The following is a 72,089-nucleotide window of genomic DNA, read 5'->3' as shown; positions in this document are numbered from 1 at the left end:
GACTCGGTTCATGCATCGACTAACCCGAGCTTTGATTTTACAGTTTCCTTTGCATCGGCTTCAGTTTCCCTTTTTCATCTCACCAGAGAGAACCCGAAAGGAAAAAATCTCATGGATATAGCTCAACCTCATGAGCCCTTGATAACCAACTTTTACACATTTTATAAAGTTAGCAAACATTTATGTTATCAGAGATTGCCTACTCACTCCATGCTCTTTCTTTTCATTCCAGGTAGAATGAATAAGAATGTGAAACCTGATGAGCAACAGATAAAGGCGTGTAAACTGTGATTTTAATAGACGATTGAAATAATCATTTGTTGCTTCTTTGGCAAATTAGGTGCTTGGACCCAATAGGTGCATGTTTATAAAGTGGTTGAAGGGAGCCCGATAGCTGCATATTTTAGTGACAGTGGTGGTGCCTTGCGTGAATGTGTGTGTGTGCATTTGTGAGCAGAGAGCTGAGAGCTGAGAGAGGGGTGCAGCATTTTGCTGGGTCATCATGTCACTGAGCATTCATATTCCATATCCATCATTCTCAGAGTAAAAATGGCAACGAGCTAAATGCCAACCACTACACTCCCAAGCTGTGCAATGTGCTTATAAAGCATTTACCTCCTGTGGCAACGCCAGTATTTGCTACAGAGAAATTCTAGGGGGGGTCTTTTGTCACTTTGCTGTCTTGTTATCAGCATGCCATTCTGTATAATAATCTTGTTTGGGGAAAAAGCAAGGCCCAGAGGAATAAAACAAGCTGTCGTGACGATCTTACGGTTCACGCATCCTGCATGGTTTGCCAGTGCAATGTGCATTCCAGTAGAAGGCGAGGACAAAAGCTTTGGGGATTGAAAGTGAACAAGGAAAACAAGACCTGCCAGGCAGGTGGGGTTTGCTGTGATTTTCCTCCAGAGCGGTTTGATTACTTGCCGAACACCTGTTCAGCTTCTTTAGAGCAAACAACCTCGTCCGAGGTTTCACAGGGAGCCACAGTCACGATCGAAAAGCCACCTGCAAATTAAAAAGGAAAGAAACGAGACATGCTCCTAGTTCATAAAGAACAGCGAGGTCAGATTTGTTTTCACATTTTGTGAGCTAAAGCCAAAATGTTTGTTGATTTTTTTAAATAAAGAAAAAAAGTCTGATAAAAGTTCTGTCCAATAACACCTGGAGGTCTTTTGGGTCATGTCTCTATGAGCTTTGAACATATGGAGACAGGTTTTGTTTTTCTTTGCAAATTAAATAAAATACTGTTCATTCATTGTATTCATGTATTTATTAATCAAGTCATTGTTACTGATCTCCAAATTGTTGCTTCTTTTGTGCACAAAAAAATAAAATCTAAGAAAATCTACTTTTTTTTTTTTCTGCCCAACCAGTCAGTTACTAAGATCACATGTACAGTGTTAATCTTTGGCTCTATGTCCTTGGATCAAATTAAGGTATCTACCTGATGCCACACACCCAGCACTTAAGAGACCACAGCCCCATGGTGCAGACACACATGTAGCCTGAAAACTTGCGTCAGTGAGGAGGAGAGAACATACAAAACCGCCTTTAAGCTTTAATCTCCTTTATTATTCATCATTTCTTTTTTTTTCGCACCCTCATTCACATCTGTGGTACTGTCAGTGCCAAGCAAAGAGCAGGCTTTATTTCCCCTCTGTACGATGTAAAATGACACCAGAACAAACACAAAAGAGCATGTATTGTTCTACTGCAGTGATTGCAGATACTCTGCATCCAGAGTATCACATTGCATGCGTTTTCACACTTTTATATCCATTTTTATTTTTATGGCTATATTATTCTTTGCTGCTCAAAACCCAGAGATAAAATCTTTGTGGTACTGTACAAAGACTAGTGTGCGGTGGGTATAATGATGGCCTGACAGAGCTTCTCTGCATAATAAAGCAGAGCGCTGTTAAAATAGAAGATGTCTTTAAACTTGCATACGAAACTTCCAACATGAGTCCCTTAGGGCTAAGAAATACCAGAGAGCTCAAAATCTTTTCACCTACCAGACTATGTCGCTCACGTGGAACACACCCTGTCAGCACTTTCTTGCAGAACACAGTGCCTTGCAAGAGTATTTGTACCCCTTGAACTTTTACATATTTTGTCAGCTTACAGCCAAAAGTGTCGATGTATTTGTTTTGGAATATTACACTGAGCAAGCATAATGTTTTGACCACCGACAAGTGGCCTGAAGATAACTGGCCTGAAGAAGGATGAAAATGTCAAGTGGACATTCAGTCCTGCCTAATACATTTTATGGCTTTACAATTTTTTTGAAACAATGCTTGGCCTACTAAAGCTATTTTAGATCAAACTAATCATATTTTTTTTAATGCATATGCATAACCTATATCATCTAAATTTGTTGTCAGAATACAATACAATTAGGTGAAATATGTTTTAAAAATCTGGTTTTGGATAAGTTACTAAAAAAAGTAAGATGTTGATGTTTAGGTCCCTTCCTGCAGACAAGTGGCCTGAAGATAACACATAATCGTAATCATCTCTTTATCAATAAGGCACCTATTAGTGGCCGCACTACATTAGGCAGCAAGTGAACACTTTATCTTCGGAGGTGATGGGTTAGAAGCAGATGTAATGGTCAAGCTAAAGGATCTAAGCCAGTTTTGGCAAGGGCCAAATGGTAATGGCCAAATGATTAGGGACAGAACATCTCCATAACAGCCACTCTTGTAGCTTGTGGTGGTCTGCATGTCATATGTTCTTGTTCTCATTTAGATTTTCTGTTATGTGCCTTTCACAGTTCCCCACCTTAGTCTATCCCCCCAGACTGTTTGGTATTCTTTTGCATATTGCTCACTTGATTTTGATCCAGTTGATTATGTCACAGTTGTATTTAAGTATATGGTTCCATCCTCGCTGGATTCTCTGTGTTACATCCCATTGTTCCTGATTTCTTCCTGGCTCTTGTGCTTCCCCTGTGCCTTCACTGTACATTGTAAGTTCTCTGTTTTCTTCCATTAAATTAATCCTCTCATCATGGCTCAGTCTCATTGCTGTTGCACCTTGGGGCCGCCAAACCTCACTCCATGACAATCCAATGGCCTTTATCTAAAAAAAAAAGAAGGGGTCTAAAGAAGGAAGGGGGATGAAATGACGTAGTAACAGGTTAATGGCTCATTGGTGCGCATGGATACTAAAGGCTGACCAGTGGAGTCCAATTCTCTGTGAACTACCCATCCATTGTCTATACCTACTTGTATGTGCAGGGTCACAAGGTGTCATTGGGTGAGAGGTGGGGTACAACCTGGATAGGTTGCCAGTCCATCACAGGGCAAATGATCATACACAAACACACTCACTCACACCTAAGGACATTTTCAAGAGACCAATTCATCTAACAGAAACACAGGGAGCTCATGTAAACTTGCAAACATACCGGAATTCAAACCCAGGACCTTCTTGCTGCAAGGCAACGGTGCTACCAACTGCACCACTGTCCAGTTCTCAGAAAACAAACTGTTTTCACGGTTTATGATATGTGGGGCTGCATGACCGCAGAGCAGTCAGTTTGGAGTAGGTATTACCTGGTCACCATGGTCTCTCTGAGCAGGAAACCCAGCCCTGGCACAGGTAGAGGTGTTGACATTACCAGCAAAGACCACTGATCTCAGCCTTATCGGGCATCTATGGGATTTGCTGGACAAACAAGTCTAATCAGCAGTCTGATCACAACTTATAGCTCTTGCAGAATATGCTGCTAATATCTTGTTGCAAAAACCAGAGCATATCTTCAGGGCGAAGTGAAATCCATTCGCTTGTGGGCTAGGGCTGCTTTAGCTGATACTCCTTAATAAAATCTAGTGCAACTAGTTATTTTCAGAAGTCATCTGCTCAGTAAATAGAATTCCCCTGAGTGTAGTTTGAGCTCAGTATAACTACAGCCGTGTTTCACGAACATATCCAGCAGAAAAACACTTAAATGTGCGGGACTTTAAGCACGGACTGATTTAACCTGATGCAGTGCGTATGCAGAACATCAGCCTGTGGGCAAAAGGATGAAAATGTCAAGTGGATATTCACTCCCGCCTAATACATTTTATGGCGTTACATTTTTTTTAAAACAATGTTTGGCCTACTAAAGCTGTTTCATATTGAACTAATCATCTCACTTTAAATGCATATGCACATCCTATATCATCTAAATTTGTTGCAAGAATGCAATACAATTAGGTGAAATATGTTTAAAAAAAATCTGGTTTTGGATAAGTTACAAAAAAAAAGTAAGATGTTGATATTTAGGTCTACAGATATCAACTTTTAAGGCTTAAATGGAATGCATTTATCTACAAGGGACAGAAAGAGCCCCATCCTGGTTAAGTTTGAGCACAAGAAACAAATAATAAAGTATAACGGAGAATATGGAAATTGGTTTGCATGCTTTTTTTTTTTTTTTTTTTTCATTAGTTGCTATTAAGTTCAGTCACGTCAGCCTTACAGGAAAGGACCAACATGCTTGTGTCTGCAGCACACTCCTATGTGCTGACTCATCAACAACAGAAAAGTACTGTGGCATTTTTCCCCGCTTTTACTTCTCAAATAGCTGCAAAGGCATCCAAAATACTTTATCTCAACCAAATTATATTTTTAGACCCCAGGCTGCCTTTTGTCAAAGCTAAAAGCCTTCTGAGCAACAGAGCGTGGAAGTTTTTTTTGTTTTGTTGGACTTGCACTGCAATAGAGAAAATCCAATCCTGCTGTACCTGCTTCCCTCCACATGGTGTCGCTGAGCCTGGGCAATATGATAGGCTCCACTTAAAGCAAGAACAGAAAACTCCAGCAAGATGATGAATCAGGAGGCTACTGGAATGAATGAGGGAAAAGTTCAATGCAATTAAATTATATTTATATATTGGCAATGCACAATACATGTCATCTCAAGGCACTTTACAAAGTCAAATGCAATCAAATCACAAAGCCAGATTGGCCCAAAAGTTTCCTATCTAAGGAAATCCAGCTGATTGCATTGAGTCTTGACAAGTTGCATACACTCCTCCTGAAAGAGCGTAGAGCCGCAGATGACAGTCGTCTGCATTGTCCATGGCTTTGCAGCAATCCCTCATACTGAGCAAAACTGAGCTTTAAAGTGAGCCTGAGAGGTATTGCTGGTGGAAAAAAGGATTCCTGGAGCCAGGGGAGGCTGAGAGGATTAAGATAAATGATACTTCATTCTAGCATCCTCATGCCAGAGAAGGAAGAGCTAATTCCTCTGAAATGACTCTCTCTTAACCTCACGGTAAAACGTCTTTGGGGCCTGCTTTAGTGAAGGGTCCAAGGTGTTTGGGATGTTGGCGACCCCTGATACCCTCATCCGATAACGTATTACAGAGAAATCAACAGCAATTATTTTTTTTGTACACTTATCCACTATCCACAAAGGCATGGAGGTCATTTTAAATATATTTTAAGAATACTAATATTTATCATATAGATTATTGAAACAGATAGATTAAGCTATTTGTATAGGAATGGTCAGACATTTTATTAAGGTATACCAGTTACGAACCTATTATGTTGCAAACAACCAACCTTAATGATAAACAGAGGTTTTCATCTAAGCCCATATATATTAATTTATGCGGCAGGAAGATCTATTGGGGTATGATGTGTGATTAATGGAAGCTGTGTACAGAAATCTGAATGGATTTCCCCGCAGACAGAACAGCACAGGCAATAAAGTGGAAGGGCGCTGGGCTTTGATCAATAGTGGAGTAACCTCAGGAGGGGAAATGATTACACACGCCCCGAATCTCAGTTCCATGAAGGGGCCGATCTAACCGCAGGACATGAAAAGGACATGAATTTCTGTTTTTAAGGTGGTTAATGTTTTGTAATAACTGACACTAGCGTGATTGCTGCCCACAGCTCTTGTCCGTACGTCAGCCATTGAGATCCTCACTGTCGCAGCCTCAACGCTTGAGGTTCTGTAATCAGATCCACGAAAGCTTGAGGCAGATAAAAGAAGAAGCAAGATCCCTGTAGTGTCAGAGTACTTTTAGCAGGTGAAGTACATGCAATAGGGAGGAACTCATGGGAGGACTGCAGAGTTATGAATCATATTTTAAACTCATTTCAGGAAGCACATGAAGAGCCTTCTGTTAGCAGATATTCATGTCACTTGTGCTCTTCTTATCATCTTTTTTTTTTTTTGTATTGTCAAACATACACGTCCCTGCCAAACATTTTTACGTACCCAATACTCTGTTTACCATAATATTTACTGTATAAAAACATTTTGAACATAAACAACAAGGTCGAATAAATTAAAAATAATAAGAATAAATTACCCCACAGAATCCATGTGGCTTTTAGGCCAGATTCATTTGTTACAAATTCCATCATAGCGGGGAGAAAGCAGTCACCATCATCATGACTAATGTGATTGTTTTGTTGGGAACTACAGTTACAGTTCTGGAAATAATTTGAGGTAAACCAACATGACAGGTGATTTTGCACAAAGATCAAATACTTTGGGCGAATGTTGCTTTCGTGTTCTGCTCAATAGATTTGAGTATTTACATTAAATCAGGACAATGATGGCCAGAGTGAGCAAAGAGGGAGCTGGAACATTTCCCTTTCAGAAAAAAAGAACTCCTTGAGTGTTTAATGATTTTTTTTTGTTTTGTTTTCCACAAAAAGTACACCACAAAATAGGGGTGTCTAAAATCAAGATGGATAAAATACATTGGTGGGAAATTATACTCAAAACAAGTGAAATTATCTGTCCATGCAGCAAGATGATTTCGCTTGTCAGGATCTCTTCATTTAGAATTATAGGGTAAAGTTCAACACTTAAAGAAAAAAATACATCTTAAAACAAGACAAATTATCTAACACTTCTAAAGTTAATTTTATTTTATCTTGGTAAGAACCAAATAATTTGCGGTGTAAACATATCCAATAATTAAAGTTTTTTTTTGTTGTTCATCTAAAAACCTGATAAATTTTGAAAATAAGCTTTTTTTTTTACTTATCTATTTTATTTTATATACTTAGTCTATGGTGCATGGTAATTTTACTTTATATTTTATTCCTAATCTTCAAACATTTAAGAAAATTATTAAAAAACAACTTTCAACTGCTCACATTATTCCACCGCTACTGATGGAACTGTCTCGAAGTTACAGAGGTGTAATGCTGCAGCTCTGTGTTTGTTTTTTGTTCATGCCTGCTCTGTCTCTGACCGCTCTGCTTCCCCCTGTCTCACCCTGCATGTTGCTGCCAGATTCTTGAAAGCCTTTCGTGTGAACAGACCATCCAGCGATCCTTGACTGCCTTCCTGTTTCTGACCCAGTTTTGTTCTGCAGATTACTGCCTGTTTGTGTTGCCCTTGTCAGACTCTTCCTTTGGCTTCTGCTTGTCCTGCACGTTACCTGACCAAGTCTGACCATCTATCCTTCTGGTACTTCTGCCTGATTCTGATAAACTGTGTATGACCCTGGGCTGTTCTTGGACTGCCTGTTCACCACTACACATCTTACAAGCTGCTACAAGCAGGACCCGTTGTCTGTGCTTCCACACACAAGCAAGCAAGTGGAGCCCTTGCACCCATAGATCGGAGCCAGAGTGACCTGCTGGATGCTGAGAAGTGGTTCCTGATTGCACTCCAGCCTGTTTCCTGCCTTTCAACACCTTTTCTTTAAATGAACTTTTTCAACCTGCGTCTATGTCTCAGCTAAATTGTCGGGTCCACTACTTGTTGCGTCACAAGAGGAGCAGCAACTCTGGATGAAATCTAGTAGAGACACCGCAATGGAATACCTAGTGGTGTGCTAGTTAATATGAGACAGTCGAGTTTTCGCAGTGCACTCCTTTCTACTCACCTGTCTCTTAGGTCAACAAAACAGACAAACTGTTTCTCTTCAACAGAACTAACCAGACATCAGCAGATCTGCTCCCATAGTTTCACCAAGCCCTGTCTCACTGAGCACATTGCGGACAACGCACTGTACCTAGTGAGATTTCATCTTTTCTGAGTGGGCTGCGTAACGGACTGTAACTGTAAACTCTTTACCCCACCACGGGAGTTTTCCTAATTTGTCCTGGTAGCTGTTTACATTGCCCCTCAGACCAGCCTTAGTGAAGCTTTACTACACCTGGCCAACTAGATAACTAAGGTGGAGAAAAAATATCCAAGTTTCTGGATTATTGTTCTTGGTGACTTTAACAGAGCAAACCTGACCCATGAACCTCCAAAGTACAGGCAGCATATTAAGTGTTGTTCTACCAAGGATACTAACATACAGGACCACTGCTACACTACATTAAAGGATGCCTACCGCTCTTTGCCCAGTGTAGCCTTAGGACTCTCGGACCACTGTCTGGTTCATCTGATCCCCACATACAGGCATGAACTTAAAATCTGGTAAACCTGTTGTTAAGGGTGTGAAAAGTTGGAGTTACAGGCCTAGTTTGACTGTACTAACTGAGGTGTTTGTTAAGGGTGCAGCCACTGACCTGGACAAACTAAGTGATGCTGTGAGATCTTAGATCAGTTTTTTTTGTGAGGGAATGAGTGTTCAGACTCAAATCTTCTGCACCTACAACAACCAAAAACCCTGGTTCATACCTAAACTCAAGAGGAGGCCTTCAGAAGTGGGAACAGAATCCTGTACCACCAGGCCAGGAACACACTGACTAAAGAGATCAATGCGGCGAAGATTTGCTATGCTGAAAACCTCGCAAAATCAGCCAGCAACCCTGCATTAATGTGGAACAGACAAGATGAATGGCTTCTCTTGTAGAACTGAAAAGCCCAAATTCACACCTCTACAATGTTCCAACAGTAGCCTCAAACAGTCACCTCTCCCAAATGCTTTGCTCATATCTCCCTCTACAACCCCCACACATGCACCCATGATCTGTGAAGAGGACATGAGACTATAGACAGGAGGTTGACAAGCTGGTTTTCTGGAGCAGCCAGAACAACCTGGAGCTTAACACACTCAAAACTATGGTGAACGGTAAATGGCTTGTACTTGTACAGCACCTTAACTAGTCCGACAACTCCAAAGCGCATTACGCTACAATCATTCATTCACACCCTGACGGTGGTGAGCTATGTTAGAAGCCACAGCTGCCCTGGGGCAGACTGACAAAGACGAGACTACGATTTGAACTGGCAACCTGCCAATTGCAGGATGAGCTCCCTAACTCCTGTGCCACTGTCGCATGCAGAAGATTGTAGACTTCAGGAGGAGCCCTTCCAATCTGCACCCCATCACCATACTGAACAACTCTGTTTCTGGTGCAGAAACTTTGAGGTTTCTGGGATCCGCTATGTCCCAGGAGGACGTAAAGTAGGAGCCCGACACTGTCACCATCATCAAGAAGGCCCAGCAAAGCATGAACCTTTTGCTCCAGCTTGGGAAGCTCAACCTGCCTAAGGAGCTGCTGATCCACTTTTACACAACTATCATTCAGAATGTCCTCTGCTCATACATCACTGTCTGGTTAGGATCTGCTATCAAAAAGGGCAGGGCCAGACCACAACGGACAGTCAGGACTGCAGAAAAGATCATCAGTGCCAACCTGCCATCCATTCAGGACTAGTACATTTCCAAAGTCAGGAAACGGGCAAGAAACCTCACTGCTGATCCATCTCACCCCGGCCACTTTTCAACTCTTGTGATATCACCAAAAAGGCAAAGTGCCACCAGTGTGCCTAACACTGGGGGTGTTATGTTCGGTATTAGTTTACCATCACACACTAGCCTGTATTTAAAAAAAAAAGGACACCAAAAATGTATTTATTTCAATTCAGTTTATATACATATAGTAGCACTAATTCACAATGAAAATCATCTGAAGGCATTTACAAGATAAACAGACCCAGTTTGTGTAAAGAAAAACGTTACGAAATCAATCATCGAGATATAATTAGTCACGATATAAAGTGAACAGGCCTACTCTTTTCCTTTTTAGTTATATGCATTTAACATGTTATTTAGTAATATTGAGAGTTTGTGCTCTGTTGTTTAAACATGTTCAATTACGCCTGCCAGCAGGGGTCAGATATGGGAAAAAGATTGTCAGCCAAGCCATAGAAGAAGAAGAGGCTTTAATGCTGCTTTCCAGTTGCACTTGAAACTCGAAAATTATGACTTCAGTCAGAAGAATCAACTGGAACGCCCATTTAAAGTCAGACTTTCCACTCTGTAAAGTTGGAGAAAGTTTTTAAGCCTGATTTTTGGATCTAATATGGCAGCTCCTTGCATCAACAACAGCTGTGATGACAACATGTTTATTATACAAGACACAGCTATAAGACTTCATGTTACAGGTAGGGACTGCAACTCTGAACCAAACAAATTCACAGTGGTGTTTGTATTTGGAAATTACAGCTTTAAATTAAGTGTGTAAGAGGTACTACAACAGCTCTCTTTGCCGTCGCCATATTGGAATCCCGGCTTCTCCGACGTTGTTAACTGGAACGCTATTAACTCAGGTGTCACGTCATTCACAGCTCCAAGTTCAGACTTCAGAGAACAAATGAAACACAGTATTAGTTCTGTTGTGGGTCAGAGCCTACGTGCTACAGTCTGAATTGTTTTGTCAGTTTTGTCACATAGTAATAATAGTGAACTAACTTCTACACCGTACCATTGTCACCTGAGTGGTGCGACCTTAGTGTTAGAATTGTTCCACTTTGTATGTAGTTCAGCCCCCTGCCTGTTATCTGGGTATAATCTATTCTATATAATCTATAAGCCTCAGTGCTAGGCAAGGCAAATTTATTTGTATAGCACATTTCAGTACAAAGACAATGCAAAGTGCTTTACACGATTAAAACATAGGAAAATAAAAACAGAATAAAAGCAAGTTGGAATAAAATGTACAAGAAATGAAACAACATAAAACATGGGAAAACGGAAATTAAAGCAAGTATTAAACAGTTGGATGACCAACTTGAACTAATGATATGTTTCAGTAAAACAATTTAACTAGAACACTCAAAGGCAATCGTAAACAAATGTGTCTTTATTCTTGATTTAAAAGAACTCAGGCTTTCGGCACTTTTACAGTTTTCTGGGAGTTTGTTCCAGATAAGTGGAGCATAGGAACTAAATGCTGCTTCTCCATGTTAGCAGCCATCTGCCATGTTGGACTGGGGGGTTTGAGAACACAGAGCATACACACAGAGAGCACATAACTACTGTTCCAGGAATACTTCCTTTATTAAAGAAATACTAAAGACTTAATTGCAGTGGTACTGTAGCTCATTTAGAGGCTTCACTTAGGTGGAAAACCTATCTAAAAAGATAAGCTCAGAGCCAGTAGTATCCTCTGTGTGATGAAAAATATTGCAAGAGTTGTATCAGTAGCTACTTTTTTTTTTTTTTTTTGTCTTGGAGAGAAACAACCGTAATCCCAAGAATACAGGCCCAAGTATACCATCTGTATAAAGAGAACATGAGGTTATTGGCAGAAATACGAAGGTCAGGCAACAGCCTCCTCCAGGAAGGTGCCCTATGTAAAACATCAGTGCTCCTGGAGAGGAGAACAGAAGTCAGAAAAGTAGAAAATCACGGCTGCTGATTTAGCTCAAGAACAGTTGAAGATAGAAATTTGTGACACAAATAGAGCTCCACAAAAAGAGCTCCCACATGGCATGAGGCAGATTTTTAAAACAGGTTGTTCCTTTAGAGATGTAACAAATTGAAAATGTGTTTTAAAGATATTGACTCAAGAAATCTGCAGTTAACTTCTTTTGTGGCATTTCAAAACCAATGTTCTCTTTTCTTTACACTTTAATCTTTTCTTCTTTTGCTGTCTTTCTTTCCCTATGTATATTTTTCTATCACTCTCGCACCCAGGAGGCTTTTTACTCAACTGCAGATTTATTGCAGTTGATCATGGTAGCCTCCTTTTTAACACTGCTTTTCTCCCCCCCCCCCTGTCTGCAGCCTGAACACACACATACACACTCAGCCCTTCTTCACAGTATGGACCATGTATTTGACTTTTTTTGGGCAGATTTCTGTGAGCCTTTGCAGCAGGGAAAAAAAAAAAAAAGAAACATGCACAGTTCTAATCTTTGAGACAAGGGTGGGAAAAGTGAGAACATCTGAGAGAAAACACTGAGCTTATAACATCCTTCACGTCTCCTTTCCCATCCACCCTGCCTCTCTCGCTGTCTCTCTCTCTCTCTCTCTCTCTCTCTCTCTTTCCCTCTCACACACACACACAAGCACACAGACCCCCCTCTCGTGCAGAAGTAGACAGAGAGCAGAGAAGAGCAGAAGGAGCTGGGTGGCAGGAGGGAGGCAGGAGGGCTGTTGTTGATTGAACAAAGCCAGGGAAGGAGCGCGCAGTCCTGGGGAGAAGAGCAGCTGTGAAATGCCTAGAAGGGAACCTGCCAGTTACTCCTGCAGAGACCCGAAGGTAAGCCTCTACTGTTGGAGAAAAATAAATGAGACAAAAGGGGAAGACAAAAAAAAAAAATAATAGGAGAGGGAAGGTTTTTAAAGCTGCTGATGCATGATACGACTGTGACACCACATGCAAGCTGTTCCCCCCCACCACCACCACCACCATCCTTACATTTGACTGCAGTTGGCATCGCATGCTGCGTTTCATCTCCCCGATCCCTTCTCCAGTGACTTGTCGGACAAAAAGTGTGCATCACCTTATGAGGGATCAAAAACTGTGAGCGCCAAACAAGACAGCGGCAAACAGCGAGAGGAGGACAGAGATTATACCGGGTGATGCTGAATTCTGGAGAGCAGCAAAACGACAAGAGTTGCCCAGGAAAAAGTACCTGAATTATCCTCCTCCATCTGTCCCAGCCCTTATCGTCACATCTTGCCCTTTTTTTTTTTTTTTTTTTTTAATCTTATGCCACTGCAGAGCTACATAGATCATCTCTATGCATCGCTCTCGTGGCGGGGGCAGGGTAATCAAAAAGGCAATGAATCTCTGACGCAAGCGGAGAGGAGCCTGTCAACAGTCCTGCTGTTTTTGCCTGCTTGGATGCTGTGCTGTAGTTCTCTCAGTGCAATGCAGGAGTTTCACCAGGAGCCAGAGTAAACCCAGAGCGAACGGGGATGTGTATGTTACTTCAAATCAGTTTTGCGCGCATCTGTGTGATGCAGCAGGAAGGGGGGGTGAGGGGGGGGGGGGTTGTACTTTACCAACATGGGGGTATGCATGTTTTCTTGCTTTTTTTTTTTTCTCCAGCATGTTTTAATTCTGTCTGCGAAAGCTGCATGTAAAGTGCCAAATGTCGTGATAGCTGCTGGCAGATTTCATGAATGTTCCACAAACTGCATTTATGAGGACATTTGTCATAATTCAAACATAAATTAACCTCTTTAGCAGGTCTGCTTTGAAGTGATTCAGCATCATAAGTGGGGGTTGCTTGGTGTATGTATGCGCAGTTAGTGTCTGACATGCAAAAACACAGCAGTCACAGCAAACTCAGTTTGGAGAACTGAGTAAATGCTACTGACGTGGGTCAATTCAAATGTGAACCGTCGCCATTAAATAAACAATATGAAATTTAAATGGTTGCGAATAAAAGCTAACTAAATATTAGGTATTTTTTTACAGCTCAGGGTTATAATTTCTGCCACCATTTTCCTTGTCACCAGTGGCGGTTCTAGACCAAATTTACCAGGGGGGGCCAAGGTGGGGCCAGTGTTTTTTTCACAGGGGCACAGAACAAAAAATGAAACAATAAAATGGCAATATTTAACTGTGTAATAATATTAAGTGAGCTATTGTGGTTTTGGAACTGCAGATTTCAGACCTCTGATCTAGGAGTTGAAAACTTGCCCCCAACTCAATACGGCTAAAGCTAAACGTGAAACATCTTAATTTTTAAACCCTTCTTAGAGTAAAACTGTATAGGTAAAAAAATAAAATTGGTCAAAGTAACCAATCAGTTATGGTTTCTTTGCCATTGCAAATAATTATGAGAAGTGTATTTAATCTTATGTCTTTAGTACAGGGGCCATAACAGGGGCCAGGACCATTTCTACAGGGGCATGGGCCCCTGTTGGCCCCTGTCTAGAACCGCCCCTGCTTGTCACTATTGTCGAATCAAACATTGTGAATGTTCTGATAATGCTGTACACATCTGCAGATTAGTTGGTATCCACCTCTCTTCAGTCAGTAACAGGGACTGGTTAGGAAAGCCAAGTCATAGTAGCTCTTTCTGTGAGACATTTTGGCTCAAAAAGTATATAAAAAAAATTCCCAGCACACTGAGCTAATCAATAGTATGGGGCTTTAGTGACCACTGAGCAGTTAGCTGCAAATCACAAGGTTCTGATGTTCTCATCAGAACCGTGACAGAACATTGACAAGACCAAAAAAACGGTCTCACGTGAAAGGGACAATTAATATAGTGTTAGATCAAACACTTAATTTTGCCCTTTTTACCCAAAATGGTTTAATCACCTAAATGGGACCCGCTCTGAGCAGCTCATAGTTTGCCTCCTCAATCAGAACTTTAGACAACCATGCTTCAGAAAAGAAAACAACGTGCCAATGTCCCTGTGCAGCTCCTTTTTCTCCTCTGATGTTTCTCCAATTCTTTCCTAATAAGTGAAATATACATACAGAGGAACATTTTTGATGTGGCCCTCTGCCAATGAAGCGTGGCTTGAGGGGGCAAAAGGGCAAAGAATAAAATAAGAAGTGTAAAATTTAATATCTCGCTGAAAGACCTTGTTTTACTTCCTAATTGCCTGTCCAGTCAATGAGAATGAGTTCTTATGATGGCATACACGGCGGAAGAACTGCAAAAACATTAATTAGAGGAATATTGTTGTGAATGGGTAGCTATTGAGGTTAAAGTTGCTATCTGGTTCACAGCTTGCAATTTGGTTGCTCCATGCTTTTTAGAGTCAGCAGTATTTTTTCAAATCCTGGGCAATATATTCCATCCATCCATCCATCCATCCATCCATCCATCCATCCATCCATCCATCCATCCATCCATCCATCCATCCATCCATCCATCCACGGTTACATTACTGATAGGTTATGTAATAAACACATTCTTTGTGCAGAAGGGGCTTTGTTAGGGAAATGGGTGTTTGTTTAGTGGTGTGGCAGGAGGGGGGAGCTTTCCATTCTTTCAAAAACAACCAACGTACATATGTTGTTACCATCTTTGTCAATTCCTTTGTGGTTTTATGAGCCACGGTACGCAATAACAGTTTTCCAATAGCCACAGTTAATTCTAGTTTTCAAAGGAAATATCAGAGGAGTTTCGCTGTTTCTCTCAAACTGTGGACTCTAAACTCTGTCTAATCCCTTTCAAACTACCTTTATTCTCATCATTGACAAAAATTTGACTTACGGACATTCTCAAACTCAAACCCTCTAAGCTAAAGAAAACATAAAAGTCCACACTAACTGAATGATTTCTCAATACTTGTCCATGTCACAAAACCGCTCTATTTCCTCCAGCTTCTTTTATCACTATAATCTCCCTAGACCCTGTTCGCAGCTGGTTGAGCCCTGATTGGCTGTCCAAGGGAAGACACAGTGAGTTGCTGGGATCTAATGCTTTTTGATGGATAGCCTTTTGACCTTATTATCAGTATCATCACCGTAGCCATGGCTCATGGTTGTTTACCTAAGTCCCCCTCCTTCTCTCATTCTCACCTGTCTTCCAAGCCCTGATCAACAAAGAAATTCTTAATCCAAACCGGGGCAAAAGGCCAGATATAATGCTCGTTTAGATCAGAGGAGACTCTCAAGAGAAAAGACACTGCAAATAAAAATAACCAATTGGATCTGTTTTCTTGGTCAAAAATATGTGTCCCCAGAGGGTGTGCGGAATGCTCCGTTTTCAGGCAGATCTACATTTGCAAATAAAGCAGCAGTGCATTTGTGTCAAGAGCTTAGCCAGGCATGAAGATTTTTTTTCTTCATCTTTTTGCACAAAAGGGTTTGTGCAAATTGTGTGTGCATGTCAGAGTGCAAGAGAGAGATGCAGACCTTTTTTTCAGAGTTCTATTGAAAAATCTAAATGGTATAGACTTGTCTTTGCAGCTCTAGTACTCTGATAGCTAGGACCTCCACCCGTGATAAATAGCTGAATTTAAAAGTCACAGTCTTGCACTTTGTGGGCAGTGAATTCAATTCAATCCTGTGCTGTTTAATGAAACAGGCAGCATAAAATTTCCCTCACATTCATTTCCCTTCCAAAGGGAAATAAGAGTGTTTACGCTCTCATAAATCTGTAGCAAATGCAAATCGGCGTCAACTCAATTTAAAAGTTTCACCTATGATGCCTGTGCACAAGATGTGTAGTAGGCCTACAGGCCTGCGGTGTTTCACATGCAGCTTCACAGTGCGTGAATACTACCTACACCTCCATGACGCATTAAGTTTTTAACAATATGCTGGCCGTCCCTCCAGCCCACATGCAGAACAAACAACGCTTCACCTCCCGCCTGGTGAGAAAATGGCTGGATTAAAGAAGATCATATTCTTCTCCGGTTTGTTCAGGATTCCTATGTTAACACAATCAGATACTTAATCTCTAATCAGAATGAAGAGATACGGCATTTTTTTCCCCCTGGATTTCCTCTTTACCTGGATTCTGAGGCTGTAAAGTGATCTAACCGTTATAAAATGCTTTGTGCTGCCTCGAAGGGATGGTTGAGATTTTTTGAAATGAAGTGTGTGAAGTTATAACGGTGATCTGCTCGCCTGTGGTAGAGAGACGTCATGTTGCTGCGAGATTGTAGAAAATCCAAGAAATCCTAAGAGCGGTGGGAGAATGACAGCTAGTCAGATGACCTCCTCATGTTAGCTGACTTGAGTAATTTAAAAAGGCAACCTGAAAAGTTCACATACGTCATGTTGTGTGTCAGGTGTTTCTTTTCTGCTGTGGGATCGAAGGTGGTATATTCCTGTGTTTCTCGCAGTTTTTAGGTAATGATCCCGGTGGACTCAACCAACATAACTCTAGCAGGGTAACACAGAAGTTGCTGGTTGGTCAGTTTGTCACTGTAGACACAGCTAAACAACTTTTGAGTTACTTTGTTCATATTATGTTGGTTGTATATCCACCCCTCTGATCCACTGGTCAGCCTGGTCAGTTTTATGTTGAGACCTGGAAAAACACCAGAATCCATTATCTTTGAAGTCATTCGGCAGATGATTACTAAATCCCAAATAGTTTACCCCACCATTGGCAAACACAGAGCAGAATGAAAAGTTGTAGCTGATGAGGTGGATTGATCCAGTCAGTGGTGCCAACCAACTTAACCTGAGAGTAGAGTGAGAGTGGCTAAATGAACAGTGACCGCCTTAACAATGCCAATAACGCAGGCTGGTTAGGCATGGATACAAACATTTTCTGTTTGAGTGGCTTTTTACACAGTCAATTAAATTTGTTCTTATATAGGTTAGGAAACTTTTAGCTACTGATGATGACTTTGCACATATGTCTCCATATGTATATATATATATATATATGTATATATATATATATATATATATATATATATATATATATATATATATATATATATATATATATATATATATATATATATATATATATAAAAGTCTACCTGAAAAGGTTGGACTTGGTACTTACAATTGTGTAATATATATATCTATATATATATATATATACTGTATATATCTATATCTATCTATATATATATATATATATATATATATATATATATATATATATATATATATATATATATATATATATATATATATATATACTGTATATATCTATATCTATATATATATCTATATATCTATATAGATATATATATTACACAATTGTAAGTACCAAGTCCAACCTTTTCAGGTAGACTTTTTGTGGCTTTTAAAGTTTGTCACACAAATGGAATATACCTTCTAGGGTATTGTTTAGTCACACAGATTCATGTAGGACAAATGGTTTGTCGGTTTCAATCACCCCTTTCTGAACTCTTTCGTACAAGGGAATAGAAGAAAATAGAATAGATTAGATTTTATTCATCATCCATGGGAAACTCAAAATTTTCATGCACCCCAGAATTTAAATATTTCCAATCACTGTCAATATTTTAAATACATTTTTTTTAAATAAGCTAAATGTAATAAAAACATGCGAACAGTCATTGTTAAAAAAGAGTCACGACCTCTCCGCCCTGCATCACAGTCCAATAAGCCTCTCACTGCACCAGCTCTTACGTCCAGTCAGACTGCTGCGCAGGCGCTTTTCATTGTTCTCCGTTAGAAAATATAATTTCCTCTTCATCTGCTGCTCCACCACAATTCTGAGAGGGTCTATCTCCCTGCCTTTTACAAAAATGGCAATTTTCATTTCGTCGAGAAGCCTGGAGCTTTTGTTTGTCAAGCCACCGACTCACCAGAGAACAGCATGGAACAGTAAACTTTCAATGTCAGTGTGGTACAACACCGTACCGCATGTCACTGCGGGCATTGAAGTACCTGTGTCTGTGCTGGCAGACCAATCCACTCCAATCTTTCACTCCAAAATGGATCAAAAACAGCCTACAACCTTCCACATCTGTCTGCTTCTCCTCCTTCATCCTGAAAACTCTTTTCGGCGACCAACTGTAACAAGACAGAATGACCTGTAACTTGCAGTCTGTTCATTGTCAGACGGATATTTCTTTCAGACATGTCTAATGCGATTCTGCTGCAGCAAGCGCAGTCTGGCATCTTCTATCCTCCAAGATTTTATCATATAGACCTTGCACAGTGTGACATGGTCAAATCCCGCACGACTTTTGAAATCAGATAGTGTGTGCCAGGCTTTGCAAAAATTGTGATCTGCCTCAGGCGAAAGGACTGAGCTCCCCACCCACCTGCATGACTGTTGCTATAACATTACTGTCCACGAATGGCTTGCAAAAATCAAACGTCAATATTTGAGGACCAACGGTTGCTTTGTTCAGGTTTGGAGTGTGTGCCCTTCATGCAACAAAATTCATTTACATTTGTGATATCTATTTGTTGAAATGCATTTCATTACACGAGGCACATATGCCTCAGCTAGTATTTTATGAAACTAGATAATGACTTATCTAGAACTGTTGTCTGAAACCTTCACAATCCAAAGAGCATTATTTTTGCCCACACGTAACAAAATATTTTTTATTATTGTTTACTAATGTTGCATGACCTTTTTTTAAAAAAAACTTCCAATTTTTGATCAATATCTTTTTTTTACAGAACCACCATTTTGTTTCAATGTTGAGGTGTGAAAGTAAAGAAAAACATAAAACAGGATGGATACATTTTCTATCATGGGATGTTGATATGTGAGGGAAGTAATGTAAAAAACGCATCGTTTTCATCCTAATAACAAGAAAAGTCAATCTAAACCAACATTACTCGTACATTTAGTGCCATTCTGGGTCAGAAAGCAGAAACCTGATCTCGCACACATCTGAAATAAAATTAAAAAAGTTAGGGCACTGTATTGTGGGTCCCAGCTTAGTAAACATGGCTAATTTCTGGAAAAAGTTATTCCTCTCAGTATTCATATAAACTTTGGCAAACAGCGACAGAGATCCTCAAGCGTGAGCTTCTAAGTGTTTAGCTCAAGCCAGTTAATGAAAGCTTCCCGGATCATTGCTTAATGTTTTATATTCATACCATACACACATTTCAGATACCATCTCTCAAGTGAATCCAGATTGTATCATTGTTTTGTGTATGTTATTAAAAAAAATAAAACTTCCACCCCTTTCATTTTAACTGGGCAGTATAAGAATAGATTGATGCTTTGAAACATCCATGCACAAATACACTGGCGGCCTTATTAATCTGCAGTGGGTGGTGATTTGTTTCTTGGAAATATTGTATTTGTTCTGTCTTGTTTTTAAGTAAAAATGCTCATTGATCCGCATCATTAAAAATGTGTACATTCTGCTTCACATATAGTGCAAACAGTGAACTCGCACTTCTTCTTTTTTCTGGGTTTAAACACAATACATTCCAAAAAAGGTTAAAAAACAACTTTTAACCTTTTTTGGATTGATCATAACCTGGATGACTGAGAATCTTCACCAACAAACAAAAAACATGTTTTTCTGTTGCAGCAGAATCACTAAGGAAAGGCATAAAGAAGAAGAAAAAAACAATAAATTGATTGCGATACTCTAGGCTGTTTTCTTCCATAACGGGCCTTCTTTCAGACTATTAAATATTACAATACATTACTTGTCTTTGAAAAAGAAAAGTTCTTAAATCATTCAGCTTTTAAATAAATTGCATTATAAAATACAACTGATTCTAAGATAGTTTGAAAATTATGCAAAGGGTAAAAAAAGAAACAATGCAATGATTTGCAAATCACAAAAGTCCATAATATAGAAATAATGGGTCATTGTAAACATTGTTAATGTAAAGAAATTGCTCCACTCTTTACAAAAACAGTAATTTAGCTAGCTGAATTTCACTGTTATTTCTATAGAGCATGAAATATGGGTTTGGAAATTGTTAGCTTTATAATGTTATCTACATAATAAACAAACTTTCAAGTGCCAATTTGGTTTTCATTATTCAATTCAATTCAATTCAATTTTATTTATATGGCGGCAATTCACAAAGCATGTCATCTCAAGGCACTTTACAAAGTCAAATTCAATCAGATTATACAGATTGGTCAAACATTTCCTATGTAAGGGAACCCAGTTGATTGCATCAAAGTCCCAACAAGCAGCATTCACTCCTGGAGAAGCGTAAAGCTACAGGGAGAGTCGTCTGCATTGTACATCGCTTTGCAGCAATCCCTCATACTGAGCAAGCATGAAGCGACAGTGGAAAGAAAAACTCCCTATTAACAGGAAGGAAAAACCTCCGGCAGAACCAGGCTCAGTATGAACGGTCATCTGCCTCGACCGACTGGGGTTACAGAAGACAGAGCAGAGACACAACAAGAGAGACAAAAAAGCACAGAAGCACACATTGATCTAGTAATCTGTTCTACATTAGATGGTAATAGCGGGTGATCTGTCTTCCCTGGATGATGTCACAGTTAACAGAACGTTAGACCAGGTGTACCTACTATGAAGAAAAAAAAGAGAGAGAACAAAAAGTTAAAATTATCATATAATAACAGGTAGAAAACAGACATGCTTGCCAATTTATTTTTAAATGGTAGTTGTTTCAGGACTTTGGCCTAATTTATATACCATTTATTTCTAAAGTTGTTGTAGATAAAGATCAGGGATTTGTATCTGAGTTGTTCAATTTGTAAGTTGCTATAACATCTAGATCAGGTGCAAGCAGTGACGTCATGTGTAGGGGGAAGAGTAACAGGCAGTTGTATTTGACAGTCAGTCATAAGATAAAGTGGGGGTCATCAGGCACATAGTATGCTGCTTAAAAACATTAGAGATTACCAACACTTAAAGGAATTTGTTTTGTCTCATTGAAACTTTAATAGTATTAGCCTCATACGTTAAAACTCTTCTGTCAAAATCCCACAAAGATGAGCTGTGTCTGAGGTGCCAATAGCCCTTCATCAATCACAAGAGTCAGTGTCAATATGAGTTTTCAAAGATAAATCTAGCTGTACGGGACGGTAGTAGGTGTCATATTTCAATACCGTCAGCATTACGCATAAAATCTGCATCAGAAATCCTCCACATTCATCATTTTTAGAATTGTAAACAGTAATTTTATCGGCTGACCAAATGCTGAGTATTATTTACACTTTTATATCTAGTGTCTAGACAACACATCACCAACCATACATGTACTTTGTTTGATTTTTATTTCTGCATTATTGTGTCATTTTATAAGCAAGCAAATCACAAGCATCATGGTTGCTATGGGGGGTGCACATAGGTGCAGCGGCTTCTCGAGCTCCCGAGATTAAGCTTTGTTTTGAAACCATTGAGGCTGATTTAAACACTATTTTGGTGCTGGGTTCGCGAGTGAGGGGCAGCTCAACCGAACTGATGGTCATCAGAGACAGTTCGGATATATCAGGGTCACTTCACCACCAACGACCCCCAGCGCATGTGGAAGGGCATCGAGTGCATCACGGAGCACAACATCAGGGATGCACAATGCCCAAAGGACCCCTCATTGTCAGATGCACTGAATAAGGCTTTGAGGATCCCAACAACCCCCCCCCCCAGCACCACTTGTTTAATGACTGTCGCTATTGTCCCCATCTCCATCACTGCTCCACAGTGACAAGCCTTAAATGACTACCAACCTATAGCCTTAACCTCATTAGTCATAAAGTTCTTCGAGAGGCTGGTCATGACCCACATCAAGGTTTCCATCGACATCACTGTGGACCCCCATCTGTACGCCTACAGGAAGAACCAATCCAATGCTGATGCCATCTCATCGGTGGTCCACACAGCCCTCTCACATCTGGAGAGCAGGAACTCTTACATACGTCTGCTGTTTCTGGATTTCTCATCGGCCTTCAATACCATCATCCCACTAATCCTGGTTTAGAAGCTCTCTTCTTTTGGACTCAGTCCCACATTGGTTAACTGGGTCCTGGACTTCCTGACCAACAGACCTCATACTGTCAGGATCCATAACACCATCTCCTCCTCCATCACCGATGGGTGGATGGATATTATTTATTTAGCTTCTTGAATCGGGATATAAGTTCTAATTCCATACCACAAACATGAAAATGTGAACTGGTATGACAATAAAATGTCCTTGAATCCTTGATTACAGTCCAGAGACAAATTCCATGTATATGTACACATACATAACTGGCAAATACAGCTGATCTTGGCTCCATACAAGTCAGCTGATGATGGCCTATAAAAACTTTAATTGGTGAGTGAGGACAGGCTAGCTTCTAACCCATTCGCTGCATTGGTTCCTTTACAAAACAAAGGGGATGGCAAAAAAGTCACCCCAGTCTCTCCTTGAAGAATTTTGTGAAGGGGGCTCATGTCTAGGTGGCAGGCTTAGATGTAATGTGATTTCTGGACACACCACACAACAAACTTTCCTTGGGTTGTTCAATCTTTATATTACCCATAACCCAATATTTGGCAACAACTCCATGCCTCAGATGTGTGGTAACAAGAAAATGCGACCATCCAAAATGAGGCATGCTCAACATGTAGCCCTATCATACTCCCTCAGCGTAATGCCGAATCCACCTACAGTGCGTCCTGACTGTGAGATCTTTCAGTGACAGCTCTAGATGTGCATGTACATGCAAATCAAACGACTGACATAGTCATTGCCACTCTGAATGTGTACCAAATAACATGCAGTTCAGACCATTCATTCTGGGCATTTTGCTTGGTGCTTAACTTTTAGTTTTTTTGTCTACAGACAATCTTTTTTTTTTCCAGTTCTGGTGCTTTAAACTTTTCTCTCACACAGTAGAAATGTTGCATTACTCAGCTGCAAGGGCAAAGACAGCAGCCTGAAGATTTTCAACATGTCAGTGACAGGTCATAATCTCATCTCATTCCCATATGAAATGTGCTGGCTGTGAGCAAGGAGAAGGAGGATGCTTGATGGGACGAGTACGGAAACAATGAAGCGCGATGAGAATACTAATTGGTATCAATTGACCTTTGGGTCCCCCAGTATTCACTGTGTACCACATGACTCAGCAGCCCCGTCCTGCCAGATTTATACATGGCCTCCCTGTTCTGCTGCCCTCTCCGGTCCATGTGTCCTTTGCAACAGGACACAGTGGATTGTTCGGCTGCAAAACTTCACCCAAAATTAGGTTAAATCCAGAAAACGTTTACGTTCTGCGCATTTGAATCTGCTTTAGAGACAACAAGGTCAAATGCAGCTTGGGAATGTGCACCGACTGAACTTCACACATTTCAAGTCTGTTTTATCGTTATGTCGTCTCTCACGCTGCAGGTCAGCGTGGTTGAAGAGGGTGTTATTTGGCCCCTGTAGGTGTTGGAGTTTAAAACATTCTCCTCCCACTTTAGCAGCGATGTAAAATAATTGTTATCTTAAGAGGAGGACCTCTGCAAGCTGTGCTCCCTAAGCTCCTCTGATGTATAAAAAATGCATTGTGAGGAGTGAGAGATGAAGCGGGGAGGAGTGAGAAAGATCCGTGTCAGTGTGGGCATGAGAAAGAGAAGGAGAGACACGAAGGTATCATTAGGGAGATTGTTTCTCCACTGTGATTTGAGCGTCTCGTTGCAGGATCGTGTCATTCAGGAGAAGGTCACCCATGAGAAGGACAAACCACACACTCAGCTCACTATCAGACATAATGGGAAAATGCTTTAGCGATGCAAGTGTGAGTGTGTGCATGTGGATCGACTGGTTCAGTTGTGTGTTTGTCGGGCCAAAAGCCAAACTAGCTGGGGATGATTTTAGTCTTTTGACCGAGCGACCTCATAGTGTCATAAGTGAGCAGAGATAGCTGGGGAAATATTCATGGCAGCTCTGGTAACAATGGCTTCAGGGGAGGAACGGAAGAAAGGATGGGATGTAGGAATGGTCTAATGCTTCCACGAACATGAAGAACTGAGAAGCTATAATGACCCGAATACTGTAGGTACTTATCTCACACAGTGATCCCGCAAAGACACTTGCTGTGTCCCTAACCACATAAGTCTCCCTATTGAGCCTACAGTACAAAAGTATTCATGATCCTTGAATGTTTTTACCTTTTCTTATGTTAGAGCCATACACTCCAATGTATTTAATGAAGAGTTTATGTCATTTCCCAACAGAAAGCAGTGCAAATTCAAGAAGGGAAAGGAAAAGGATGCATTGTTTTAATTTTTATTTTTTACAAACAGAAATCTGGAAAGTGTAGTGTGCCTTTGTATTGGCCCCTTTAGTTTATTACAGCAAAAGGAAAGCTGGTGCAACTACCTGCTTTCAGAAGTCACCTGATTAGTAAATAGTGTCCAGCTCTGTGTAATTTAATTCCAGTATAAACCCAGTTGTTCTGACAAGGCATCGGGGGTTTGTTAGAGAACATTACTGGATAAACAGCATCATGGAGGCTGAGGAAAAAAAGCAGACAGGTCAACGATAAACATTTTTGAGTTCTTGGAAGTGAAATGTTAAAGCAGCACCGTGTAAGTTTTAACCCAAGTATTAGCTTAATTTGAGATAAAGGATTTTTCAACTCAATAAACATCATTTGGCACATATAAAAAAACTCAACTATGTAATTTGAGAGGGTCATCTGACCTGAAGCCCTGTTCTAGGTCACATGACCTATTCTAGGTTACGACCGCCTGAGCTCAGACTGCCATAACAACAAAACAACGCAGATATGACACTTACCTGATCAGACATATTTTTGGTTTTCTGATGTAGGATTCAATCTAGAGGGGTAAATATGGCAAAATAACTTCATGACTTCTCAATCTGCAGGTCCAAAGTGGTCTGCTATCAGATTCCAAAACATGGAGGGAGACGGTTTCATTTTGCAACAGTGCACTGTTGCAAGTGGTGCTAAACCTGCAAGTTACAGGTATAGTGCCCCCTAGTGGCTAAAAGTTACATGATGCTGCTTTAAGTTGTGAAAAACTTTTTAAAGGAGCTATAAGTACGATATTTACTGGAGAATCAACCTAAATTATTCCCTTTTCTCACATAAGATGGAAGTAACATTCCCTATAAATATTCCTCTCCATCAACAATCTCTTATGATAGGGTTAATGATAATAACCCCTTATTGTCCTAGAAAAAGCAACACAAAACATAAGTTACTTTTCTTCAGAGAAGGGCAGAGGAGCCAGAAGGTTTATTGTAGATAGTAATCAGTCACCTGCGAGATGCACAGCTGGATAATGCAAGACATTCCTTATCAGGGAGAACCATTTGTTCTCTCCTGTCTGAAGTTAAAACAGCAGAACATTCCTGCATGCCAGCTCTTGAAACAGACCAAATGCCTGTAATTTAATGAAAATAAAATGATTACATTCATATTTCTCTAACATCTTAGTCATGTTTTTTTCTCCTTTCAGACCTAGAGATATGGTCCGAAACTACTTCAGTTCAGAGTGTAGCCCTTGTTTACTTCCTAGTTCCTCAGCCAATCTTATGAGATTTCCCAGGGTTCTTAAAACAGAGCATTTGTTATTTTATCTTGGAAAAAGAAACATAGCCCGACTTGATCTTCCACAAGATAACATTCTTTTCCTAACATTTATACCCACCTAACAGGTGTTTCTCAAAACACCAGTACATCTGGCCAGATTGGAAACAGTTTCAGAGCAGCTTATTAGGCAGCAGAAATTCCTAGCTAAAGTAGGTAAACAGGACAACTATGAGTCATGAAGTCTACTGTACAAATCTCTTCTTTATAGAGGAATGACACGGCACCAGCTATTGTTTAAAGAAAGTCATAAAATATCCCCTTTTGCAGCTGGCCAAAAGCAATTTACATGTTACAATCACACTACTGGTAATGCCTATCTGCACACTCTAATTTCTCAGGAAATGTCTCGATTACAGTTCTGTAAAGGAAGGCTTACCACTACTGCACAAAATTTACTGTGGGCATGAGTGTATCATCTAAGGAATGTTGGGTGATTAATTCACGCAACAACACAGTAATTTGTATCGTCCAGAAAAGGGGCTGCAATCGGATCTTTTGGACTCGGTACGAGTCCTAACAGACCCTAAAGACTATTTGCATGTATATAATAATAATTATTATTATTAAAACAAGAGAACTAAATAGAAATTTTTAGCCGACATGCAAAATGCTAATAAATGTATCTGGTGAAAAACTGTTGATGCCCATTACCCTGATTGCATAATCCACATTGTGAAACATGAACACATTGGTTGAAGTATAATGCTGTAGGGATGCTTTTCTTTAGTAGAAACTAGGTCAGAGTTGAAGGAAGGATAGGTAGAGTTGAATACATGACAGTCCTGGGAGAAAACCAGTTTTACGTGGCAAAAGACTTGAGACTGGGACAAATACTGCCCTTTCACTGGAAAACGACTCTATAGATACAGCCATGGTAAATGGGTTAAATAAAACCACATCGATCGGTTAGAGTGGTCAACGTCTAGACATAAATCCAAAAAAGGATCCATTCCAAATGTTGAAATTTGATGGTCACAGATGTTTCCCATCCAATATGACAGAGTTTGGACTATGACTGGACCAAACTTCCAGTCTCTAAATGTGCAAAGCTTATACATAATTAGCCTAAAGACTTGCCACTTTAGTTGCATTACATGCTGGCGCTACAAAACATATGAATACATATGGTACATGCAGTGCTTTTTAGATCTGGATTTCTAAAAGCAGTAATGCTCCACTGTGCATCGGCCTATCACATGGAATCGAACGAAAATATTTTGAACTTGTGGTCAGAAAGGACAAAAGGTGTAAAAACAAATACCGTCCTATTGCAGGTTCATTAATTCAAAGATGCTAAATGCTAAATATGATTTTTAAAGAAAAGGAAAGCATTCATCTGATTGAAACTGCTTCCAATTATGCTGATGAAGCAAGAATAACAATTCAACCAATTGATGTGCTTCTCGTTGTTGTCGTGATTAGAAAAGCGAACAAACACCAAAAAGTAGTTGGCTTAATTACAAGGCAGTTCACTGAGCACTGCAGTTCTGCAAATGTAAATATTTAAATCACCAAGAAAGCATTACAGGCCCTAGGGAAAAATCACAGCACAGTGTTTGGAAGGAGGAGAAGGATTTCTACCGAACTGTGCTGTTCTTTGATCAGATGACGGTTTACTGCGTGCTGTGTCAGCAAATAAGGAAGACATATGTGGCTAAGTTATCCCTTAGGAAAGAAGTTCTGTGGTTTGTTTGTACCCTCTGGCATTGAGCACAATGAGTGCTTTCGCTATCAGGACACAAACACAATTCAGCTAAAGCATCCTGTCACTCTCCTGGTAACAAGATAAATGCTTGTTACCCTCTTAAAGCGCGGAGATAAAACATCCCATCTGGTATCTCCGTACGAACACCTCTCATTTGGGCTTGTCGAGTGTATCGCGAACCGACACGGCAATTACAGCTTTATTGAAAACACACATCAGTCGGGAAGTCCACAAATCTCCCAGGGAGCCATGTTTTATTCATGAGAAGACCCGAGATGTGTCAAAAAAAATCGGAGACCTCACAAAACTCGGGATGTGTTCAGCAAGGGTTTTTATGATAGCTTTCTGTGCGTCCCGTGCCTCTCCTGTCCCTCTGTCCGTCCCAGCCTCACTCGGATGCTCGTCACGTCGCTTTGCCCTTTGCTTTGGACCATCACTGTCAACACCACATTCCTGTGCGGAGCTCAGCTGTGACGCGTTTTCTCCCACCTCTGCAAGCTTTTGCATTCGCTCCCCTCGCCTGTCGGTGATCAAATAGAATAACGTCAACGGAACATGACAGAGAAATGTCAGAAGTTGTTGAGGTCAGAATGCAGCGGCAAAAGTATCTGTTTGCTTACTTCATGACAAGGCCGGGCGTCTCCACCTGTTTGGTTGGTGAATTTAGAAGATGATTTTAAACACGAGTCCACACGCTCTCCCTAAATTAATCACCTCTTGTGGGGCTCCGGATGTGTTCAGATGCTAAAATTAGGATTTTATCTGACACCTTCATAGACACACACACACTCACTCATAGTCCCTTACATTATATTACTGTTGTATTTTTAAAAGAATCCCACATGACTGAGATGACCCTTTTTTACTTCTGCTGTTACACATGAAAGATGTCTAAAAATACCCCTATCTTTTAAGAAAAGAGAACAGAAATAATCCAACTGCGGATCAAGTTGTCGGCACATCATCTGATCACTCCAGCGGAGCTAAAAACCGCCCCAGAGGCAACATCCACACTCGTGTTTTCATGTAACATTAAATATAAAGCACCTGGATTCTCAGTGAGAGGGATTATTTATATTTGTGTCTCCAGTAATGGCTGTCGCTGATTGGAGAAACATATTGGAGCAGAGGGAGATGTGTGCAGAGGGCTTTGTGTCTGGATCTGTGCATGTGGGCACATGTACATGAAAGGACTGACAAAGCTGCCAATGAGGAGCCTGCTCTTTGGGAATATTACATCATTAAAAAAACAGTGCAGCTGAGCCTACCTCACCATCCTGGCAAATTAGCCAGCAGTGATGCAATGCCTTGGTTGTGCTGAGCACCGCGATATGATGGTCATAATGAGCTTAAATTTGGACATTTCTGGTTCATTATTACCATGTTGTGTGGGTGTTTTGCTTCAGTGATTTTGAGGTAAATCCTCTTTTTTTTTTTCTCCCCTTCTCCCTTGTGTGGTTAGATTTTGGTAACAAAAGCCCAAGCCCTGTGTAATGAGACAGCCAAATAACAGAAAAATAATTCTACGAGGGCTTGTTAGCGGGATTCTAAGTGCATTCTAAGTGTAAGTAGCTATAACAAATTGTCAGTGATTATTTTGACATTTTTAGTGTAAACATTCTGCAACTCGGCAGTATGTGAACCTCATTAACAAGACTAGCAGCGTAGCATACTTTCCTAGTATAATACGTTTCAGCAAATATTTTATATTGAATACAGTGCTCTGGACCCTTATCCTCCATATGCTGTTTAACATGAACTACTAATTAAACACCTCCTTATGGTTAAGGGCAAAACCTTTTTTTAACGACACGACAAGTCAAATCTCTACCTCAATAGTTTTCGCACTGTTTAGTGGTTATGTTTTTTTACGCTGAAATATAGGTTATATAGGTTATAGGTTGTTGTCATTGCGGCTATGCCTCATGCTTCTGTGTAGTTGTATTGAAAGCGACTGAGTAAGATGGGAGAGAACAAGAAAAAAACAGGCCCAAATATGCAAACGTGTGGCAGTATATCAGAACATGCTTTTCACTAAACACAACATGCTTAGCATAACAGTGTTTCAACAAGTTTCCAGACGGATTCATTTCTGATTATTTAAACAGGATTACCAGAAAACATAATAAGTATTTATTATCAGAGCAACAGGTCATCTGTTATTTTCCCAATAATTGCTTTCAACAGCTCCAACAACATGTAGCGTCATGTAATATCCAACGGCTACTAGCTTTATTATACAGTAGCCATGTTTACATGGACAAAAGTAATTGGAATAAGGGGTCGATTGCAGTGGCCTGAATCACCAGGAATAACCTAGAGGACCAAGATTTATTTATTTATAAGTGACAGCAATGATGTCCCCTAAAGTCCAGTGACTTTGAGCCTCCATGTGCACACATTTCAGACAGATTTTAGTCTCTAAAAGTAAATTAGGTCCCATTTTAAACATGGCGTCTATTGATTTTGTGTCCCAGAGAGATTGACCAAACAACATAGGCAAACAGTTTAGGTTTCAGGTCATCAGAATCAGCTTTAATCACCAAAGTGCTTCATACAACAATGAATTTGTCTCTGGGTCTGCTCTCTTAGTAAAGACATTTAGTACTGATAATACAAAATGTATAATGAGCACATTGCTGCATACATGAAGGATAAACAGAGAACTTTAGGTCAGCAATCAATTAATCATCATCTATATGGCGCTATTACACGCAGTAGAGTAGCCAAGCTGCTTCCCAAGGAAAAAAAGATAATAAAAAGGTAAACGTAAGAGGTCATTCTCTGTATATGTACTGGTCCAAACTGTAACTTCTTCTGAGAACAAGCATTTTAATGTACAAACTTTATGCTGCAGACATTGTAATAACTCATTCCTGGACAAAGATATTTAGGAACAAGATGTCTGCTTGTATTTTTTTTCCCCGTAACAAGTTTCTGTGTGTAAATGATACACATGATGTACGCATTATTTCCGGTTCTTTTACCCTGGACAAGCAATCACACATTGAATAGCTCTTTTTGAAGGCATTTACTCTCGAAACAGAAACTATACTTCAGCCCTTTTGTTACGTCCACCAGGCTCGTTTGGTGGGGTGACATTAAAGGAGACTTTAATCTACACAAGCCAGAAAAGTTGTTACAGTTCAACGCTGAGGCTGAATAGCGTGCCAAGAATACTGGTTACATGAGTCTTTATAGATGGCAAGCACTACCCGCAGGCTGTGCACTCCTCCCACTGTGGTCAGTATAAACTGGTCACCACTTGGGTGTTATCTGATAGATTGTGTAATGACATGGTGTCCAAGACTGTCCAAATGTACCTGCTGCCCCGAGATAACGAACGCGTCCCTAATTCTGTTCCTTTGACCATATCTACGTGGGTCAAATCTGTTATATGATGTCTATGAATCATCTGTTATTTTCCCAATAACTGCTTTCTACAGCTCCAACAACCTGTAGCGTCATGTAATATCCAACAGCTACTAGCTTTATTATACGGTAGCCATGTTTACATGGACAAAAGTAATTGGAATAAGGGGTCGATTGGATTAAAACTACATCTTGTAAACACTGCAATCTGAATATTGAGGTTGGATTAAGCTCAATCGGAATTAAATCGTATTCCACATGAGAGGGGTGGTTTATGCCCATTGACAATGCGATCGGCATTCATGTAAACCCATGTCAGGATGAAGTTATTCTGAATGTGGCAAACTGCACATGTGAGTCCCACGTCAACGGGACGTATTTCTGCTTTGAGTGGCGGAAATATGTTGGGAAGCTGAACTGGCTGTGCTCCTGAATCAGCCTTTCTATGATGAACATTAAAAGAGCTTTAAGTTTTTGTTTATTCAGTCACATTTCAACTGTAATTAGAAACTGGTGCAAGTCCAGCCTGGGTGTCCAGCAAAGATGGAAGTACTTCTTCTTCTGTGTTTTTTTTTTTAAGAGAAATTTGATAACTGCGCATGTCAGAGTGGTTCTAATCTCAATAAAGCCAGATGCATATAAATGCTTATCACGATCAGATTAATTGATTGGGTGTCCATATAAATGGTACAATCCGATTCTTTTTTGTTTTATTTTTTAATCTGAATACATTTCCAGCCGATCATGAAATTTCATGCATATAAACATAGATAATTTGGGCTGGGATATGCACATGTATGTGAATACAAAAGGAAGGGAAAGCTGTAAAAGGTTGGGGACCTAAGGCATGGCATGTGTATCTCTCATTAGTCAAATAATATAGGAGGTTGTTCTAAAGATTACTGGATTATATTTTTTTAACCATTGTTTGGGTGGAAACACTAACCTATAATCTGGATATATAAACAGGTAAATTTTTTTTATAAAATTAATAAGACAAACTGAGTTGTAGTTTTCGAGCCAAAAGTAGGCCTATTGTCTCTTCATAAGATGTAACATGTTTCACTAAAGAAGAATCAACAGTCTCAAAATGATGTGGTTTAAAAATATCAGTGTTCATATTTTCTTTGAGCAACCAAAAATACTCTGTAAGAAGCTGAACATGAGTCTTGCTGCAACTTGAACTACACCGTGATCAAGTCCCTAATCCTCTGACGAGAACAGATTGATTGGCTCCCAAAAATCCTTTGCTTCTGACTGCAGAGGGATTTTGATCTGGAGTTTCTGATTACAGATACAGCTAAACGCTGGGGTTTTTTCAGTGTTTTCATGGGTAATGTTTTTCATGCTGCCATGTGTTTATGGTTTTAGCTTGTAGGGTTGTGAAAACACAAGACAGACTCATTCAATAAATTACAATATTATCAAAAAGTTGTTATTTTACAGTAACTTAGTGAAAGATTAATCACACACCGCCTGCTGTATTCAATCTTTATATCTATTAATTTGATGACTTTCACATTTAATAGGATCAGAAAGGTACATCAGAATAATAAAAATACTTTTTTTTATTAGTCTGATGTACCAGAAATGGGCGCTCAATATATCTATGTATGTATGTACATAAACCTGTACATACATGTATATAAGTATGTATGTATGTATGTATGTATGTATGTATGTATGTATGTATGTATGTATGTATGTATGTATGTTTAATACCTGCTTAAATGTTGTTATTTTTACGTTTACTGATTATAAGATTGTATGATCATTTTAGCTATCAATACTCTGAGGCTGTAGCTTCAGACTAGCCAGTATTTTTAGAACCTGGATATTTCTACTTTTGAAATAAGATGAAGACAGCTCATCAGAAACAGGGCTAACAGGGAGGTTCAGCAGTTTATTAATCAACTTGTTTATATGAAAAAAAGAAGGCAATTAGGATTATGATGATGATGATGATGATGATGATGATGATGATGATGACGATGATGACGACGATGATACTGAAAACACATAAATGTAACAGGTTTCTAAGATGTGATCAAATGGGTTAGGATTAAACAATTGCAACTGTGTGTATGAGTTGTATGTGTACATAAGCTGCACTACTACAAGGTGTAACCCAATAGGTTTTCATATTACCATATGATATTCTAAAATAACACAGCTGTATAGTGGCAGCGGCACAGTGGGTTGCACTGTTGCCTTGTAGCAAGAAGGTTCTGGGTTCAAATCCAACTCTGGGCCTTTCTGCATGGAGTTTGCATGTTTTCCCTGTGCATGCGTGGGTTCTCTCTGAGTACTCTGCCTTCCTCCCACAGTCCAAAAACATGACTGTTAGGTTAATTGGCTTCTCTAAATTGTCCTTAGGTGTGAGTGTGTGCGAGCATGGTTGTTTGTCCTGTCTGTCTCTGTGTTGCCCTGCGACAGACTGGCGACCTGTCCAGGGTGTACCCCGCCTCTCGCCCAGTGAACACTGGAGATAGGCACCAGCGACCCCTGTGACCCCATGAGGGATTAAGCGGGTCAGAAAATGGATGGATTCTAAAATAACATTTTCTTACAATCTTAAATAATTGTAGTAATCATGGTGTGTAACGCTGCATTGTGTGATATTATTATGTAATAATGTAATAAATTCAAACTTCAAAATGTAATAAAACGCAACTAAAACTGCATTTTGTAATAATTTCTGCCTCACTATGTAATACCATAATTACATTTTGAGGTGGTTATTACAAAACATGGTGGTTCCTCTTTTTTTTTTAATTATAACGTAATAATATGGCAGGTTATACAACACATGATCACGGATCAGTCTTTGAGTTCATCTGAATCAATACACATTTAATAACTGTCGTGTTATGGATCCTAAACTTTGTCAATTTTTAAATAATAAATCCTAAGCTTTTGGTCATTTAGCATCTCCTCTTCAAAAGCTTTGCGTGTTCAAAACACCTGCAAACTTTACAATGCGAGCAAAACTGATCTACAAACCAGGTGCTACTGGATTACGTTAGCAAACTGGGCAGCATAGCAGGAACAATCCATTCAGCGTGTTTGCCTTAATGAATATACAGAACATAAACTGATCATCTGAACATGCAAAATACTGGGAGGAGAATACGCAAATGTCATTATTAGTACGCACAGTGAAACTGATCATCGGTGCTGTGTTTGTCTCAATATGTAGCATGTTTAAAATCAGTTGTGTAAAACTGCATATTCGTAATACTGCCGCACTATTAAATAATGTCATAAATTCGGACTTTGAAAATAAAATAAAACACTAAACACTACTAAAACTGCACTTTGTAATATTATTAATTAATTTATTACATTATTACATATTGCGGCAGTATTACACAATGTGGTGTTATATGGTATACAGCAAACTACTAATGATCATCAGATTACTGTGTTTTCAAATTGAATTTCAAGTTTTCTCTACTAATTTCTTTTTTTGTGGATCATATGTTAGTTTTACTATCAATTCCAAGTGTCGGCAAACACTACAGAACCATGTTACCTACATATGTGATGTAATATCAGAAAAAATGATAGACTTTGCAAAGAAATCAATATAACCATCACAAACATGGATACATAAAACTTAATCTGTTATCAAAACTGTCAGACAGCATATGAAGATCTATTACAAAATGACAAAACATATGCTGAATTGTGTTACATAGATAAACTTTTAATATACAAGTAGAATCTATTCATGAACGTGTTGGTTGATTGGCAGAAAGGCCAAATGGATACATCTCTATTCAGGAAATGCTCTGAGAAGACTTTAATTTAAAATGATCTGGTTTTCATGTTTGTTTACTGGTAATTAGCAAAAAACAAACAAAACAACTTTTTTTCTGTAAATGCAATCCCACAAACATTCCAAAATAGAAAAGTTTCCAAATTATATGAATAAGCCTACTTCATTTTCCACAGGTGTCCTTCAGCTGAGGATGGCAGGAGATTCTCGAATCCTCATGGACCACAACATGGAGATAGGAGTAACACCTGCACAGGTAAACTGCACACCCGCCACTAATTGTAGAATGGTATCATGTTTGCTAAACTGCAGTGAATAAGATGAAGGGGGGAAAGAAAACCAGACAGGCAGGCAGCTGCGGAGAAGCTTAACAATGGCCGAAGTAAAACAGCTTTTAAATATGCAACTGGTGCGTTGTAAAGATTTGTTTCTGTGTTTAAAACGTGCTGACTGACACACTATAATAACATTTCCTCAATACTCAGATCAATGCATGACTCAATTTTCTCAGCGCTGAGGATGATAAAGAAAAGACATCCAACGCTCGCCTATAACAGATGGTGGAGTCGTGCTTGTTTTCTTCACTCATTCCCCAACTGACTGAAACTTTTGGCGCTTACTCAAGCCTGACCAAAAAGGCTCAGCGAGGAAAAGAAAAGGGGAAGGAAGAAAAAAAAGCCCTTCCACTTACTGCTGCCACACTGAGGCGGCTAATTAATTTGTTTACAGACCATCACCTCCAGGTACTGACTACAAACGGTGGTGCTGCTTGAAACAGCAGCTTCTATGACTCAATTAGAAGAGCCATACACAATGAAATGAATGGGGTTGTTTTCACAGATGATGCTACCTATTCTTAAAGGGTGGCTTTTTACACCAGGTGCAAGCTTTAAAAAGAAAAAGTAAAAGCAAATCTCATCGCACATTTGCGGGGAGCAAATATTTCATATTTGACTCTATTTGAGTGCAGCGCAACATGATGCTACGCTCATGCTGCAGTCAGAGCAGAGCAGCGATAATGTAACAAAAGGACAGAGGTATGGAGAATCTTCCATTTCAAATCGATCATGATAAGTTAAGTAAAAAGTCAATGGAGCTGTAGGGCTTATTTCTGCGGCCGTACAAATGTTGTAATATTACCACCAGTGCTGTATTCATGTACACATAACCTTACTTCCAGTAAGTCTTATGGTAGGCCAATATGATATTGACTTAGTCAACCCCAATATACCTCTTGTTAAAGACCTCTGGCATAAAATAACAGAACAAACTATTTGACTTCATTTTCAAATGTTTGAAGCAGAAGAGGGCCCGTGAGCAGAAAAACACACATTCGTGCAGGAAGCTTACTTAAACATCATTGCATAGATCATTAAAATGAACAGTATTTCTATGTGAATAAAAGTTTCTGTGCATAAAGAAGAGGGCCGACATATTCAGGTTTTCTCAGCAAAGTCGGGGGAAATGGAGGCCCAGCAGCTGGAGCGTGATGGGGCAGCTGGCAGACAGGAGCAAGGACATGAGGAGGTGGAAAAAGGGGAAAAAAAGCAACAGAAAAGTGTTAATGATAGTATGTAGCCATGTACCAGAGCCATGATAGGTTTTCTCCACTTCAGCAGGGCATGATAAGTATTACCGCACACTATGTTGCATCTGGATAAATAATAATATTAGAATAAAATCACTGTGGCAAACAGTACATTATACAAGGCATCAATTAAATTGATATATATATATATATATATATATATATATATATATATATATATATATATATATATATATATATATATATATATATATATAAGTAAGTGGAAAGTAGCAGGACATGAGATAGCCTTATGAAATTGGTTTTATTTTAATTTTGTTTTCTACTTTTTGAATATTTTTTTTCCAAATGCAGTGTTTTCCAAATTTGTAAAATGTCAGTGTGTTCCCTCAAAAAGCGTTTAATAAAAGATTTATTGCACACGTGTTCAGACTTTGCTGTAACGGACCCTATGCCGGTCTGTTATGGTGACACCGCCACTCCCCACCCCTTAGGGTTAGATACAAAGTTGCAAGTGGTTCATTGACATGCTCTTAATCTACTACATTTACCCGGTGTCCTTGTGCTTTAATAAAACTTAATGGACTCTCATCAAATCGCTGCAGGTCAATAACTATCGTCTTTCGATTCTTCATCGAACTGTTCCCTAAACAAGGAACTCCACAAATCAATATGAAGAAAATCATTACTGTACACCCACACATGGGATACCAGTGAAAGTTCCCCCGGCGCATGAGTGATACTATCGTTAATAAACCTTTCTGGCAGACTTTAATTCTAGGCTCGGCAATCAAAGGCACTGCAAGGACACTCTAGTGCCTTTGATTCATTTCTTTGCCAGCTACGCTGAGAGTGGAACGCTCATAAAGGCAAGCATGTATGAGCACAACGGGGTGGAGGTGATGGGAGCATAATACTGGGGAACAATAAAAACAGGTGTTCAGTTAGCGGCAATGTGTACAGAGATGACTGGAAATTTTAGAGTGTGGAAATTCCACCTTGTCACTGGTTTGATTTGGAGACGCACGTGGCTATGCCGTGGTGTGTGTTTGTTATCACTTTATTGCTATATGCTTGTGTGACTGAAAAGCTAAATAAGGTCAGCCTTTGTTTAAATACATCACCAGAGTGTGAGGCCTTTCGCCCTATGTGTATTAACCTTAGTGGAAAATGACATTCATCTCAACAATAATGCATGGCTGATCATAAAAGCAGCCTGTTTTAACGATAACATGAGGGTCTGTTAGGGAAGGATGGAAAATCTGTTCATGCTAGCGTCCCTTAGCGTGCCAAAGGAGGGAACACAAGGGACACAGAGGGAGACAGGACACAGCTGTGGAGACAGACTGCCTTGCTGGAGCAGGGCCAGCACAGACAAAGACCTCGGTGTCCTTTTGCTCTTCTGTCCTCAGTCTCTGTTTCTGTTTGGGTCTGGTCATACGCACGCATAGACTGGCACCTGCAATGTCAGTGGCAACCTGAATAGGGAGGCAACTTCATGATACTGCGCTCGATTGCGTTCAGGTCGCCGGCAGACAGCTAGAGGTAGGCTGTGTGGTGTTCCTGAAGTATCTGAGAGCGAGTCACATAAAACAGGTTAACAACTGCAACTCTAGTGCGATGGTTCTAAAGCTTTTTATTTTTGGCTGTTTGTGCCGATTAACTTTAGATTTCAGCTGTGAGTATGACTACAGACAGCACAAGTACTATCCATCTTCTTGCAAACGGTCTGTGCATGCTTATTTTGTTTTACCCTCTGCTTGTCCTCTCTTTGTTCCACCTAGGTGAAGAAACTCCCGAAACATCTGCGGGAGCCTCAGATCTCAACCGAGCGAACCCAACTGATTTCAGAACCTGTAAAGAAGCCACGTCAGCGCTATGTGCAGAAGGATGGCAAGTGCAACGTTCACCACGGAAATGTGCAAGAGACTTATCGTTACCTCAGTGACTTATTTACTACCCTGGTGGATCTACGGTGGCGCTTTAGTCTATTAATTTTCACCTTGGTTTATGTAGTCAACTGGCTTTTCTTCGGGTTTCTCTGGTGGCTGATCGCACTCATCCGTGGAGATCTGGTGCATGGCGACGAGGAGGGCTGGACCCCTTGTGTAGAAAACCTCAACAGTTTTGTCTCAGCTTTCCTCTTCTCTATTGAGACAGAGACCACCATCGGCTATGGCTATCGCGTCATTACAGAGAGATGCCCCGAAGGCATTGTACTGCTTTTGGTACAAGCCATCTTGGGATCCATTGTTAACGCAATAATGGTGGGGTGCATGTTTGTGAAGATTTCTCAGCCAAAGAACCGCGCCGAGACCCTCATGTTCTCGAACAATGCTGTCATATCGGTGCGGGACAACAAGATGTGCCTGATGTTTCGAGTGGGGGACTTGAGGAACTCTCACATCGTTGAGGCGTCAATCAGAGCGAAGCTCATCCGCTCGCAGCAGACCAAAGAGGGGGAGTTCATCCCACTCAACCAGACTGATATAAACATTGGTTTTGACACAGGGGATGACCGACTGTTCCTGGTGTCACCGCTCATCATCTCTCATGAAATCAATGAAAAGAGCCCCTTCTGGGAAATGTCCATGGCGCAAATGGAGAAAGAAGAGTTCGAGATTGTTGTTATCCTTGAGGGCATGGTTGAAGCCACAGGTATGTATACACATTTGGGAAAATAAATTAAAAAGGGGAAAAGTAAAATGGGAGGGCATGTCAAAAATAAATAATAGTTTACTGTTTAGAGAATGAGATGGCATTGAGTGGCATTAATAGTGAATGAATTAACTAATAGATGTAAATCGAGAGAAGGTAAAGGATTGATGCAGATTTTAAATGTTGTAATTTATAAAAAGACAGAAGGCCAATTGACTAACTGAAGCTTAAATGGTTTTAAAACATTTAGTTCAAAGGCAACAAAGTTTCAACGAGGATTTAATATTTCATAAACAGCCCACTGCTCTTCAGTCTTGAATCAAAAGGAGTTCATGCCAATTTCCTAAATGGAGCATAACACTAAAATCTACAAAAGCATTGCAAAACGTTCCGTCTGCTCAGTGCAGCCCTCATCGCCATTGTTGCTACTTAAAGGTTGTGTCTTTGATAGTGTTTATTTCAAAATGAATGAAGTGTAGCTACCCACACTACAAGTTCTTGTTTTGAGTAAATCCTGAGGTCCTGGTTGGCTACATTTACAAGGCACATGTAATCAGGTGCAGCTGCCATGAGTAGTCAAATAAGGACTAAACTGCAGAGTTAGTCCGTATGTCAAAAGATAATCTCACCGAGGAGGTTCAAAACTGTATTTCTACACTGACAAGGAGAATAAATTGCCATCCTGCATGAAGTGGATGATTCAGTTAAACGATCATGCATCTCCTAGTCTGTGTGTTAGATATTACAAGCTATTTCATAATTGTAGATGTCATTGCTTTCTGATCCTCTTAGTAGAATCCTCATACATAACTACTATTTCTTAATTAAAGATGGCTATTTGCAATTTCAGTCTTAGTCAGATGATTACGCTGAGATGTGATACATACTTTATATACTTGAATTTTACCCTTATCAACGATTCTGTGGCACGTCCTAAGAACACATCTGCTGAAATCTTTTTCTTTCGTTTCTAAAAATATTTCAGACTAGTCGAGACTTGTCTTCTATCGACGTCTAAATTGGTCCTGCTTACAATGTTTCCATGTAGAGCAAAGTGGTAGACTAATGCTTGCATGTTCACTCACTGTTTTAACATTTTAATGAATTGGCTCAAAACATTTTAGAGCAGTTCCAGTTAATGAGCTGCAGATGTAATCTATAGAATGGATTGTTGTTTTCATTAGTACTTTTCTTTAAATGTAGTCATTTTTTAATGACTGATGTTTCAGCTGTTCTCTCCCACATAGGCAACCGTCTTAACGCTCAAGCAGTAACTAAAGAGTCTCTTTTGGTGTCAACATGACTGTAAAGGGTGAAAAACACAGAGATTGCTAGGGAAGACTTGGTGGCAATAACCAAATCAAAGAAAGTGTAGACCAACGACATTATGACAGGAATCCAATCAGTGACTCCAGAAAATACTAGGTGATGAATCAGACCATTTTTTTAATTTTTATTGGTGTTGTTTAGGTTCTTATAAGATTGTATTGCATTCAGTGCACAGATATGCCATGTTTTCAGGTCATGCATTGCTCTGTAAAAATATATCTTTACCCCGTTTTCCATGATCAACATAAAAACTGAAAACATAGAATAGAAATACCTTCCTTGTCTCACAATGAGGAAAATTGGGCGTGGCAGTGGCAAAAACACATAGGCAGGATACACCAGAGCTACACACTAGATTAAGTAAAAGGAATAAAAAAGCAAAATATGTAAACCAGAAGGGAATGGACATATCAGAAAGGGGGGAAATTTGCAATTATTATTTGATGATATGGCATATTCAGATAAAAAAAAAATCCATATGCCAGTTTAATAGAGAAAAGACAGCAACAATGTTAGAAAACTATGTAATCTGCATGATTGTACAAGCAAGCACCTCAGAGACGCTACAATTGTATGCAATTGGCCATTAGCCAATTATCTGAGATCTGATGTTCAGATCAAGAACCTGTGGAACACGTATGTTTTTGCAAGATGCTACTAGAAAGGTGCACAACACAACAGCTTACAGTTACTCAGCTGTGGAGTTGTTTGTTGTGTGTAGAGTGAACCAGGGTAAAACCCTGTACTTCAGTTCCTTCATTTGTTTGTGTTTTGAAGGATTCATAGGTCAGTGCTAAGATGGTGAGCAAACAAAACATTTCTCTGAAAGGTGGTCAAGTACAAGAAATCGACAAGAAATTTATGAAAAAAAATTGCTAAAGCCCAAACAAAAGCGGTGAAAAAGGAATCTTGATAACTTGATAAATATCCCATAGAAAGCAACAACAAAGTCTGGCTATCATAAACTTTTAGTAGAGCTTTTTGTCAATATTTTCTGTTTGTTGCTCATATTTCATTTTTTTAAACTGTGGGCAAACTATGTGTTATTGAGTTAAGTTACACAAACAATGACATGAACAGGTATGCTGACTTCAAAGGACTACCACAGGGCATCTGCGAAAAACTGTAGGTTAGATAAGGGTCTGTGTTGCTAATAATAGTAGCCTATATGGTAAATATATGCCTAAGGTGGCAGGCTGTGTTGAGGAAATACTGTAAATGTCCAAACACTCACAAAGTGTTACTTGCAAAAAATCACCAACAGCAAAGTTTGCAATCCCCTTTAATTTTTATGAGACTCTGAATGCCTAAACATATCCAAAAAAATATATATTCATTTCTACATTTTTCATCAGCTGCAAAAGTCACAAGTAAAGTATGTATGTTCAATCTGTGTGGTTAGAGCTGTATATGAACAAGGCAGGATATGTTTATTCATATAGCACTGTTCATACATGAGGCCATCTAAAGAACTTTGGGAAGTCAACAGTGACAAAAGGAAAACAACAAAACATAAGCATAAAAACAAGAAATTGAAGAAATAGACATAAGAATGCAAATTTAAATCCATATTCAAACTGATATATCTGGATGATCTGAAGCTACAGAGACTGGGAACAGCAATCTAACCCACTGAAAATAATTAATGCACCTGTTTCTCTGTGTCTTGTTTTGTCAAGAAACCCTCAGGCAACCTATTAAAGATGACACTGAGCTGATTTAGTAACAGACTTTTTTTTTCTTTTTTTTTTTAGAAACAATACTGTTTCTTGTTGTCTTAAACAGCATTAAGTCTAGTTGTGCAGTGATCTCTATTCTTTCATGGTTTTAGACCAATCACAATGACTTCTATCTTGTCTACATGAAGCTGAAGAACATTATATTATGCATACACTGACTCGGTGTATGTAGTACCCTATGGTCACAGAGATATTTAGATGTGTGTCATCAGCATACATGTAAGTACAGTAAGATGTGTTGTAGAAATTTTTTATAAAAGTTGGCTGAGAACAGACCCTTAAGGGACTCCCCGAATGCTATTGTTTGTGCAAGTTATAACTACCAGATGTGACAATTTATTCCATCTTTTCTAAATAAGATTAGAACCAGTTTGGCACAGTAACAGAAAAATAACACTTTTTTTAATCCAGTTTAACTTAGTGCGTTGCTATTTACTTTATTTAAAAGCAGGACGAAATGCAATAGCCATCACTGTTAGTGTGTCCATACATTATTTAAAACCATTGATCAACATGAGAATAGAAGGCAGCTCTGCAAATGCTGAAACCAAAACTCACTCAGAGAAGGAACAATGCTTGAGCACAATCGTTTGTTCTTCATAGACATGATGGAAAAATGTAGCCGACTCAAAATGAAAATTGTGATTGATAATAGAATTACAGCTAATTTCTATGTACCTGTTTATTGAGAAGACATTCACAAAGACCAATTCAGAGTTAGGGATTATAAGATATGTCAATCTTCTATTCGTCATACTTACTCAAGTTATTCTTATAAATATTGAAGACATTGGGACTTGATTTCTAACTAGTCTTATTTACTTTTCTTTTTTAATTTTTAATTTATTTATTAAAATATAAATCCAGGTTATTCAGTAACTATCAATGTGCTTTATGTAGTAACTGAATGGTTGTTTTTCACTCTATAATTATGGCTTCATTGCCCTACAACATTTTTTCTTTAAGTCATCAGTTGACTTAGGTATGCTCTCACCTTTTACTAATCAGTGACATTACGCTGGGGTTATGCCATCACTCTCCTTGACTGAAAGTCAATAGGCTAGCGTAAATTTCTCCCATGCACATGATTTTCCATGGCATAATGGAACTTAGTAAATAGAGCATAAGCCATAAAAAAGTAAACTCAGTTACAATGACGGATTTTTCCATCATAACATTGTCAACCATTTTGTTATGTTTGTTTGACTCTATGACCCTTACCCTAGTAAATATGTGTGTACATACATTCATTTCTCTCTCTCTGCTAGGAGTAGCAGGGATATTCAAGGGGTGTTCAACCTGTTTTCTACATACTTTAGTTAATAATCATTATATCAGTGCTGCACTTTGGCACAGTGGTGATCATTGTTGCGCTGTAGTAAGAGCATCCTCACTAAGAAGCAACTGATATCTTTAAGCTGCCCTTAAGTATGAGTGTGTATTTACGCTTGTTTGTGCTGTCTTTGTGTTGCCTTGGGATGGTCTGCTGACCTTTCCACGGTCTCCTCAGTGACTGCTGAAGATAGGTACCAGGCCCCCCACTGAGACCCTGCATGTATAAGTGAGCATAGACAATGGACAGATAGATGGATAATAGATCACTTGGGGAAAGTCAAGAACTATGTATGGAATGCTGAACTTTGAGCCCATGATGGTCAGTAGATAATTATGTATGGATATAAACAAGCAGTAGCACACTTTAAAGTGTCCTCCATCCCAATACAAACACAATACACACTACTGTCATCATAAGCAACATACTTAATTCCATTCCATGACATTTCACCAAATGGACCTTATTACTTTTCTTTTAGACCCGTGTAAAACATTTTTTTAGAAATGCCTACCTACTTATGTGGCAAGATAAGAAACCGTTTGACAGCAACTATGCCAGCGTGAGTGTGAATGGTTTAGCCCGGCCCCAAAAAAGAAACCCAGAAAATACATTTTCAGGTTGCACTCAAAACAAACACCCATTTGGAGTAAATTAAGTTGACTACAGCTAATGTATACATCATAACAGGGGACTTTTCCAAAAATTCTGTTTCAACCAAATGTTTTCCCTACCCCTGGCTGGGTTTTCTCAACCCTACTCAGAAGATAGTACAGCGGTAATTGAGTAGCCTGAGCAGACTCCAAGTCAGTGATTGGCCACGGGTGCGGCTACCCAGCCAGCCAACAGAGGAGCAAGGGGGGAAAAAAATATTTGCTGACTCAATACTACGGAGAGGGAAACAATGGATGCACTGGATATATTGAAAGCTGTTTTGTCTCTAAACAATATGTGGTTCAGAAAGATGTTCTTCCCGGCTGCTGATCAAACCACTGTTGTGCGTGTACAGTAGAGAGTAGAGCAACTGCTGCTGCAGCCATGACAGCAGCCTTCTGTGGTAGAGAGAAGGTTCCTGCTGCGGCGTGGAGCGAGGCCCAGCTGCTGTGGAGCTCCATGCTCGGCTTCTCTGACCAGCAGTGTGGAGGCTGCTGGGGCTTTTAGAGAGAAGGCTGCTGGGCTTCACACGGACATCGGAGCCTTCTATCTCTGCAGCCACTGCGGTGTGGAGTGAAATCCAAGCATTGTGGAGGCTGCTGGAGGGCAAAGCTACTCTGCTGCTGAAACCGCTGCTGCAACCGCGATGGTAGCCACTGCAGCATGGAGCCCGCTTTGCTTTGCCAAGAGGAAGCTATTAATTTATGTTTTTATTAGGGCTGGGCAAGTTAACGCGTTAATTTCGCGTTAATTCATTACACTATTAACGGCGATATTTATTTTATCGCGCATTAACGCATGTTGCTCACATGCTTTCAGTCAGTGTCAGTCAGCAGGCGCGCTGACTGCAGCGCGCTGTCACGGTAGCACTCTCCCGCTCCCCCTCCCCTCTCGTACATGGCTCAGCGGCGCCAGCTAATCAGCACGCAGGCTCAGCCTGGCCCGCCCACTCAGCTCTCACACAAACTTAACAAACAAACAGCTGAGAGAGACCGCAGCAGCAAAAAAACATGAACAGGGGAAGTAGCACCGTTTGGCTTTATTTTAATACCGTAAATGAAATCAAGCTGTATGTTTTGTAAAAAGCCGGTTCATTTTAGTGGAAACACAACAAATTTATCTAAGCACGTGAAAAAACATGAACACGTCGAGCCCCAGAAACGGAGAGAGGAGACGAAACTTCTCTCACTGCCCCGACAGACCCACAGACGTCTCTGACTGAGGCGTTTCAGTCCTCCAGGGAACATCCAGGTAGATCAGTGGATGGATGGATGGATGGATGGATGGATGTTACTGGAGCCCACACATAACATGTAATTAAGACCTTGAAAGAACCCAGTACATATATTAAAAAGTGTTATTTAAGATAAGATAAGATAACATTAGTTAATCCTTTTTTTATCCCACGACGGGGAAATTCATAGGATTAAAGCAACAGGCAGGTGCACACAACACAGACAAAATTACATAAATTACATGAAATATATAAGAGGTGGATTAGCGAAAAAAACACTGAACATAACATTATTATTATTATTATTATTATTATTATTATTATTATTATTATTATTATTATTATTATTATTATTATTATTTAATTGTAATAATAAAATAAAAACCACAAAACCCAAAAGATCAACAGTTTCATGATACATCAAGCTTAGGGACTGGCTAATATACAGCAGGTCAAAAAAGGCCATATTTTGGCTGCAGTGCTTGCTGTTCTCTTATGAAGAAAAGATCAACTAGTGCACTAAATTCAATAGATGGGTTGAAAATATCCAGTATAAAATAAGTGCTACAAATGTTACAACACTTTTGTTCATATGGCAGCAGAACATTAAAATAAAAGTGCTCTTTACACTACTTTTGAATTCATTCTTGGAGTTTGTAAATACAATGCGATTAATCGCGATTAATCGCGATTAATCAGGGCGATTAATCGCGATTAAATATTTTAATCGTTGCCCAGCACTAGTTTTTATTTATAATGACTTCTTTATGTTTGAACTCTACCAATTCTCATAGATTTCTTTATAGTTAACTCTACACAGTAATGCTTAATAGTAGCAGGGCACAAAACACTGAACGCTGACGGCGGGGCTGAAAAGTCACCCCCAGGAGACGTTCAACAACCCCCTGGCTGTTTGTGGGGGAAAACCAACAGGAGTACAGTGGAACAGAGACAGGGCAGGGCATGGCGAGTAGAGTGATGCAGTGGAAAGTAAAAAAGAACAAGCACTCAAAATGTTCCTAACAGAATGAAGCAAAACTGTTTTAAATTGAATATATATTTGCTTTTATTTTACTTTACAAGTAGTTGACTAAAACAAATCAATGGATCAGATATTGCAATGAAATTACATACATTTTCCAAGCAGATGAAAAAGACTTCAGGTCTAAGTCCAACTTATATCCATGGATCTTGCATCTACATTTTCTCTTTAGGTCTTCTGGGTCTGCAAGACAACATTCACTATCTGTAGACCATTAGTTTCACAGTAGAAGATTGCATTTAGAGAATAACAGATTTTTTTTTTGTTATTTCAAAGCATAGCATTCCTTTCTGAACGCACATGTTTTGCTGTGTTGCGTCTCTATTCATTTCTCATCTTTTCATTCTATTAGGGTGCAATTTATGAAATTGAGTGAAAAACAAAAATTGTCCACAAATAATTCATAAATGTCCAGTCCTGCAGTATACTTCATCCGGTGTTTTTCATTATTTTAACAAGCCATATATGGTACAGCTTCTGTTGAAGAGAAAATATATTAGTAATCTTTCAAGTGGAAGTAAGATTTTTTTTTTTATGTGTGACTAAGCTGCAGTTTGTTGTAGACGTACCATGTCCTGCAGGAGGCCAAGTTATGTTTTGCAGTGTTGCCGGCAACAGTTTTTTGTTTTCATGAAATGATGCGTCTAAGCTTAAGCTGGAGGCTTTAAGTTTTTGCCCCTAGTAAAATTATTTATATAGAAAATAAGACTTGTTTTATGCTATTTCCCAGAATCCATAAAGCTATTGTTGTGAAATCAAGGGGCTGTATTTTTTTTTCTTTCTTTCTTTTTTTTATATAAGTTGTTATACTTTGCCATCTTTCCTGGAACATTAGTCACAATTTGTCTTCTTTTGGGTCCTATGTCTTTTAAAATCACATTAGGTTTTGTTTTGTCATTCAGTTCAGGTCAGTAAATACTTTAGCCCACAAAAAAGAAAGAGAAAAACAAGAGCAACTTGCTCTGAAATGGTATAAATAAAACATAAATAAACATAAATAAATTGACTTGAAAACTAAAAATGAAATCACAACTTTAATCCAGTGCAGTATTGTTTTTGGTTTCATGAAAGAGCCGTGCAACTGAACAGTGGAATGAATGAACAGCAAATTAAACAAATGTGCAGTTAGTACTGTGATTTATTCAGCCATGAGGCTTGTGTAGCAGTTTCCACATGTTACCTTTATGTTGACCTTGAATGATCACTGGGATGTGTCTTTTTATTTTATGACAGCAGCAAAATCAGACTGTTAGAACTTTATCCTGCTGAATGATTTAATGTCAGGATGTTTGGGTGACGCTGCTTTAATTCTGTTACAAGATGTTTAAGACTGTATTGAAGGAATTTGACATACCTTTATATAACAAAGCGTTGGGGAAAAAAAGTCTAGATGTTACTATATTTTTTAACTTTGTTTAGACCAAATTAAAGATGAAACACAAATATTTATGTTTTAACATCTAGGTCTCTCTGTGTGCAAAGCTGACATGCCCCAAAATATTTGAAAGATTATGTGAAAAGTCATAAATTGGTTAGATGCGGCACTGACCGTCTCATCCCAGTGCAGTGGCACATTGGCAATATTGCAAAAGGTAGCTAAATTCAAGTTCATCTTTTTCATATTTAGTTTTTTGTGGAAATTGATTTTTTTTTTGGCAAATTCTTATGAAGAAAGCGGGGCTTAAAGAAGAATTTCAAGTTTGAACTTAATGACACTTAATAAGGCCATCTCATGTGATTACAAGAAGAACCAATTGTTTTCAAGTAAAATTAGTAACATCGTGTTTTCTGGGGGGCGGGGGGGGGGGGTGTTGCAGGCCAAGCCGTTATGACATTTCAAAACATTTTTACTAATGTAATGTCTAATGGGGTTATAGATGCAGAAAAAATATATTTTAAGTTGTGTCTACAGACCATTACTACAGAACATACAGAAGTCAAGTCAAGTTTACATTTCAGCAGCAAGGTGCTTCAACGTTCTTTACATTATGAAAAAATAAAAACAAAAGAAAACATTTCACCTCATTTAACATTGGAATCTTGGTAAATAGAAAATTGTATGTTATTCTTCTAAATGTTATTCTTGATCATGCAAATGCTATTTAAACAAACTGTAAATTTGTGATCAAAACATTTAGATCAAACATTTTTAGTGGTTGATGAGTCATATATAAATTTCACTCATCAGTAATGATTATCTAATAACTAATAAACGTTAACGACAAGCAGCACAGGAGTGCCATTGTTAGCATGGTTTGCTTTGCCAAATGAATGTCCCAGGTTTGAATCCCAGCTGGGGTATTTCGGCATGGAGTTTGCATGTTATCCCTGCATGAGTTATTTCCAGGTACTCCGGCTTTCTCCTGCATCAAAGGGTGATAATAAGTGGCCACTCTAAAATGCACCTAGGTGTGAGTGTGTGCATGCATGATCGCTGGAGACAGTACCCCGTGACCCTGCAAGGATTGAGCACAGAGAATGCTTGGATGAAAAATCAAAAAGTATTTAAAACCATCATCTATTGTTTTATACCAGCAAGATGTATTCATTCACATCAAAGATTTGTTGACACATTGGCATTCAAACAAGACCTATTTTGAGCATTACACTCCAGGATCATGAAGACATTGACATCGTCCAGTATGAATGTCCAGGAAGGGCATGTTGAAGCTCTTGTTCAACAGCAGTTCAATTCATTTTGGCATCATCTTAAGTTGGTACCTTACCGTTTTGAAAAGATTAGAATTAGTACCCTTTATATTTCTAAACACAATACCAATGAACTAAGTTGATAAGCTGGGATTACCTTTGATTTAAATTGAAGGTTTCTTGTTACTTTTTTAACAACTCAAACCTGACCTTGTCATTTGCATGTAAGGTCTCCCCAGACTTGTTCTCAATTTGTCAAATGTTCCAAATTTGCCAAGATCTCTTGATTCAGCAAGTGCCCCTTATGTTTGTCATTCTTCATGTTGTGTGCAGTATTTCTTATTAATGACCAAAAACCTGGACCTCTTCAACAAAAGCACAATACTTTTAACTGTATGTGCTGACTTTTTACCTACACAGTAAAAGTTTTGACTAAACCCTGGACAAATCTGTGCTTTTTTTGTCACAGTTCCTGTATACATATGTGAATAATGAACTGATGATGTATCTCTGCTCTTCCCTTTGTATGTGTTCGTCTTGTCCACTTCATGTGTGCGTGTCTGTTCTTCGTTACCGTGTGTGTGCTGCATACTTCATTTGTGCATACGAAAACCCATTCCTGTCTATATCTGTAACAGGTATGACGTGTCAGGCTCGGAGTTCATACCTGGACACTGAGGTGCTGTGGGGCTACCGCTTCACACCTGTGTTATCCCTGGAGAAGGGCTTCTACGAAGTGGACTACAACAACTTCCATGACGTCTACGAGACCAACACGCCCCTCTGCAGCGCCAAGGAGCTAGCCACAAAGCTTCGGGATGAGCCACTTTTGCCTCAGCTCCCGCTTCTAAGCCCCAAACCCACCACGCCAACTTTTGACCCCCTGGACTGCCTGTCAGAGTTGCATCCACTAAGTCAGGACGAAAAGATGGAGGAAAGGGATTCATGCGACAAGGGAGAGAACAATGGCTCAGCTGCTGCTCTCAAGGAGCCTCCACTCGTTGATGGACTGCCTGACTGAAGGGCTACATCAGCCAAAAAAAACCCCAGCAAAGACTGGAACAGACAATGCTTCTTTTAATCAATGGCCATTTATTTACATGCAGTTATTGGAGACAGAATTGTTCTGTCTCCTGACTCCAACTCATGCAATATATCTCCGTAAGAGCATCAATCTATAGTATAGATTGGTTTTGTAGACATGTATGTTACTCATACAAAGGCACACATGTACAAAAAAAACTATATCTACTCTTAGAGTTTTGGGGCTTTTTATAACCACAATGATCACCTAACTGCTATAACACATCATTTCAAGTTTCGTTCAAATAAGCTGAAGCTGGTAGCTCGGAAAGCATACCGTGAGTTTATCATGGCTGCACCAATATTCTCATTTTATACGCGTCGTAACTCAGCCTTATTTAAGCTTCCACACACTCCCATTGAGAAAACTGTCTAAACAGCCACCCAAATGAGCTGAAATGTCTGACAGCAGCTTGCATGTGGTAATAAAATCTTGCTTGTATTTCTTTTGTTTTAAAAATGCGAGACATTTCGGTTGCCTGTTTCTGTCAGTATTGATAAGACATCTCTGTGACATAAGGGTAAAAATATAGTTTCTAGTTTGCAAAAGAAGAGCTCGGAAGCTCCGAAAAAAAAACGTTGCGCCTACTGGCAAACATTGTGCAGTTCTGTTTTCTTTGTTCGACTCTTTTCTCATCGCTGTGCTGTGCTAAATGCAGTCACAGTGTGTTTCTGTGTGTGACGTCTTTGAGACACCGGGAGAGCTGACCCAGAAGAGTCTTCATCGTACCTCATTTTGGTATGCATTTTAAGAGTTTTAAATTAACTGTAATAACACGCAAAAGCTGACAAACGCTATATATGCTACTGAATTGACTCTTTAGTCAACCACTTGGTTGGTTGAGGATTTTGTTCTAATTGCCCTCGTACCAGTTGAATCCCTAAAGCAAAGTCTCCTTTTTTAGCGGAACAAAAGAAGCACAATTTCCTGTAAGGGGATTTCACACCGACCCAACCAACCACCAAGCTGCTGCTGCTGCTGCTGCTGCTGCTGCTGCTGGCTGATGCATGTCAGTCCTACTTAGAAGTTGCCTAAAAGAATGTTTCAAAGAGAGAAATATTTATGTCCAGAGTTTTATACACATTACAGTAAATTAATATTTCAAATGTTTCACGTCCAAATTAAAATACTCAATCTACATTGCTCATCTTTATAAATAAATCTTTATATTTTTCTGTCATGCAAAAAAATAAATAATAAAGAAAAACTGAAAAAAGTGCCCAAATAATGTTATAACAAAGTGTTCTAACATGTAATGAGTTTATTTCAATGACAACTCAATGCTTGCCTTTTTAATAATAACCTCCTTTAAAGATTACTTTTGGTCTTTACCTTGTGACTTGATTTTTATCTATTTTGGTTCAATGCGCAGTTAGTTTCTGTTGAACAAATCACTCCTGGCTCTTTGCTTGTTATTCCACATCATGGCGGACAGTTGATTCCATGGTTAACATGGCAGCTACTTTGGTCACAAGTTTGCATACACTCTACTTACGCATGAATGTCCTTTTAATTATGGGCTTTAGATTGTCTGTTTGAACTATTCTTTTTCCAGATTCTATTGATAATACAACATACCAACGACCGTATTTTTTGGACTATAAGGCGCACTTAAAATCCTTACATTTTCTCAAAAATTGATGATGCACCATATAATCCAGTGCGACTTATACTGTATATGATTACCGTTTTGCTTACTGACTGATTTTATGTGGTACAATTTGCTCAAAAACGAGTTAAAATGTGTAAGTACGACTTTGGTAAGCAACAAAGCCTTTCCGCTCAATGGACATTCGGAGTATTACGGAACACTGTGTCACTACCTGATTGGTCCCCTGAGCTGTCTATAAGACGTGCATTCACGTAAGGCAGCCTGCGCCCAGAGTACATGCTAGCAACAATAAGCCAAGTAAGTTAATTAAATATAAAAGTTACGTTTATTTTGGTCTTATGTTAGAATCAGGGCAGTGTAGTCCAACTACTTTGTCCCCCCGACAGAGACGGTAGCTCTCCCTCTCTCTCAGGAGAGAGCTGTGTTAAAGAGGAAACACACCGGACACGTTGCAAAGCGCAGCAAAGCATCATATGCGCGTCCTACGCTTAGGTTAGTTTTTCATTTTAATAAGTCAATATATGTACACCAGAAGCACAATACATACAACGTACGTATTTATGCTACGCAACACCTAGATTAGATTGAAGTTCTTATTTCAGATACATGTACGCTCCTGTTTGTCAGAGAATAAACAGGAAAACCACATCCTGTGTCAAAGTTCACTTCCGGAAATATCCCAAAATAAGAGTCGTCGAAAATAAAGTGCTATGGATGATGCAGTTGTGACAAGCTAACAAACTAAAATATGTGATTTCTAATCAGATAAGGTCAAGACACGGACTTTTAGGAGATCAAAACAGGATATATTGCTGATAATTTAATAAGTTACCCATATATTACTGATAATTTGTCTTTCTTTAATTACTTACCCATGATGAAAGTTCTCTCCGCAGAATCACGCAGCTGCGTACTTTGCACCATCTTGTGTAAATTTACACTTTTAAAAACATGACCGTAAGCTGCACCGCTTAAGTTATGCAGCAAGTGTATTTCCTCCTTAAGGTGAGCAGATTTGATTTCTCAAATGAAAACTGGGGACGTCTGTGATTTTGTTAAGCAGAGCATTCCTGCCTGAGGGTTGGTTTGTTTTGTCTGCAACTGCAACGCCGACGGGGCCGGGAAGGTGTATTTGGCGAAGCTCTTCCACATCAGGACAGCAGCAGGACCGGGTAAATACCTCTTGTTGCACTAGACTTTTTTCACTCAATCATGATACACTGAAATCGGGGACATGCTTTTGTTGGGGACAGGTCATCCAAAACGGGGTCTGTCCCCGGAAATCGGGGGCATCTGGTCACCCTACCAGAGGGGCGGAGTGATATTACACACGGGAAGAATATATAATGCGCCTTATAATCCGGTGCGTCTTATATGTGGACAAAGACACATATAGTCCGAAAAATACGGTATTCAAAATGACCTTTGTGCGATGTTGATATTTACAAGGAACTATTGTTTTTATTTTCATTGGGTTTTCATTTGGATACATGGAGATGCGATTTTTAGCACTCTTCTTTAGAAGGTCCTGGGTTTGAATCCCAACCTTTCTACCTAGAGTGTGCATGTTCTCCCGCTACATGAATGTATTCCATCCTGGTACTTTGGCTTATTCCCGCTCTCCAAAAAGTTAGGGTAATTGCTAAATAAGATGACATATTTTATTTTTCCACTCATTGTTAAAATGGTAGAGACAGGCTATACATAGATACTATGTTAGCCCATTTTATCCACTCCAAAACCAGTTTTGATTTGTGTTTCAGATCATTGTTCTGTTATAGTACTCAGAGTTTAGGACAAAAATTAGAGTGAAAGTTCTGTAACTTTTTGACCGAAATTATGACTATTATATAAAAGGATACTGACATTAGTACATCGTGTTCTGGAACGATGCTGAGTTACCACAGTGGATCACCCTGCTTTAAACTGTCTGTTGAAGCGCTGTCCTGAATTAAGCTAATTTATCATCAATATGAACTGGGTGTGTGCCAACTCAAAACGAGGCTCCTGTCCTTGGATTGACACCTTCCAGCTTTATTTAAACTTGGAGCTACCTACAATGAAAACCCTAGAAAGATCTACCTATAATCAGAAGCTAAAATGTTAAAAAAAACTCAGTTGGACACAACTAGCTCCCAAAGGTCAGTAATACCAAACACACACAAAATATGTTTTAAAATGGTTGAAGGAGACTATTAAACTTCTGGGCTTGCTAGATTAACCTTGCGGAAGATTTTTGGACTGTGTTTAAAAGCCAGGGCCCCTCCAGAAACTAATTTAAATGAAGAGTGGTCAAACATCCATTGAGATGTGTGTCAGATCGTATTATGGGTGCAAAAATGTAAGGTGGAGGTGAAACTCGCTAAGGAAAATCTAATCAAATGTTTGTTAGTGTGAACGTAAACATCTACTCCAAAATATGAGCATGCACGTGTGTTTTGAGCTGGACCTTATTTGGATGGAAAACTTTTGCACCAAATTCTTCTTTTTATAGATCATATAAGCTGGATAACTATTCAGCACTGGAAAATCAACGGCTTGAAGAAGTCATTGAAAGTCTGAAATTAGAAAGACATTCATGCCAAAGAGCATATAAACTTTCCCCCAGAATCGCATGCTGGCTATGACCTATAACGTTACTGTTTCCTTATTTGTTTTCAATAAAAGACACAAAGCTTGTAGGCACAAATCAAGGATTACTCCCCTATGTTAAATTAATTATTGTAAGAAATACAGGGTACTTTTTAGGCATGCAAGTTCTGTGATTTCTACATCATAATGTATCTAACTATCATGTTTTGAAATACAACAGGATTTCTACTGTTTAAATCTCTCAGTCTCAAATCAGTGTTATTTTTACAGAAATATACGTCCATTCAGTGTCTTTCTTTTCACTGTGACCTTTTTAAGCACCTTATTATATGTAAGTTAAAAGGCATTGGTTAAGCAATACATCTATTGATATCGAAGGATCATCTTCATTTCCTTTAAACGTCATCTATTTTCTGTGTGTTTTCATGGGAATAAACATGACATGGCCAAACGACAACAGACTCTATTCAGTAATTGCTCGCATAAAGAACTGGAAAAGTGTGTGGATGTTTTATTTACACATGGCTCTGCAGCTAGCTACCTGAACTCAGAGTAAATTGCTTCACTCTGTCAGCTGTCTGGTTACGCAACCCACATGGCTGTGGGTAACACAACTGTGTCTTCAACGCATACTACCTGAAAACTGGATTAGATCTGCATCTGTCTCATGAAAAGGACCTCGCTTGTATCAGTGCAGAACGATCTTTGCTGGTGCTAAAGCTTCAGGCAGAAATACTTTCACTCAACCTACAGAGAGATAGCATCACTTCTGACTATGAAATACTTATTTAAAGTTGTGCAGTAAATAGGCATGGATATCCATGGCTGTAGTTTCAACACCTAAAAAGAAGTGCTTTGAGTGTAAAAGATTGCAAACACAAATACAAAGGCCCATACCCACCCACACGCCTTGCAAGGAACATGATGCAATTTTACCTTTCTGGAAATCACGATTACGTATGTTGTCCATATATGGGTATTTGACATTTTTTGACACTTTAAAAAGACAATGTAAAACAACGCTTGGCTCGTGTACTTTTCTTCGTATCTTTGCAATATAAATGAACCCCTAATTTTCAAGGAAGATGGAACGATTGAGCAAACAAGTAAGACTTTGACCCTCAAAAAGCTGATTCTGTTTTTTTTCATTAGTTTTTTTAAAGGATTTTATTTTTGCCCTTCAGTGGCAATCATAGGTGCTTGAATACTGGAGCAAATGGATCCATGTCGTTTTTAAAAGTGAGAACTAGTGTTTCAGTATTTTCGAACTTATGATAAGACTGAGTTTTGGGCGTTTCTGAACATTTCTGAAATGTTTCTGAACATTATAACCATTTCCCTTTTAATTTGACAATGATGTCAAATCATATATTTTTTGATGTTCTTTGAATCTATTATCAGATGGATATCCTGTCACAATGAGCTTGCAGCAATGTAAATAAATTATCAGATTCCCAGGCTGGTAGTTATAGCAGTTAAATTTCAGCTTTTCCCACCACATACAGTGATGTCCCCTAACATTAACAAAGGCATCATGGCTGACGCTTGTATCAATCTGTGAATTAGCAGTTAACACAGACGGTAACCTCTACAAACCTTACTTTAATGTAGCAGCAGAATAGTTTGTATGCCTAAGAAAATAGTGACAAACTTGGGAATCTTTTTGAAGGTGTAGATGTATATCATCCAGAAACAGTGCTATATTCCTTGAATATGATTTTTTTTAGAATTGTTTTAATTGCTAAACTAAGCTACAACAGGGGGTCCATCTAATAAGAAGTTCGCCTTCTACCGCTTGTCTATACATGCCCAATGATACGATATGTGTCCAAAACAGCTAGGGAAACCATTACTGAAAATAATAGTTATACCTTATTTCAAAAACAGCCAAACTAGTTATTCAACCTTGTAGAACACATTTACACAAAACCCAGACTTTGAGTTAAACAAGTATAGCTCCAAAGATTAGAATGATGTAAAAAATCATTTCAGAAAGTGAAACATATATTAAAACATTTCTGAGCCAAAACTTAATGTTTTGGAAAAAATGAATATCAAACATGAAATATATGTTTTTAAATTTAATAAATTCCATGTTATGTCTCACAAAGGTGGACTTGCCAGATGTCTAACAGACAGTCATTAACACAATTCACAGGACGGGCAGGCCACAAAAGGTCATGGTTAAAAAAGGGAACACAGATTGTCGTATTTAAGCATATCAATGGAAAGCTGACTGGAAGGAAAAGGTAAGATATGAAAAGGTGCACACAGAGCAGAGATAATTACAGCCTTGAGAGGATCGTCAAGCGAAATTGACTCAAGGATTTGGGGGACGTTTCCATGGAGTAGACTGAAGCTGAAAATGCCACGTCAAGAGCCACTATGCACAGGCAAATTCTACACATGCAATGGAAATGTTGCAGTCTTTGTGTCAAGCCACTCCAGACCAGAGACAATGACAGAAGCATCTTACCTTGGCTAAGGAGAAAAATAAGTGGACGACTGCATACTAGTCCAAAGTCTTCTTTTCACCCATCCATGCATCCATTATCTATACCCGCTTATCCATGCAGGGTCAGGGGGAGGGCTGGTGCCTATCTCCCATTGGGAGAGAAGGGGCGTGCACCCTGGACAGGTTGCCGGTCCATCACAAGTCCTCTTTTCAAATAAAAGTAAAGTTTCCATTAATTTGGTAGTCAAGGACCCAGAGTCCGTAGGACTTTTAAAGAGAGTGGAAAGACACAGATTCCATGTTAGCTGAAGCCCAGTGTGAAGTCTTCACAGTCAGTGATGTTTTGGGGTGCCATGTCATCTACTGGTGTTGGCAACTGTGTTTTCTGTAGCCCACGGTCAATGCAGTCATCTACTAGGAAGTTTTGGAGCCCTTCATACTTCCTTCTCCCAACAAGCTTTACGGAGTGTCTGATTTAATGTTCCGGTAGGACTTGGTAATGGCCCACTCTGCCAAAGGTACGAAAAGCTGATTCAAACAACAGGGTGTTACCGTGCTTGATTTGCCAGCAACGTCAGCTGAACTGACTGACCTAGATTTCCCGTGTCTTGTTGAGAGAAAGTAGTCATTCATGCAAAAGGAGGCCCAACCTATTACTAAAGGTATAATGGATGATCTCCTTTTGCCTTCAAGTTCCAGGAGGATCACGTTATCTATTGGTTGTCCCACATGCCAGTCATTGAGACGCACTCACGTAATGCCAGTGTGCGTACATGTCCCTTGCTAGTTTCCTCTTGCTGGCTGCACATGCACACTTCTAGTGTTTTTGTATCCAGTTAGCTTCCGTTCACTGTAGCGCTGTTGCTCTCACTTCATACGTTGAAAATGGCGGAGAGTCGCAAGAAGCAAACTATCTTACAAGTTTATAGGGAGAAGATGAAGTCCTTAGAAGAAAGAAAGAAGACCAGAGCGTATTTGGGAGATTCTTTCAGGTGATCCCCCTGAGGAGCGGAAGCACAGGTAAGATGGTCTTGTGCATGTGCAGTTATTCAAAAAGGGACTTGAACGTTCCTTACCTCCATTTCTGGAAAAATTGTCCATTCTTACTTTAAGTGCACAGAACTTAACCTAATTTAAAGCCTGACATTTCTGTCTAAAATATTATTTTTTCTTGATCTTATGTAATATTCCAATTTTCCGAGACACTGAATTCTGGGTTTTCGTTATCTGTAAGACATAATCATCAAAATTAAAAGAAATAAAGGCTTAAAATATGTGATTTTATGCTGCAAAAAAGCCACACAAATGAGTAACAGAACATATTGCACTTTTTCATTATGTTCTAATCTTTAGAGTTGTACTTGTTTTCACAAACTGTTTCCATAGTTCCATAGTGTGGCAAATTCTAAATTAATTTAAACTTCTGCCCTCAATCCTCATTAAAACCTACTAAGTTTATATCCAAAAAGATGGTTGAATTAAAAGTTCCTCTGACTTTCATACCCTTGATTTGAATTTTAAATAGCAAACCATAAAGTTATTTCTAAGAAAAAAAAGAAAAAAAAAGACATTGCACCAATGACTTTGTTTTTTTTTGGGTTTTTATTATTTTTTATTTGGAATAAACAAAGCTAAAATGTGTCACGTTTAAAACAACTTGCCAACAATCTTACATTTTTAATTTTAGGTTTAGAAGTAGATGTGCTGATTTTGGATATTATATTGACTGTTCAGGACAAACACATCACATACTGCTATTTTATAGACAGAATCCACATCCTCCTCACTGACCCACACTATACCTGGTTTGTCTTAGACTACAAGGTCATTTGTCTGTCAACACCACAAACTTGTGACAAAATTTTCTTGTGAAAAGCTTACAGTTATAACAAAGAGTGTTCCTTTGTGTTATCAAATCAATTTTGGGAATTTCGCGAATACTTCCAAAAATTACACACTTTGACTTCCTCATGTAAACACTGTCTTCAGCAGAATGAGTCAGAGATGTTCACCTGTTCAACAAATTCTCTCCTGCAGGCATAATATTGATTTTACAAAAACAACAGAGAAAGAAGCAGAACAAATGATACACACTTTATCAACCATAATACAATCACGTTGGACTAAATGTTTAAAAATTTGATAAATGTAGAGAGTTTAGTAAGTGCATTTTAAAAAAAGAGATCCAGTGCTGGGATTGTATGCAGGAAGAACTTAAAATGAGAACAAGGTCAAGGTATAAAAGCGATCCACGATGAGTCGTAACAATGGACTTTATTTGAGAAAGATCTATTTTAAATGTAAAAACAATACAGTAAAAATACTGTAAGCTGTTTAGTTTTTATAAACGTAAATTTAGTTACACGGACGTCGCCATGTGGTTTACACAGCACTGCATTCTGGGTAAATGATATATACTTGGTCCTAGTGCTAGCTCAGTCCAGCCACAACAGCAACCAGTAACGTAACCTTTGCAGTTTGAACTGGAGCGCATTGAAATTGATGACAAAGTAGTAGTAGTGGTAATAGTAATAATAATAATATTAATAAAAATGATGAATGACACGTTCCGCTTGTGTGACTGTGTCATCAAGCAAGTAGTGGTCTGAGTTCAGTGTCAGGTCCAATAACACTTAAGATCTGATTGGTCCGGTCTTTGGTCCGTTAACACCTGTGTAGGGTCTGGTCTTCAGTCCAGTGTCAGGTCCGTGATTTCACATTCAATACCAGCGACAGTGGCTGAAGCTTCGTTATTTAAAAGGGCTTCCAGTGATGTCTCTGATGTTTCTTCCAGCGTCTCTCCCACGCAAGGCGGTGGGGTTTAGCCGCTTTATGGATAAGAATAGTCGGCATGCCAGTTGGTTTTAGCTTATGAGGGTAATGTCCACCTGTTGTCATCAATTTTTTTGGTAAAAATGACTCAAAGTTTTCTGGAAAGAGAAGTGTTGGGAAAACAAATGTGGGTCCTTCTGAAGTTGTGTTCTTTTTCGTTTTCATGCGGGAAGCAACAGACTCATCTCACTTTTTATGCTGTTTTTTTTTTTTTATTTGAAATTACAGCACACCATGTGGCATTGTCTAAATTTACACCAGTCAAACGAAATACAATAAAGAAAACATCTTAACCTTCCTGTGTTAACTCTGTAGGCTCCAGTCCAGTAGGACCTAGCCACGTCATCAACCCAGCATGCATTGCGCAGGTGAAGAAATGGCGACTTCCATGGGTGAAAAATATAACAAATAATACAACATTTTTATGATAATTATAAGTTTTTACATATCACACACATAAATTTTGAGTTAATAAGTGTGTGCAACATGTTTGCAACACTATGCAAGTTCGCTTCGCACATTCTCGGTGTTCTTGAACTGACGTCACAAGTCGGAAATGGCCGATCGTAAACGGAGGCAGCAGTCAAACATGGAATACCATAATCGGTGTAAAAAATGCGCAATATTTCATATTTAAACTTAATTTGAACACTTTTGATACATGAATATTCAAAGTTTACCTTGTTCTGGAAGTTATTCAACGGTTTTCAGGAATTGTTTTTCAGTCCAAGAGTTAGACTTTAAGTTTGATGTTACTTTTAGTATAGGCTGTGTTAAAAAAGTTCCCTGAATCACAGCAGTGTGCCGTTTAGGCTATTCTTGTCCAAGCTATTAAACTTTGGAGCTGAATCGTCAGCAGGATGACAGTCAATGATTCAGATCTGAATAATGTACGATGATGAATATAACACATCCACTGAGCAGTACATTGAAATAGGTACATCAAGGTGCTAATAACTGAGTGTGTGTGAGGGACAGCAACAAAAAAGAGCTAAAAGTGGGTGGTAAATAAACACAATTAGTCATAAATTTGTCGCTCCAGCCTGAAGCTAACAGGACACTTGTATATCTACAATGACAGAGGAGAAAATTATGAATTATCACATCAATTCATGCTTTAACAATTTAAGAACTTTCTTTAGAGAACATTAGTTTAAGGTCAAAAACATAAACACATGTAATAATACTAATAAATTACCCCACCTGGCAGGGGCCAATATCAGATTTTCATGCTATGAGAGGCTTGAGTAAAAATATTAGGTTTCACACTAAAACAGTGTCAATACAAAAAATGCTAACAAATATGCTCACTTTATGATCTAATTTCTTTTAAAACAAAAAAGCAAGTACATGTTGCAGTGGTCTGTGATAGACTGGCGACCTGTCCAGGGTGTACCCCGTCTCTCGCCCAATGACAGCGGGAGATAGGCACCAGCACCCCTCGCGACCCAATAAGGGATTGGCATATTAGAGAATGGATGGATGTTGCAGTGGTGTCAAAATCTCTGAACCCAACTGTACTCCTTTTTATCCCCATTTGTTCTCCCTGTTGCAATAACATCATATTAAGAATTCAACTATTTTCTTACAGGGTGTTTTTAACCTTCTTTCGCTCTCATTCACTTAGAACTGAAACTGCCAGAAGAAAACTCTTATGCATGCCATTTGTCCATGTGCTTTTCTTTTTATTAGAGCTTGCAGTTTACCCTCTTCACTTTTTCTTGCAAGGCGCATATTAACTGAAGCCGATTCTCCACATTCCTCCTTCAAGGGAAGCTGTGTAAAAGAAGTGGTGGCCGTCCTTTGAAGCTATTCTCTGCAGCACTTGTCAGGACAAAAGCAATGTGCCCCCAGAATCCACCGCTGAACATGTTTCAAAACCTTATGTAATACTGCTCACTCCAAGCAAAATGAACCAATTACCTGGGACGTAGTGAGAGACAATGATTCAGTCTGCTGTTGGTTCACGGTGAAAATTTGTTGGAGCTGGGGCATTAAACAGCACGAAAGATCTGAGAACAGCGATGATATTTGCAGACCTCGATGCAGGAACACACACTAGTTACTGAGGAAAAGAGTGAATACATTACAAACTATAAAACAAATGCACATTCTTTATCATCGTAAGCGGTTAAATATAGTGGCTTGAGTATGAGGAGAGACATTTTGAGGTTGTAATGAGCATAACTTATGCTCTTTTGACTTAAGGTTGTAACAAGCAGGCAAAGGCAAGGTGAGAAATACGTGTGCCTTTTCACTTCTGGAAGCCAGAGTTCTGCTCTTTGATGTTTTTGTTACGGTAGTATACGGTGAAAAATGGCAGCCTTTGATTAGGCTTTTTAGGGTTGAAGAAAGGCTGCATCTTCACACTGAGCTGGCCAGACTTCACCGTTTTACAAAAACAGGCAAGAATATGTATTGAAAATAGCTGAGTTTTTTTTCAGAGAGTAAACAAAAATGTGCAACTGATGATAGAGAAAGTTTAATTAAAAATAGCACTTTTGCTTTTTCTATTATAGTTTGCAGAACTTTTCATTTTGTAATAATTTGAACTGGACACAAGTTTTAATAAAATCAATAATTGGAAACAGTGGAGCAGTTTTATTCGAACGTATGGCAAAAAGTGAGCTAAAAGTAAAAAATAAATAAAAATGCTGTTGAATCTCCTAGATAAAAAGTTAGTTTTAAAGAGACAATAATGGCAATTAAATAATTTGCTTCACTTCCTCTCAGACACTTAAGTCGCTGCCCTTTCAACCGATTCTGTCACTTGAGTCCCTGTTTAAAACAACAAAACCCAGCAGAGCATGCAGAGTAAATTTAATTAGTGCTGCCTCTTTAGCATCAAATTCTGTCATAACTTAATATTAAAATTGCAGCAAAGAAAAATGCCCCACAGCATTAGGTGCTAGCTTTGTGTAACCACTTTGGAGACTGACTCATCACGATGAAGCACAGAACACTGCAGCAGATATGTATCTTGTAAAATTTGGAATATTTTTTTGCATGTTTTTCTTTGTATTTTTGTTTATTAGAAAACAAATATATCATCCTATACCAAAAGAAACAGGTATAGGATGTAACACCTATTTTCAGCCTCTGTCAAACACATGTATGATTTCTTTACATTATGTTTGCACTCAAATATTCATACCACAGTTACAGCATGTACATCTTTAGTTATAGTGGAATGGACAATGTTATGTGATCTGCATTTGTTTAGGCCCAAGAATAGCCTTTAACGGGTAGTTAAACATAGGTCTGTAAAATGTGAGTTATTCTACAGTGGTGGTACAAATAAATCAATAGTTCCGCTGCTGTCCTCAGGGTTGTGTACAGGATTGTGTGTGTGTGTGTGTGTGTGTGTGTGTGTGTGTGTGTGTGTGTGTGTGTGTGTGTGTGTGTGTGTGTGTGTGTGTGTGTGTGTCTGTGTGTGTGTACTTGCAGCTTCGTGAGAACATTTCTTATGCATTTTACTAGTAAAGGGGGGAGTTTGATTTAAAGTGAGGACCTTTTTTTGGTCCTCACTTTTTTCTGGGTTAGGTTTAGAACTAAGGCTATGCTCATTCTGCAGGTCTTGATGCTTAATTTTGATTTTTTTGCTGTAATTTGATATTTTGGGGGCTGGCTGGCTGTTCATACCACTATTAAATGCGACTGTCATCAGACTTCTGTCTGAAAAATTCAAGACCCCAAAGTGACCTGAATGCGCAGATAACAGATGGAGACGTCACACAGCAGTGCGTTGTTTACGTAAGTAAAAAAAAAAAAAAAAAAAAAAGAAAACCCTCCAAAATAAAAATAAAAAACGCGGATAATGGCCATTCAGACTCCATAGGCTTTGTAAAATACCCTATACATATCCAAATTAATACCACATATACAAGTGGCACAAATCAGATTTTTGTTGGGGGGTGAAAAGATCGGGATTGGGCTGTTCACACTGCCATTAAAAACACGGATATGAGTTGTGTTGTGCAATTACACACTGTTTTAAAGTTATTTAATGTTTAATAGACAACTCTGTTAGGTATTGTCCGGCGAATATCAGCTCTAGAGCTGATATCAGGAGAATAGTTGAAAGGGATTATTCAAGCACTGCCATTCTTTTAACAGCAAACTCTGCACACATACAGAATAAATGAGTGACAACTTTTCTTCAAGTTCAAGAATTTATTAACAGATATAAAATTAACATCCAGAGAACATCACTATATAATGCTGTTTATCTGAATTAACACTATCTTTCAGTCAACAAATTCTCTCTACAAGGCTAGTGAAACTTAACTAAAACTACTAAGCAAAATGAAGATAAGAAGTAGCTAAGGAACTATGAACACACAAAAATAACAAAGGACAAAATAAAGTGGTTGATCATCATCATCATCAGCATCATCAGAATAATTCAGTGAATCCTGGTTCACTGCAGATCTGAGTTAAAGAACCAAAGTTCATCTTAAAGAATGTGAATTGAGGTTAAATTAGTTTAACATTTGATATGTTTTTCAACCCATTCACAATACATGTCCTGAGTTAAAGAAACATTATTTGATGAAATAACATTATAAAGAAGGATTTTCTCAGTAAACATTAGTACTCTTAGAACGCTCGATTTTAATGTGACTATACCTCCAGGAGGCTAGGGGTCTCCTGGAGGTATAGTGACTATATCTCCAGGAGGCTAGGGGTCGCTGTAGCGATCGGTCGCTAAAATCAGTTAATCCTAAAGTTATACTAAAACACCATTAAATTGATATTAATATTCCATATTAATCCAGCAATAATGCTGATAGCACTATTGAACAATAGTGGAGTGAAGCGAAACACACCTTACGTTTGAAACAAATCGTAGTTGTGCATCCGGGAAGAGGAAGTTACCGAAAGCTAATAGCCTTTATGCTAACGAACATTCAGCGCTAACTTTAAAAAGCTTCTGCCTTATTTTAGTCGTAATGAGTGGACCAGATAACACAAACATCAATATCCCATCAGTGTATAAAACCCTTGTGGAGATAATGTTTGTTATAACCATAAAAACACACTCGAATTACATCAGCAATGACCTGGTTCTAAGACTGCTAACGGGAGCTACCCTGTAAGCTCCACGTGTTGCAAAAACACGGTGAAAATGCATAACGTAACCTTCTAAATAAACCATTTAACTTTACCTGTTTATTTATCTGCCAAACCTGTCGGTGCCTCTATGCCAGTTCGGTTCTCTTTGGCCTTTCAAGGGGAAGCAGTACTCCAGGAAAATATTGATCATTTCAGCAGCGGACATGCGGCTCTGAGCTAGCTGAAACATGGTCATAGCAGGCCCTGGGTCGTAGTGGAGTCCCCGGTATCAAGGCGATCTCAGTCCAGATTTTGCTCTCAGCTTGGGAAAATGGGTCCTCTGCTGACTGCTTCGGCTGGAGTATATTTCTTGCAACGGCAGGAAACATACTCCAGTTGTTGTAACCGCGTTTACAACAACTCTCAACATTGTTCAAACATTAATGAGCGTATTCACAATACGGCAACTCCCAACCTTGTTCAGTTGTAACATGAGAAACAAAATTCTGATACCGCTAAATCAAAGTTAGCATTTTTACAATAACTCAAAATTGTTCAATTATAACACATAAAATACAACATACCATAATACACTGACTTTTCAGCTCCACAAATCCCTCAAATTCTTCTTCTGTGTCTGAGTTAAACAGTTGGGTGATTACGGCATCCAGCATGCCGGATCCTTGTCGCCATTATTCGAGTCAGTGTTGTTGCTGTTTCTTCAATGAGCTGTGGATGGCTGCATGCAGGAAGGCAAGGCAAGGCAAATTTATTTGTATAGCGCATTTTAGTACAAAGACAATGCAAAGTGCTTTACATGATTAAAATATAGTACAATAAAACAGAATAAAAGCAAGTAGGAATAAAATGTAGAAAGAAAATAGAACATGGGAGAACAGAAACTAAAAGCAAACATTAAAAACATTTGGACTACAAAGTCGAACTATTTATGTTTTAGTAAAACAGTTTAACTACAACAGTCAAAGGTAATACTAAACAAATGTGTTCAGGGTTGTGTACAGGATTGTGTGTGTACACAATCCTTTTTTTAATCTTGATTTAAAGGAATTCAGGTTTTCCACACTTTTACAGTTTTCTGGAAGTTTGTTGCAGATAAGTGGAGCATAGGAACTAAATGCTCCTTCTCCATGTTTGGTTCGTGTTCTAGGTATGCAGAGTAGGCTGGAGCCAGAAGACCTGAGTGGTCTGGAGGGTTGATACACTGATAACAAGTCTGTGATGTATTTAGGTGCTAAGCCATTCAGGGATTTATAGACTAACAGAAGGATTTTAAAGTCTATTCTCTGAGATACAAGGAGCCAGTGTAAGGACTTTAGAACTGGGGTGATGTTCTCTACTTTCTTAGTCTTAGTGAGGAAGGATCTCCTTTAGCGGTTTATCATACAGTGGATCTGGAGGAGCTTCTCACTGAAGACACTCTGTTGTTGTATGACAATTTGATGAAGAGGATGCTCGGGGTTGTGCATAATGTTCTTTATTTTATGAAAAACACTTCTGTAACCCTTTTACCACCGACTCGTTGTAATGAAGTCAGAACTATATAGTATAGGACCCCTTTAAACTCCAAATATCACAATGGTAAAATGTATGTAAACATACATACATCTAAAATCACATCCTCACCCCAGTAAAATTGTAAAGAAGAAAAGAAAATTGGCTTCCCAGAAATATTAATAGTAGAAATCAAAATATGTACCTTCTAAATACCTTTTGAATATTCTTTCTACAGTGTAAGTCAGATTTAAGATACTCTGTACACTCAATGCCTGAAGTCAGTCTAACAGTTTATTGATCACCAACAGTACCAGCAACTTGCAATGTCAGAGTCAATATTCAACCTAATTATGCAGCCTTCTTTTTGTTAACCCTGTTATAAGCATCTTGCAAGCACAGACGGGACTGGGCATATGTTTTCTTGCTCTTTAGTCTCTTATTCCACAGCCAAAAACACAGTAATGGCGAATAACTCAGATGCTGAAAGCTGTCTTAGAAAAAAAGGGGAGGAGTTCTCACTCATTATACATTTTTTTATGATTTTACAAGCACAAAAATGCAGTGGTCGTAAGCACTTAGAGTATACCAACAAAATTTTAGTTATTCATTTTCGTTACACATTTCTGTGGGGATGCAATTTCATTTTGAAGCAACATGAGTGCAAAAAGGACTGTTGTGCAGGTAAAATCTATAACAGCATGTAAAGTAAACTAGTGCTTTAGAGATACTAAAAGTGAAAGACTGTGCAATTTATAATGATGTTTGAAAAAAAAGTAACTGTAGGAAGACACATGTACCTCATCCAAGCTCTGTTTTTTGCTCATCTCTCTTCCTCGTTTTGTCTTTGTCTATTTTTCTTGCTCATTAAATGGGTAACACTTTTGACTGTTCTGCCTCCCACACACAAAAACAATACCAGAACAGGAAAGAGCACTGTCCAGCTCTTACCTGGATATGTATGACTAACACTGTTCAGGGCCCAAGAGTGGTTGCAAATGCAATCACAACGACATTTTCTTTCAGATTTTAACAAAATATGGATATACAGTGTCACAAGCCTTTCAAACTGGTCGAGTGGCCATGAAAGTGGGACCCAAAACAAAGCAATCTGACATCTGTGGAAGCTTCTTTTTATTTTGTAACCAGAAGTGTAAACAGAACAACCAAGACCCAACAATGAATAACAAATGACAAACAGCCTAAATAAAAATGAACCTAAATTGGGGAAAAAAAATATTATTATGGTTGCATTAAATGAAAATGGAAATGTACTACACTATTTACACTAGACAAAGAGCAAACAAAACAATACATTTACAAACTAATACAAACTGAAAATATATTAAACCCATTCCATTAATTACTTAGAAATCTGTATCAACAGAAAAAATCTGCTTTGGCCAGTATGACCCTTCTTTCATCTGCCTCTTAGTTTGAGCCATACTGGGAACCAATAAACTGTGTGCAACCTAGGGACTGTTATTTGCATATCTATCTATCTATCTATCTATCTATCTATCTATCTATCTATCTATCTATCTATCTATCTATCTATCTATCTATCTATCTATCTATCTATCTATCTATCTATCTATCTATCTATCTATCTATCTATCTATATATATATATATATATATATAATTTTGTTTAGATATATTTTTATATTTTAATAATGTTTGTTTAGATCTAAATAATTTTTATCCAGAGCTCTTGTCTCCTTTGGGTTTTGACATAACGTACATCTCTGAACTGCTTTGTACCGCTAATCCACAAGGCAGCCAGTCTTATTTAGTAATTATATACTCATGCTGGGGAAAACTCTCCCTACATTGAATTGCTTTCATGCAAACAAAACCAGTCTCAAAGACTCTCGAGGTCCCACAGCCTTCATGCTTCTTCGACACGTGAAGCTTCCTTGTCACTGCATAACCCCCACCCCCCCAGCCATTTTTCCTCTGACCTTTTACAAAATCCCCTGGCATCACTGAGGCCTGCAGTCATTTTCACAGCTCTTTGTCACAGGCAGCATAGTAAATGTTTTCCAAAAGGGTCATAAACTGTGTGTCAACTATGCAGCTGATGATTGTTCTACAAATTGCAAATGTTCTTGTCATCATGAAGCATTTCAGGGTTGAAGAATCAGCAATACCCCCGCCTTGCCACTACAAAATACATGCACACTCACAAGCTGTGATGTGTTTGTTTGTCCTTCTGCATTGGAATAGGACTATATTTAGACGAATGAAGTATGCTAATGAGCACCTAGTTTCTGGAAGGCATATCTGACAGCCTCCAACACACGCTCTGCCAAGTCCATAATCTTTGCCCACAATCCCTCGTTTTATATTGCTTCTGTTGCCTTCTTTGTGCTGCTTTGTAAATATGGTTATTGAGCTCCATAACCCTGTGGTTCACCTGGATATCTGCTCAGAAGTGTGACTGGAGTGCTCGAAGTTATGAGTTGTTGAACTTCTCTTTATTTCAGAGCTGTAACAATCCTCCTGAGAAGGAATGTATCGTTGATATCTGCACTCACTGAAATGTGCCCTCCCACCCTAATGCCGTCAGGATTACTCCCGACTGACCCGGTGAATCACACTCACACTCGGGTGCCTTTTTTTTTTCTTCTTCTTTTTTTTTTTTTTTTTGCTAATTCCATCATCCAGATCATGCTGTGAAGTCATGTCTCATTTATGTAATCCGCTCATTGTGGGAGAAAGTGGAGTGTACAGCTTTACTATGAGTGCAAGATTCACCGGGGTGGAAGGGTTTTGCTTGTTTAATCTAAAAATATTTGACCTGATTTATATGATTGTTATTCAGCAATTGGTTAGCAGTTGTGCAAGCTAACCAGGAAGGACAATATAGCAACCAGTCAGCCAAAGAACTACGCAGTACTACTAAGACCTGATGAAGATTTGGTCAGGGGAGTACAAAAAAAGTCTGTTCAATCTTTCTAATTAAGCCAAGCATGGAGTTTTTCCTCAAATCAATACAAATTCTATCTTCAGGAAGCCTTTAAACCTCTGGCAGTGATTGCAAACTCCTTAATTAGTCTGAAAATGTAATCAAGGGGCGAATACACCCTTAAATGACTTCTTTCATGAGAAAAGGGTGACTTATTGTCTTTTAGAAAAAAATATTGATGTATTCAATATTTTTACTTCCTTTATACACATGTGAGACTCTTGACACACCATGCCATAGTCTGGGAACTTCTATCTAGTGTTATGGTCATAGAGAACATTCGGTATAACATTCAAAGCAGTGAGAAGTAAAATTCAAATTTTAAAGTCCTTGGATGTCCTCTAACTGCTTGCTTGTGACTCACTGGATTAGTACAAAGGAAGGCTCATCAAGCAGTGCAGCCCCCTGTTTGCAGATTTCTGCATAATGATCACTCAACTCCCATTGCTCGTGTTTCCACTCTCTACATCACCTAATCAAGCAAAAAAAAAAGAAGAGGAAAAAAAATCTCATGATGGCTCTCAGGAGACAATGAATGTTTTGGCTGAACTCTCAGTCCACTCAAATGCTTTTTATGCTTGCTGGAAATGATAATGGCATGGAAAATCCTTTTGGCTTCCACTGTCACTGTAGTATGTTGTCATGTTTGATTAAAGCATATGCTTGATGAGGCAACTCAAATATTATTTATTAATATTCTGGATCAAAGCTAACCCAACATGTCAGGTCAAACCCACAATCCAATTCTGTTGCGTTAACTCAACCCAGATCGGTCCATACTTCTCTCAACAGAGTATCCCAAAAAGCAACACATCATTACACGCTCTAAAGAAATTCAAGACCAGTTGATAAACCTGATGTCTCTTTGTCTGAAAATGGGAAGAACACTGTTCCTAAGGCTTTAGATTCCAGCAAACCACAGTTTATCAGGAGCGGCAGACCCACCAAAATTACTTCTAAGCACATGTGGAACCTCATGAGGTCTCAAACGAACCCAAAACGTCACCGAAAGCACGGCAGGTCTCACATTCATCAGTTAAGGTCAACGTTCACGATTTAACATCAAGTATCAGAGGGCAAAAAAAAACAATAAAAACTGTTACATTGGAAATTTCCAAGGCAAAAACCACTGCTGAGCAACAAGAGCACTGATGAATGTCCTGCCTTTGTCAAAAAGAATTGGCAACATTTTGGGAAAAGATTTATTGGACCAACAGCTAAAGTGGACAACTTCTCGTACTTGATGGAACCACCAGAAAAGGAGAATTTTTGGTCATCACCCTTGAATGGGATCAGCAAAGAGGGGTAGATCAAAATGTCTGCATTTGGTACCTATCCTGATTATCCATCTAATATTAAAGTTTGTTTTATGATCCTGCCGTTCAAGTATGCTCTTTCATGGCACTGTAAGTCAAGGTTTTGGCAGCCACTGGTGTTCATATCACGATTTGCATGTCTGTGCCTGCCTCCATTGTGCTGCCACACATGTCTCTGTGTGTGCGGTGTGTATAGACTCAGCTGTAAAAGGTCCTTAATTAGACTTGGATGGCTCCTTGTATTGCGGGTGTCTTCCAGCTATTACGAAGGCAGACCTCCAAATGGGCAAACTTTTCCAAGATTAGAAATGAAGTGCTGCTCGTCGGATATATTTGTCCATTATAATCACTTCTTCAAAAATCAGGAAGAGGAGTCAAACAATTCAGGATGCAGTACATACAAAGGCAGCAATAAAATAATACAAGTAAAAGAATTGCCAATGTTGCCAGATGGTTTAAAAACAGAATTTTTTTTCCCTGACATTTGCACAGTGATACCGCCTGTTAACCGCGCTCTTAAGCCGTGCATCCCCCACTGGGTAGAAGTTATGGCTGAAAGGCCTGTCAGTCCTGGCAGAATGTGTCATATGAGTTGATGGTTTGTGACAGTAAGGGACATTTTCTATGATTCTGTTCAACATTTGATAAGTAAAACTTGTGGGCCTGCTTCCACAGATAGCGGGACAAGTAAACAATGTTTTCCTCATGGGTTCTATAGCACTGGTCCCTGCTTGTGATGTCGTTTCATTCACTGGGTTTTTGTCTCACAGAGATTTTTTCAACGTGCCACGTTAGTAACGAATTTATCAAAGACTCTGGTATATAAGGTAATTATTTTTACTGCAGTCAAATTTGAATTTGCAAGAAAACTTAAAAACAACCCAGTGTGTTCCTGTCAGTTTCGGGACTCTTTTTTCTATGCTGATCAGCGTCTGCAGCAGACACTTTCTGCTGGCACTGACGGAGTCTTCAAACGACTGTCACGGCTAATTCCAGTTGAAGAGCTAATTTTCTCTTTCACAGTCTGTTCTGCTCACTGTTACCTCTAAATAGTTGAAAATCATTCCCAAATATAGTGCAGTTTTGATCTGCGTGGGGCATCCTTTAAGGTCCATAAAGTAAATTATGTGTGTTTGTTCAGACATTTTTGTCGCAATAAATAAAAAAACATCATTAGGGTCCCCTCCTACCCCCAGGGTCCACCCCACCCATCCAACAGCACACAGACATGTCCTAAAAATGGACAAAAGTTTCTAAAAATCAGCAAGAACATTTGTACCAGGATTCCGGCATGTTTCATGTTCCTTCTTTACAGCTTTACTATGAGAAGTAAATGTATTTCCTCATGTTTGGAGCCATGTCAGCTGCTTATACCATTGCTAGGAGGAAATTACGGCTCATGTTTGACAGAGCTTTTTTCTCTTTTTGAGGCATACCTTGCTAGAATGATTTGTTTTCTTGAAGATTTTGTCATAGTCCATGAAACATTGGCATTGATGGATTAATGAAACAGGGCTGCAAAGTTTTCTTGTTTTTTTTTAAAGA

General features: G+C 39.0%; 1 protein-coding gene across 1 annotated transcript; it reads left to right on the top strand.

Annotated features, from left to right (window-relative positions):
• The first annotated feature begins 12,248 nt into the window (after nucleotides 1–12,248).
• Nucleotides 12,249–51,858, top strand: kcnj5 (potassium inwardly rectifying channel subfamily J member 5). The gene is made up of 4 exons (XM_012866802.3): nucleotides 12,249–12,420; nucleotides 35,106–35,185; nucleotides 38,263–39,136; nucleotides 49,755–51,858. The coding sequence occupies exons 2-4, from the start codon at nucleotides 35,123–35,125 to the stop codon at nucleotides 50,135–50,137; spliced, it is 1,320 nt and encodes a 439-aa protein (XP_012722256.1). The 5' UTR covers nucleotides 12,249–12,420; nucleotides 35,106–35,122; the 3' UTR covers nucleotides 50,138–51,858.
• The last annotated feature ends 20,231 nt before the right edge of the window (nucleotides 51,859–72,089 follow it).

This window comes from Fundulus heteroclitus, chromosome 18 (assembly GCF_011125445.2).
Source record: "Fundulus heteroclitus isolate FHET01 chromosome 18, MU-UCD_Fhet_4.1, whole genome shotgun sequence".
Classification (NCBI taxonomy): Eukaryota; Metazoa; Chordata; class Actinopteri; order Cyprinodontiformes; family Fundulidae; genus Fundulus; species Fundulus heteroclitus.
Note: the sequence above shows the minus strand (reverse complement) of the source record. Positions and strands in the feature narration are given on the sequence as shown.

What these genes read in the sequence shown, in the direction of transcription:
- kcnj5 (XM_012866802.3), top strand. Translation starts at nt 35,123, where the DNA reads ATGGCAGGAGATTCTCGAATCCTCATGGACCACAACATGGAGATAGGA. An exon ending in TAGGAGTAACACCTGCACAG is followed by an intron (nt 35,186 to 38,262) that starts GTAAACTGCACA and finishes TGTTCCACCTAG; the next exon opens with GTGAAGAAACTCCCGAAACA. An exon ending in GGGCATGGTTGAAGCCACAG is followed by an intron (nt 39,137 to 49,754) that starts GTATGTATACAC and finishes TATCTGTAACAG; the next exon opens with GTATGACGTGTCAGGCTCGG.